Raw genomic sequence first — 72,089 nt, 5'->3', positions numbered from 1 at the left:
CGAGTTTTCGGAAGCAAGGTTCTGCGAAAGATTTATGGTCCTTTGCACGATGTATGAGATATACGGCGACATTGACATTTTTCAACGAATCAAAATACAGCAGCTACGCTGGCAAGGTCATGTCGTCCGCTTGGTTGAAAACACTCCAGCTCTAAAAATACCTTCACTTCATTGGAGAAACCAGACGGGGAAGGGCCTGGCTTCGCTTGGAATCTTCAATTGGTGCCACGTAGAGAAAAGAAGAAACGACTGGCGCGCTGTTTTTAACTCGGCTATAACCACGTAACTGTTTTCTACGCCAGTAAAGAAGAAGAATTGTAATATTCTTCTGGATGAGTCTCTAAACCAAACAGTCCATACTTTAAAAATTTTAATAGGTGCAGTATACCCTGACATCGAGAATTTGCACGAAAAGGAATTTCATTGGTTGTGATCTAGGGCAATGGATGGGGATAGGGATGAGTCAGATCTTCCCTTAAATTATTTTTTAGGAGCAGAGAAAATAAAACAAATAGTAAAGGCCTTTTTATAAAAATTAAAAAATAATACAAAAAAATATACTTTCTGGTTCGAATTTCCTTCATTTTACTCATTTTTAATGACCCCACATAAAAACGAGAAAATATGTGAGGGAGAGTGTGTAGACAATTATAACTTTTGAAATGATTGTTTAATATCCGTGAAGAATAACTAATTCTTCACATTTTATACTGCGAAAATACCTCAACTCTCACCGGGTACCGAAGGGTAAGAGATACCTATTTGCAGATCTGTCCGAAGGGGTTCACCAAAGGATGCATATTATCTCCACCTTACTGGAATCTTACAATGAACAAAAGGTTGGTTTATATGGAAAAGAGGGGGGTACATGTTGTGGCCTGCGCTGGCGATGTGGCAGATTACGCTCTTAGACGCATGAAAAACAATCAAAGAGCAGCCAGTATTTGCATCAGTGGAGCTCTCAGAACAACGCCAAGCCAGGCGCTAAACATAACTAAACTCACTGTCAACGGACTTATTTTATAAACAAATGGCAGCGAAGTTAGCTTTTAGACTAATTGAATCATTCCTATTAGTCGACAGTAACAAGAAGCATTCTATGACAATTAAAAAGTTTCCGTTTCTTATAAATACCAGGGGTTTACGAAATCCTATAGAGTTTAATCTAAATTCAGTCTAGAGAATAGTGCGAAAAACGACGAGGTGGAAAATGGCAATAATCTATACGGATAGCTCTAAGCTATTTCCCCTATCCGGCCATTGCAGCGTCTTTCAAGTGGAGATTACAGCAATCAAAGAAAGCCCTCTTGTTCTGACAAGAAGTGTGCTTACAACAAAGGAATATATTTACATACACAGACAGACATCTGGCAACTATTTGCGGTGTGTCTGGAGTTATATGCCTGACACCTGACGCGATGGATAAATTGTTTGCCATCGGAAGCAATACGTTTCACCTTTCTCTCATTGCTCCAAAGTACTCTTTTTTTAAACTTGATTTTAAATGTACTTTAGCAAAGTCTGTTGTTGTTTGTTGTTTTAACGGATATCAGTCCCCGTTAGGATGGTATCTCAGGAAAAGTGCTGTTTCGACGGGGTCGGACCAAAGTGAAAAGGGAGTTAGATGGGTGGGGTTGGTAGGACATGCAAAGAGGTGGTCAGTGTCATTTGGAGACTCGTTGCATTCAGGACATACATTGGGTATGTCAGGGTCTATTCTGGATAAGAAGGAGTTTAACCTGCTACAATATCCAGAACGAAGTTCCGCAAGGGTCACTCGCGTTTCTCGCGGGAACTCGAGCTTTTCGTCTGCGATAGGTAGTGCTTTGATTCCAAGAACGCCATTCACGGGAAGGGAGTCGGTTAAGATGTAAATGGCTCCGCTGTGAATGGCAGTCAGTACCTGTCGAAAGTCAGTTGCGTCCGAAGTCCGGTCGGCGTACTGTAGGACGTCGTCGACGTAGTCAAGAAAAGACCTTTTGATGCTCCTAGGAGGCGATTCCGCTCAAAGCAAATGGCTCCAAGGGTGGTTTCTACGAAAACATCCCAGCAGGAGTTCATTATGCTCCTTAACTGGGAGCATAAGCGTCTCACTGTGAAAGTGTTCGATAGGAGGCATCCGGAGTGCAGTGAGGAAACGAGAAAGGTCGGTGAGGTAGTTGTTTACCTTCGAACACATGCCATCGATTCCATTTCTCTGGTTCATTCATTTTCTGGTATCTGGTTGAGGCCACGAACTATCTGAGCGTTTATGACGCTAAGTGCTGTGGTGGTGCTGTGCACTTTTCGGAATCCATGCTGGTGAGTGAAAATGGGGAGTAGCATAGCCTCAAGTGTCTTCACTACTGGGGAGAGGAGAGTTATCGAACGATAAGATTCCCCTTTGTTGGCGGGTTTCCCAGGTTTCAGTAGTGGGACCACTCTTCTGCCTTTCCACACATCGGGTATTTGAAGAGTGGTCAGCGACAGGTTGAGGACCTTGGTGAGATAACTTACTCCCGTCGATCCTAGATGCTTTAGCATTAGCATGTTAATTCCATCAATGCCAATGGATTTAGATAATTTTGCTTTGTTGATGACATTCTGAAGCTCCTCATGGGTGAAAGTAAGTGGCGCGCAGTCGTTTGGCATTTTGCGCAATCGTCGGTTAACACATCTCTTGGCTTTGTCTACCGAAGGGTGCTGTGTAAACTGCCGGCTAAAATAAACCGCCGGCTAAAACAGCTGCTTCGGCTGGGAAATTGGGGCGGATTTCCGCTATTCTTCCAGCCGGGATGAAGCTGCGAGCTCCTTGCGAAATCGACGTTCACCAACGCATATGTCCGTAGGAACGGGTAAAGCGTTGAAGGTGCTCTTCGTAAATTCTGTGAAGCCAACCCAGTTAGCTTTATTAAAGTTAATGAAGGTACGGTTGTCCACAGAAACGAAACCGGGAGATTTCTCGATCGAGAAAATTGTGGGCAGTTGGCCTGATGCGATAGTTGGCATAGGTCGCCAGGTTATGCTATTTATCAGACCACCACTAGCAATGGTAATATCGGGCGAGCTATTACAGGTGCTCATAACTCTGGTGGGGGCTTCGTCATTCATTGTGCAGAATGTCGAATCGTCAATCTGTTCCGCCAGCTCCATCCCCCTACGTTCAGTTGACAGGCAGGAATGCCAAAGATCATGGTGCGCGTTGAAGTTGCCTAGTACCAAACGGTTTTCACCACGAAATAGCGCGTCTACATTCGGGTGATATCCTGTAGGGCAACATGTAACTGGGGGGATGTATATATTTAATATTTCGCCAGACCGGATAGCTATACCCTGACATTCTACGGTAGTATCCATGCGGTCGATGTCTTCACCGATTAGACGATACTGCACGGTATTGTGCAATATGTAGGCTAGGCCACCACCATTATCTCGTTCGCGATCTTTACGTATTACGTAGAAACCTGCACACTCTCTTTGAGCTCCTGGGGACGGTGGAGATTCTCTGTTTGCAGTAAATGTACAACGTCAGGAGAATGAGAACCCGATTCTCCAATCGATGACGATGAAGCAGACGTTCCATTACCCGACCATGAAGAAGTTCGAATAGCAATTACCCGCCTGAAGAACAACTGATAAGGAGCATGCATCAGCTTCTTTGTAAAATATGATCGAACGAAAGCATGCCCAAAGATTGGAATTTAAGTGTGCTCTGCCCAATCCACAAAAAGAAAGACCCCACAATCTGCGCCAACTACCCTGTGATAAGCCTACTCAACATCGCGTATAAGGTTTTATCGAGCGTATTGTGTGAAAGATTAAAGCCCACCGTCAACAAACTGGTGGCTTCTGTTGGCCACTCGGGGTGAGCGGCAGCGCAGAGCGCGAACTATGTGCAGATTGCTAGTGTCGCAGTATTACGTAAGCACATGAGGCCACGTAACTCGTGGTTTGGATGGAGCCTTTTTACGCAAACGTAGTAGAAAAATTCCTCTGGGCCCGGGTTGAACTCAATACCACCACGAGTCAGGAGGATACGGAGCAACCTTGCTACAAGGCATTGCTCCAATTTCGACAAACACAAAGTAACACTTACCGATTCAAACGGGGTTAGATCGCCAAAAAACAGCCCTTGGTCGGATGAAATCCGAGTCAATTCCGGTGCGTAGAACCGGCAGTCGTGGGAATGCTTGCTCATTTTGAATGGTTAGAAAGGCAACTTTCAACCGAGTGGAAAGTGTAAAACACGCATATTTCTAAATTCGCAAAACTGAGAAATTGCTAATTTTACTTTTTAGATAGTTTTTATATCAACTCTTAAAAAAAAGTACAACACCAAAGAACTTAAAAGCTAAACAGTATCCAGGCAGGATGGAGTCATGTGTAGAAGTTCACGCAAGTGAGGAAAGTTCTCTGTTCGCCATTCACTTGGGAGTGGCCAGAAAGTATTCTTTACATATGACTCAAGCAGCTCAAGACTTCCGGTCGTTGACCAAATATCCTCTGGGTAGCCTAAGAACATCCGTTTGAAGGCGAGCCAAAGTGGGAAGGCGAAACATCCCCTACATAAGGTTGTACGCTGGGTTTAGGATCCGCCACGTAAAAAAACACCGCCAATGGAAACTAGCAGCCAGCCTCGGATGAGAGATCCCTTTTGTTGACGACCATGGCAAACGAAATAAGGACTACCATTTAGGGGCATGCACCTGGAATGTCCGGTCCCTTAATTGGGAAGGTGCCGCTGCCCAGCTGGTTGATGTCCTCGTGAAAAAAAAGACTGATATCACCGCCGTCTAAGAAATGTGATGGACGGGGCAAGGACTGAGACGAGTAGGTCTTGTGGGATTTACAATAGTGGCCATATAAAGGACCGCAAGTTCGTCTAGCCACAATCCGCATCACAGCGAGGTTCTTCAACATATCGCTGATTTGCGCCCACGCCCCGACAGAAGAGAAGGACGATGTGATCAAAGATGCCTTCTATGAGCGCTTGGAGCGCACCCATGAGAGCTGCCCCGCCACGATGTCAAACTCGTGCTTGGCGACTTTAACTACAGGGTGGGCAAAGAGGGTATCCTTGGCAATACGGTCGGTAAATTCAGCCTCCACGACGAAACATTCCCAAATGGGTTGAGGCTGATCAACTTCGCCGAGGCCCGAAATATGGTTATCTGTATATCAAGCTACCTGGCTGTCTCCGGATCGAAAAGGCACCAACAAGATCCATCATGTTGTGATAGGCGGAAGACACGTCTGCAGTGTTATAGACGTGCGTACGCTCCGAGGTCCTAATATCGACTCGGACCACTATCTTGTTGCAGCCAAGATTCGCACCCGCCTCTGTGCAGCAAAAAACGCACGCCAACAAACACAAGGAAGGTTCGATGTCGAGAAGCTGCAATCACAACAGACAGCCGAACGATTTGCTACTCGACTTGCACTCCTGCTCTCTGAGAGCATTCGTCAAAAAATTGGTATAAGGAAACGTGAGTGGCAATCGAAACCATTGGTTTTCGGAAAATGCAAAAGAACAGCTGGTACGACGAGGAGTGCCGTGTCGCAGCGGAGAGAAAACAGACTGCCTACCTCGCAACGTTACGATCGACCACAAGACGTGCGGGATTGGATAGATACCGAGAGTTGAAGAAGGAAGCGAAACGCATTTGCAGAAAGAAAAAGAACGAGGCCAAAATGCGTGAGTATGAAGAGCTTGATAAGCTGGCCGACAAGGGTCATGCTCGAAAATTCTATGCAAAGATGCAGCGGCTAACAGAAGGTTTCAAGAGCGAAGCATACTCTTGTAGAACCCCCCAGAGGTGATCTAGCGACCGATGCCCAGAGCATATTAAAATTATGGAGGAAACACTTCTCCAGCCTGCTGAATGGCAGCCGCCTGGCTGGTGAAAGTACAACGCCAGGAGAAGCGGAACCCGATTCCCCAATCGATGACGATGGAGCAGACGTTCCATTGCCCGACCATGAGAAGTTCGAATAGCAATTTCCACCACCTCTTCGTCGATTGCAAACAGCATGAAAAGGAGCTGCCTTTATAACTCCGTGTCTGAATTTGATATCCCCACAAAACTAATACGGCTGTGTAAACTGACGTTGAGCAACACCAAAAGCTCCGTCAGTGTCGGGAAGGCCTCTCCGAGCCGTTCAATACCAATCGAGGTTCCAGATAAAGAGACTCTCACTCGTATGACTTCTTCAGCCTACTTCTGGAGAAAATAATTCGAGCTGCAGAACTAAACCGAGAAGCTACAATCTTTTATAAGAGTGTACAGCTGCTGGCGTATGCCGATATTAATATCATCGGCCCCAATACCCGCGCCGTTAGTTCTACTTTCTCTAGACTGGACAAGGAAGCAAAACAAATGGGTCTTGCAGTGAACGAGGGCAAGACGAAATATCTCATGTGATCAAACAAGCAGCCGTCGCACTCGCGACTTGGCTCTCACGTCACTGTTGACAACGTCCGGTGTGTTTAACGTGTTTACCTGCGGACGACAGACTTACTCCACGGCGCTCAAAAGCACAGCGGATCAAATTAATGCATTGATCAGCTCCCTGAGAGTGCTAAGCATTTTCAGTACCAATTGACAGTGTGGAATGGACACACTAACCACCTTGGTCGGATTCGAGGCCCATCTAAAACCTCTGCCATGCTTTGGGTCCGGCACCCGGTTGCAATGCAACTCCACATTCAACTCACAAAGTCAGTTCTTCCCGCATTTGGGTTTTAACCCCAACCACCACGATACTCCCCGAGGGGCAGTCCGTATGAGCAGGTTGGCGTTACTTCCAAGGGCTCCTGCTCCCCTTGGTATCAAGTCTCCTGTCAGACTTCGTAGCCGAAGCTACTACCAGTTGAGCAGACATACGGCTCTGGACTGGTGGCCAGGGGTTGGACCTCATACATATATCACATACAAACACCAATCGTACAAAAACTAACCCTAATTTCCAGCTAACCGCCTTCGCCGCTTAAATAATTCACGCGCTAACTGTTCGGTATTCCGACTAGTGGAGATCACACCACTAACATCTAATCGTCCATCAGTCCAGCCAATTCCTATAACACCCAGATCTATAATGTCCGAGCACATCGGGCACTCTGCAATTAAATGCGACCAATTTTCGAAACCCGCTCCACAAAATCACCCCGACGTATCCGATAGGTGTCTCTGATGCAAAAATGCATTCAAAGGCCCATGCCCCATAAGCAGAAAACAAAGACCCAGACAGAATCTGAAGTCTGGGTTATCCTCAACGAACCCAACGTCCCACATGTACTCGTACGCCACTCGGCCGTTAGGACTATTGTCCCAACGTTCTTGGCACCTACACCTAACCCTATCATCTAGAAGCCTCTTGCTTCCAAGATATCCCTCCCTCTCCACATCATCGTCGGAAATCCTGTCATTCCGCAGCATTGATAATCTCAAGCCCCTTCTTAACCTGAATGAAACAGCACGCTGTATGACAATCAGGTCAAGAGGGGGCGCACCCAACAAAACCTGCAACGCATCCGTTGAAACGGTGCGACATACAGGCAAACAAGTAAGCAACATACAACGCTGAATAGAGAGAAGTTTTTGAGACCCCTAGACAGCCGAGGCTGCCTCCCACCATACAGGGGCTCCATATGTGGCACAGGCCACAAACAAGCCACGATATATGGTGCGGACAGCACGACGTCCGAGACCCCAATCGCTCCTCAAAATGCGGCGTATTTTGACTTGCGTCACATATCTGATGCTGACCCCATTCACACGTACAATCGGTAGACGAACCGGTGACAATCTGCCCTTAAGGAACATTGTCACCGTTTTTCCCTCGATATGTCCACCCCCACACCTACTCCCCAAGTTTTCACGATCTCTAAGAGATCTCCTCCCGCTCACTCTAGTTCAGACCGCGAGCGACCTTCGACCATAAGATGACAGAGTAGCTCGAGCTGCCCAAGCAGAGTGTCCATCATACGGTTCCAAATATATGGACCACAGATGGAACCTTGCGTGCAAACACGAACCACTCCAATCTCCACACTCCCATTCATGTCGACAAGAAAGGCCTTTCTGTCCGAAAAGTAGCTCCGCCAAAGAGTAATTTGCGAACAGCCAAGCTCCTCCAGCCGTTGTACCACTCCCAGCTTAGGAAGTCAAATGCCAAGGGCATACATGTTGACATTCTCCCTAACGACATTCTGAACATAAAACCACGCATCCTCTATGCTGCGTCCTTTCCTGAACCCAAACTGACGCACTTATTAAAAATGGCCTCCAGGTATTCCGGAATGAACTTCCATAAGCTTCTACACATCTCTCCGTTCAAACCATCAAAACCTGGGGACCGGTTAGACCTAACCAGGCCAACTCCCCATCATCTAATGGAGGGACAGGCACCTCTTGTGCTTAAGGGCACCTGAATGCAACAGCACGCTGGGACAGGCACCTCTTGTGCTTAAGGTACCTGCACCTCCGACCTAGGAAAGAACGCATCTAACAGAACCCCGCACACTCTCTCCACGACGATAACAGAGTGTCACCGACGCAAAGAGAGGTGTCATCCTCCCTCCTACAACCCCGGCAGATCCTATAGACCTGACCACAGGGATCGTTCCTATTTTCCCTAATAAAGCTCCTCCAATCTTCCTCTTTAATTTTAATTAACATTTCCTTATACCCCCAATACGTCACTGTTGATAGTCATAACTTTGAAGTTGTAGATAATTTCGTCTATTTAGGAACCAGTATTAACACCACCAACAATGTCAGCCTGGAAATCCAACGCACTACTTCGGACTGAGTGGGCAATTGAGAGGTAAAGTCCTCTCTCGACGAACAAAAACCAAACTCTATAAGTCACTCATTCTTCCCGTCCTGCTATATGATGCAAAGGCATGGACGATGACAACAACTGATGAGTCGACGTTGCGAGTTTTCGAGAAAAAGGTTCTGCGAAAGATTTATGGTCCTTTGCGAATTGGCCATGGCGAATATCGCATTCGATGGAACGATGAGTTGTACGAGATATTCAGCACCACTGACATGGTTCAACGAATCTAAAGACTGCAGCTACGCTGGCTAGGTCATGTCGTCCGATTGGTTGAAACACTCCAGCTCTGAAAGTATTGGAGGAAGACCTCCACTCCATTGGAGAAACCAGATGGAGAAGGATCTGGCTTTGCTTGTAATCTTCAATTGGTGCCGCGCAGAGAAAAGAAGAAACGACTGGCGCGCTGTTTTTAACTCGGCTATAACCACGTAACTGTTTTCTACGCCAGTAAAGAAGAAGGATTGTAATATTCTTCTTGATGAGTCTCTAGGCCAAATAGTCCATAGTTTAAAAATTTTAATAGGTGCAGTATACCCTGACATCGAGAATTTGCACGAAAAGGAATTTCATTGGTTGTGTTCTAGGGCAATGGTGTCACCCAGGACTGATAGTGTCAACGATCGAATTATTCAAAAAAGTTCCCGGAGAGATAAAAAAATTACAAATCGAAAGACACCGTGACTAATATCGAAGACGCAGTCCATTATGATCTTTCGCTCTAACTACAAACAAGTCATAAGGCCAAACTTACGAATTTGTAGAGATTGACCTACGAAAAGAATGTTTAACTCATTGCCAACGGTATTTTGGTCTATCGTGGATTAGAGATCCTAAAAATCAATTCATGTGGCTACCACAAAATAAATTAACATCAAATATCGTTTACAGGGATGTGTCAGATCTTCCCTTAAATTATTTTTCAGGAACAGAGATAGTAAAATATATAGTAAGGGCCTTTTTACAAAAATTAAAATATAATATAAAAAACTATACTTTCATGTTCGAATTTCCTTCATTTAACTAATTCTTAATGACCCCACGTAAAAACGAGAAAGTATGTGTGGGAGAGTGTACAAAAATTTTAACTTTTGAAATGATGGTTTAATACCCATGTGAAGCCGAAACTGGCACAATTCCGATTTCTTTGGCGCCGCGATCTGAAGCTACCGTTGCAAAGAGGAAGTTCTCCTGATTAAAAAATACCGCAAACGCTTAGTTTACGAGATATTCAACCTTAAAGTTCAAAAATTACCGAAATTCGAACATTTCCAGAAGCTATTTCACCACATTAAACACACTTTACTCACATTTTTCAATTCAAATTAATTAAATTAAACTATAAACTTTTAAATAAATCCACATTTTACACTTTCAGCAGGTTTTTTACCTAAGAAATCTTTATTTTAAAAATTACATTTTACACTAGTAGTGAACATCATTTGCGCTGCCATGTGATGATAAGACAATTCGCTGAAATTCCTCTTTTTCGCAAAAAATCCTCTATCCATGCATATAGATATTTTCTTTTTTAAATTTATTAAACAAACATGTATTAGTAATATTATATAATAATATTATATTTATTGTCACCTAAAACACAAAACCACGTATTATCAAAAATAAATGGAAATCGCTGACAGATATAATAACCAAAATTTAACCATTTTAAAAAGAAACCTCAAATTTTGTTTCAACATGAGTGCATGATAACCAAAAAATACAACCACTTTATAACGAAAACTCAATTTTTTTTTAACGCAGGAGTACTATGCGAAAGTACTTCAGTCCCCCCGGGAAATCGCTCGACTAGGGTTATTGTTTTAGAGCGCGGCTGAATCACGCGAAAACAAACAAAAAAAAACGTTAAAAATCCTACATATTTGCTGTTTAAGATGTGGCAACACTCGCTTTCCTCATAATTGTAAACAATCTAACCTGTGCTAAGTGATTTCTAAATTAATAAATTTAGGTAAAATATAACAAAATAAAAGTAAAATGTGAACTTATTTCAATGTTTAGAGTATAGGGGTATTCTCTTGCTCTTGCAAAACCCGGTGCACGGTGCAAGAATTGCAGATTTACAACGGCACAACAACAAACACACGCAGAAAAATATTTGCAAGGGCTGTAAAATATGTCAGACCAAAACCTATGTATATTTGCGTGCACTGTCACGCAAAAATATAATTGCAACCCTGTTGTAGTTGCCATTTTACATAAAGACATATTACGTCGTTTAATTGTTGAGGAAAAAAAGTTTTAAATGGATTTTATTATTTCTATTTAAATTTTAAAGATTTGTTACAGTTTTTTTTCTTAAAAATGTATGCAAAAGGTGCGCCAATTCACAATAGCCATGCTTAATAGTCATTAACAACAAATTGACCGAATTAGCCATTCATACATATATCACTAGATTCTGCAATGGGTGCTCTCGTGCTCTTGTATATTTCGGTATAGTATTTTTGCAATCTGCAATCTTGCAAGAGCAAGAGAATACCCTTTATATATTTAAATATACAGAGTGAAAAACGTGAAAACATTTAGTGAAACATAGAGAAATACTATGTGTTATTAGTGAAAATTTTTGAACTTTTAATCGTGAATATTTTAAAAAAATATAAGTTATTTTTATATAATTTTTTGATATTCCTTCTCTGGAGAAGTTCCCATATCCGCACGTACCCCACTTATACGGAAAATCGGATTTTTTACCCCTCCGCCAAAGTAATCGGAATCGTGCCGTTGATTTAGCTTAGATATGTACAAATTGTGTGAATAATACTTCTTCTTCTTAATTGGCATATACACCGTTTACGCGATTATAGCCAAGTTAACAACAGCGCGCTAGTCGTTTCTTCTTTTCGCTACGTGGCGCCAATTGGATATTCCAAGCGAAATCAGGTCCTTCTCAGGTCCATATAGCAGGACGGGAATTATGAGTGACTTACAGAGTTTGGCTTTTGTTCGTCGAGAGAGGTCTTTACTTCTCAATTGCCTACTCAGTCCGAAGTAGAATCTGTTGGCAAGAGTAATCCTGCGTTCGATTTCCACGCTGAAGAAGTCGCACGATAGAGAGTCGCCTTGTCTGAAACCTTGTTTGGTATCGAACGGCTCGGAGAGGTCATTCCCGATACTGACGGAGCTTATGGTGTTGCTCAACGTCAGTTTACACAGCCGTATTAGTTTTGCGGGGATATCAAATTCAGACATCGAGGTATAAAGGCAGCTCTTTTCATGCTGTTTACAATCGACAAAGAGGTGGTGTGAGTCGATTCTCCTTTAACGGGTCTTCTCCAAGATTTGGCGCATGGTGAATATCTGGTCGGTTGTTGATTTGCCAGGTCTAAAGCCACGCTGATAAGGTCCAATCAGTTTGTTGACGGTGGCCTTTAATCGTTCACACAATACGCTCGATAGAACCTTATACGCGATGTTGAGGAGGCTTATCCCACGGTATTTGGCGCAGATTGTGGGGTCTCTTTTTTTATGGATTGGGCATAGCACACTTAAATTCCAATCGTTGGGCATGCTTTCGTTCGACAGTTTGAATAGCTCGTCGGCAATCATTTGGCCCTCGCTGCTTTGTTTTCCTTTGACAAGTAATTGATATTCGAACTTGTTCATGGTCGAGCAATGGAACGTCTGCTCCATCGTCATCGATTGGGGAATCGGGTTCCGCTTCTCCTGGCGTTGTACTTTCACCAGCGAGGCGGCTGCCATTCATTAGGCTGGAGAAGTGTTCCCTCCATAATTCTAGTATGCTCTGGGCATCGGTCACTAGATCACCTTTTGGGGTTCTACAAGAATATGCTCCGGTCTTGAAACCTTCTGTTAGCTGCCGAATTTTTTGTGGAATTTTCGAGCATTACCCCTGTCGACCGGCTTGTCAAGCTGTGTGAATATTAAGATTTAGTAAATTAATGTATTTAGTATTGTAAATTATACGAAGTATAACAATATAAACCATATATAAGCCTTTCACCAAAAAAATAATGTTAATAAAGTAAATACCATATACATATAACTGTTACCAAAAATTGGTTGTGAAAGAAACTTTAGTTTGTATTTATACACTCGTGACGACACAAACCTTACCAATATACTTTATTAAATTTTTTTCGGACTTTTCGTTCGTTCGGGATTTTTTTCAATTTTTTTTTTTATGTTTTTAGTAAGCATAAGTAATCTCAATTATATTGTCTAAATATAATTTTAGTTTTTAATTTTTTACGTTTAATGAGTAAAACATAAATTAGCTTTTCTGTGCTTATACAAAAGCGGCTGATTTTATTGTTTTTGATGTGATACACCTATTAAACTTCGTGTTTCAATAAAAAAATAAAATAAAATTTCAATTTCAAAAATAGAGTAAATGAAATTAAATTAAAAAATATATTTTTTTCATCGCATGTCAGTCTCTCACATATCAAGTTCATTTTGTAAAGTTCACTATCTTTCAATTGATTTATCTGTAGCTAAATGTGTTTTGTTTTTAATTTATAATATTTTTAATTAATAACATATCATTCATTTATTTCTAAATAAAAAATTTATATATCGCAAAAAGTACCGCTACAAAATTTTGTCAAATATGCAGAATACTTGAAAATTGACTGGTAAGGTTTGCGTGGCCACGAGTGTTAATACCATGTGAAGAAAGTATCGGGAATTTATAAATGAAACGAAAATTGTTCAATCATCATCCAAATTTTTTTATCGTCTTCAAAGTAACATCCATTTGAAGCGATGAACAAGTGCCAACGCTTCTTCCAATCCATTTTTGATAGGCACTTTCCGGGAAGGCCTTCAGCTCTCGCGTCGAATTTGTGTTGATGTCTTCAATTGAGTCGAAGCGTGAAGCGAATAAGAAAAAGTCAAAGGGGGAATTACAGTGCTTGCTCAATGATATTTGTTGAGTGTTTTAACACAAATACGTAAAAATTGCTTGTAAAATTCGACAAACACTACTGAGGTCGACTGACATAAGCAGCTGCTGTAAACACACTGGTTGACAGATCGCGCTACTTTTTGGCGTCATAATTAAGGATGGTTGTACCAACCTAGGAAAAAATTTACCTGTCTTCTTTGTAAGCGGGAGATGAGAAGGGAAAAATTGGAAATAAAGAATTCCCGATACTTTCTAGAAAGGAAAAGTATAACTGTTGTGTATGAACATGCAAACTTTAAAAATTTATTAAATAAAATGATATGAAATAAAAATTTCAATTGTTTTATTTATAAGGAAAAAGTTGACTGACGATGAGTGGTGGTCAATGAATAACCAAACAAACGACCCAAACAAACAAAGTGTCGCGATGACCGGTGCACCAGTTTTCTATGACCAATGAATAGCGAAACAAATGACCTATCGACCAGTTTTCTATAAAACATGGGTGACCATAACAATAACCAAACAAACAATTTATTTATAAAAAAAATATTCACACGCTAACTATACATATATAGTATTAGTAATTTTAACAATTAGTTAAGTAAATATTGCAAAATAATTAAAACAAAATGATATAAAAGATGCTGAATTTTATTTAAAAGAATTGAATTCGTTAGAAGTAACAAATGGGTAACAAATAGAATGGCATATCGAGGTAACAGATATGCTAGTTACTGCCAACACGTTTCTATATTAAAGGTAGCAAACTTCTTCTTAATTGGCGTAGGCACCCCTTACGCGATTATAGCTAGGTACGTAGCGCCAATTGGATATTCCAAGCGAAGCCAGGTCCTTCTCCACTTGGTCCTTCAAACGGAGTGGATGTCTTCCTCTTCCTCTGTTTCCCCCGGCGGGTACTGCGTCGAATACTTTCAGAGCTGGAGCGTTTTCATCCATCCGGACAACATGACCTAGCCAGCGTAGCCGCCGTCTTTTAATTCGCTGAACTATGTCAATGTCGTCGTATATCTCCTACAGCTCATCGTTCAATCGAATGTGGTATTCGAAATGGCCAACGCGCAAAGGACCATAAATCTTTCGCAGAACTTTTCTCTCGAAAACTCGCAACGTCGACTCATCAGTTGTTGTCATCGTCCAGGCCTCTGCACCATATAGCAGGACGGTCATTATGAGTGACTTATAGAGTTTGGTTTTCGTCAACATCTGATAGTATTTAGCCGCCTTTGATCGTTGCACGGATACCACAGTAGAAGCAGTAGTAAATCTTTTCGTGATAGCTTTCTGGTGAATGGCGATAATATTGGATTTTCAGTAGAGCAACGCCGTACTGTATATATTGAGGTAAACATTAAATATTGTTATGTAATATAAATCAAAAATTATTTATTCATGATATATATTTTATTAATGGATGATTTAAACGTTATAATGTGCCATATTTCGTCCTTGAAACATTAATTTACTGATATTGAGATATTTTGTTAGTGAGTGACTATGTATAAAATGTGTCCCTGGTGTTAGATTTCTCGGTGGGGACTTTTCTACGGCATACAAAACTAATACGAAAACTTAAAAGTTCTCATTTCCTAAGCCAATCTTGTTTTTTAACTTCAAATCCGCTTATTTTATTTAAATAAATTATTTGTAAAATTATATTCATATATCTAAATGCGAATTCCTCCCAATTTTCTGTTGTAATGGCTAACCAATTTGTATGTATATGTCAAACGAAAGCTTATCTCCTAGGACAGTCCTACAAAAGCATGCAAAAGTTAAGAAATTCTTGAAACGTGTTCAACACTTAAAAAAAAAACAACTTTTATAACCAGTAACGTCCCAGTAAAATTTAAGAAACATGCAAAGTAATTCAAAATAATCACTTTAATGATGTAAATATTTCGATTATGTAATATCTATTTAAGAGTTCTTCATTTAAGCTTAGTACGCAGCTCTCAAGAAACGTAAAAACTTCATATAAAAAAACGCTTAAGAAACGGTTAAGAAATTTTCCTGCGATAAATTTATTTCTGCTAGTACGCAGCTCTCAAGAAATCTAGTACTAATTTTTGATACTTTTTTTCAGTAAAATGTGAAAATGGCAAACCTGGTTTTGCGAAGAAACATCAAATCAACAATTGTTTCTTTAAGGAAATTCAAATTCATCCTAAATTAGTTGAAATCATTATTATGAAGTATATTCCATTTTGAAATGTTGTATAAAACCTACCAATCATCAACAACACTTCTTAAGTCTCAATGAAAATATTTATGTTACCATACACATACACACATACATATTACGCACAAAGTTTGTTTTCTTTGTTTATTCTTCTCTCTTCTAATGTAGATCATTCACAATGCGTAACCAGCTGTCAAAATTACTTAAGAAATAATGTATTTTTTTTCTTGAGCAATTACTTGAGAGCTGCGTACCAACCTTTAAACTTGAAAATTTTTAATGTTGCTTAAATACTAACACGACCCCATAATGACCATGAAAGTAAGGGAAAAAGTGTTACACAACATCCTACGGTTTTCTGGATTTGAGTATATAGTTGTAAACAAATCGAACTTTCCTAACTTGTTTCAAATTATATTTGAGAAAACCCCATCTTAGGCCAAGAAGACTTAAAATGTTGTATACAAATATCCACGATTTTTGAATCTATATATTCAGGGGGTGTTTTACTATTTTGCCAATACTGCATTGCTTTTCTCAAATTGCTAAGTTCGGAAACATTTAATAATATTGTTACAAAAGTAGTATTAAGTTTGGTACCACGTGTGTTTGTATTGCTAAATGCATTTCTTATTGTAAACATTGGGCGCCGCTGTTGTCTGTTTGTCTACATAAACAATAGCTGATGTATATGGAATGCATAGCATTACGTGTGTTTGTCTTGCCATATGCATTCCTCATTGTAGGCATTTGGCGCCACGATTGTCTCGTTGTCTACTACTAATTGCCAGATGCAATATTCGAAAAGGACACGTCGGCATCATCGAGGAGTACGTGGCTATATAAGCCATGGCAGCGCCAACGTAACGATCCAGTGCTAAAAGTAAACTGCTACTCGTATAGTGAATAAAGAGATATTGTTTGAATTAAACGGTTGTTTTAGTTTTATTTGTCAATCCTTGCTACGAACCTTAGAAAAGTAAATTCGTAACAATTGGTGTCAGAAGTGGGATTGTCAAATAATCCAAATTCAAAATGGTTAAATTCGGGGAATTGAGAATTCAGCAGTTTAAAAAGGAACTGGAGCAGCGTAATTTGCCGATAAGTGGACAAAAGGCGGATCTGCAGGCACGATTACGTGAAGCAATGGAAGCGGATGGAATTAATGTGGACGAATTCGAATTTGATGGCCCAGGAACTTCTACAAAGTTAGAAGAAAAAGTAGAAGAAGAACGAACATCATCAAGTGTAGACATGAACATGCTGTTAGTGGCTATTAAGCAAATGGCAGAAAATGCAGTGCAAACAGAAAATCGTCTGACACAGCAAATGACACAAATAGCTGAAAATACATCGCAGTTAGAGTCTCGCCTTACACAACAAATGACTGAAAATAATACGCAGCTAGAAAATCGTTTGGTACAACAGATTGCAGAAAATACTACACAAGTACAAAAACAAGTGTAAGAGAAATTTTCAAAATTTGAAGACGAATTAAGCACGTTAAAAAATGACGAAGAAAATTTAAAATCAGAAGTTCTTCAATTGAGTAATCGTATGCGAGAACTGCAACTGCATGGCCCTGCACCATCAACAAATAATCCAAGATTGAAGGCACCCACATTCGATGGAAGTATTTCATTTCAAATTTTCAAACTTCAGTTTGAAAAGACAGCAATGGCCAATAACTGGAATGCAGCGGACAAAGTGGCGTCCTTGCTTGTATCATTAAAAGGACCTGCGGCAGAAATCCTTCAGACTATTCCAGATTGTGAACGGGACAACTATGAGGCATTGATGAGTGCGGTAGAAAGACGATATGGTAGTGAGCACCGGAAACAAATTTACCAGATCGAACTGCAAAATAGGGGTCAGAAGACGAACGAGTCATTACAAGAGTTCGCAACTGAAATAGAACGACTGGCTCATTTGGCAAATGCAGATGCACCTGTGGATTACATTGAGAGGGTGAAAATTCAAAGTTTCATAAATAGAATTCGTGATGTGGACACCAAACGCGCCACATATGCATTGCCAAAAAGAACGTTTGCTGAAACGGTTTCGCACGCCCTCACACAGGAAACAGCTTCTCTACTAAGTAAACCAGCACACAAAGTACAAAGAGTTGAAATGGAACAACCGGCGCTGATGGAAGAAATATTGAATACTCTGAAGACAATTGCTACACCGCGAGTAAATACAACAGGCAGATGTTTCAACTGTGGAAAAGCGGGTCACTTTGCTCGAAATTGCAATATAAAAGTAAACCCATCAAAACGGAAACAACCAACAGATAACGAGGAAAGAGTATCCACTTCTCACAAGTCGTTAAACTAAAACGGAACAGTTCAAAGGGGCGTGAACTGGTTCCCACAACTATTTGCCCCGCCATCTCGATATCACAAATAGGTCGCCATGTCAACAATCTTACTATCAACGGTATCGTACATGGACGACTGTCAACGCTTACTTTGGATACTGGTGCCACACATTCAATTATCCGACCGGATGTGATAAGAGGAACGGTTGAACCATTAGTCGGTTGCAGGCTTCGAACGGCCACCGGGGAGGAAGCAGCTGTTGCGGGAAAAGTGTTTTGCGAAGTGATGGTTGGTACCCTGGTAGTTAATCACACCTTCATCGTAGCAGAAATCACGGATGAAATTATAATGGGAGTAGATTTCATGATTGATCACGGGGTTACCTTGGATTTAAACAAGCAACTGCTGTTTTGTCAGAACATGGAGATGACTATAAACACCGGATATGTGACCAACGTTGAAAGTAAGAGGGTGATTGTTGATGATAATCAGAGTATTCCACCAAAATCTGAGGCGATTGTATGGGCTAAAGTGAATGGAGGAGGTGGGACTGAGGAATTATGGATTGTGGAACCAGCAAAAATAGATACACCCATATTGGTAGGAAGAACACTGGTGAAAACTAGAGAAGACGCTACCATTCCGGTCAGAGTAGTGAATGAATTCAACACGCCTATAAGTCTGAAGAAAGGAGCAGTAATTGGACAGTGCCAGAATATAAGTGCAATAGCACGATGCGAATCGTCACAACAGAAGCCTACTATTGAGCCACAGCAGATAAGTCCTACACTCCTAAACAATTTGCTGAACGAGGTGCATGGAAATGAAAAATTAAATGCAGAAAAACTATTAGAAAAATACGCATCCATATTTGCAAACGAAGGAAACAACAAAGGAAGAACCGGCATTGTCAAACATCACATAAATACCGGAGACGCTAAACCAATCCGACAAGCTCCGCGTAGGGTTCCACTAGCAAAACGTGAGGATGCCAACAAAATTATTGAAGACATGCACAAAAACGGTGTAATCGAACCTTCAATAAGTCCATGGAGCTCACCTATCGTCTTAGTTAAAAAGAAAGATGGTAGCACCCGTTTCTGCGTCGATTATAGGAAGTTGAATGATGTCACAAAGAAAGACAGTTATCCTCTACCGAGAATCGACGATACATTAGACACCTTGTCTGGAGCGAAATGGTTTTCTACATTAGATCTACAAAGTGAATATTGGCAAGTCGAGATTGATGAATGTGACCGTGAAAAGACCGCTTTCAGTATGGGCGACGGGTTATGGGAATTCTCTGTGATGCCATTTGGGTTATGTAATGCGCCTGCAACGTTCGAGCGACTGATGGAACATGTGTTAAAAGGACTCAACTGGAAGACATGTTCGGTGTATCTTGATGACATTATCATCATGGGAAAAAGTTTTGATGATCATCTGAAAAATCTAGAGGAAGTCTTTCAGCGAATAGCATCAGCCGGATTACGCTTGAATCCCAAAAAGTGTTCATTATTGAAGAAGCAGGTCTCATATCTCGGACATAAAGTGTCAACTGAGGGGATTCACACCGAGGAGGGAAAAATAAAAGCAGTTAAAGATTGGCCTCGACCCACCAACATACATGAACTCCGCAGCTTCCTCGGCTTATGCACGTATTACCGCCGTTTTGTACATGGATTTGCGAACGTGGCTAGAAGTTTACATGATTTAACAAAGAAGAATCGCCCGTTTGTACGGCAGTTGGAACAAGAAAAAGCGTTTGAGCAGCTTAAAGAACTACTTTGTACGGCGCCGATGTTAGCTTATCCAATACCTGGAAAGAAATTCATCCTGGATACAGATGCGAGCGCTTATGGCATTGGAGGTGTCCTGTCTCAGCTCATCGACGGGCAAGAAAGAGTAATTGGGTATTACAGCAGAGTGCTCGGGAAACCAGAGAAAAACTACTGTGTGACGCGAAAAGAACTACTAGCTGTGGTGGAATGTGTAAAACATTTCCACAAGTATTTGTATGGGCAACGATTCTTGCTAAGGACTGATCATGCAGCATTAAAATGGTTATTACAGTTTAAGAATTACAGAATTACGACTTCGAAACAGAACACCGAGAGGGGATTCACCACAAAAATGCGGATGCATTATCACGTCGCCCTTGTCCACTGGAATGCAAACTTTGCATCGGGACGATTAGGCTTAAGTGGAGGGCAGTGTTACAAAAGTAGTATTAAGTTTTGTACCACGTGTGTTTGTATTGCTAAATGCATTTCTTATTGTAAACATTGGGCGCCGCGGTTATCTGTTTGTCCACTCATAACATGAACAACAGCTGCATGTATATGGAATGCATAGCATCATTATATGTGTTTGTCTTGCTATATGCATTCCTCATTGTAGGCATTTGGCGCCACGATTGTCTCGTTGTCTACTACTAATTGCCAGATGCAATATTCGAAAAGGACACGTCGGCATCAGCGAGGAGTGCGTGGCTATATAAGCCGTAGCAGCGCCAACGTAACGATCCAGTGCTAAAAGTAAACTGCTACTAGTATAGTGAATGAAGAGATATTATTTGAATTAAACGGTTGTTTTAGTTTTATTTGTCAATCCTTGATACGAACCTTAGAAAAGTAAATTCGTAACAATATTTTGATACAATAAATAATATTTATGGCCAAAGAATATTCTTAATGTTATAAATTTTAGAACAATAAATTAATACTATGTTAGGACCCGACATCGAAAACATGTTTTGGTGGGAACAACTGGGGTCGAATCGTTACATCCGTATACGGATCGGCAAACATACGAAAGAAAATTACGTGACACGTCAATCGTATGCGGTGATTGGCATTATGGCATACGATAGCAAACGGATCGTAATGTATTTTCAATTTACAATAGTTTTTAAATTCCACATTGCTTTGGATCGTATTTTTAGGTCACAATAGATGTAGAACTGTCAAAACTGTTGGGAAATTTTCAATAAACTAACAAAAGCTAATTAAATATCAAAATTCATCCAACTTTGTTTCTTTATTTGAGTTCTAGTGAAAGTGATGAGCATAGCTAAGAGATCGTAGCAATAGCGTAGGTATAAAAAAAAATTCTGAATCCTTTTTAACAAAATTTTCTCTGTAAATGTATCGTTGAACAAAGCATTGGATTCTTAAAAAGACGGTGAAGAATTTTAGGATATGGCATGAGAGGAAGGTATCACCCCACGAAAGTGGAAGATTTGCTAACGTTTGTGAGGCATTACATAACATCTGCATAAAATTTACAATAAGTTACGACCCTCAAAATTGCGATTCTTATCACACACCAAGAATGATAGAATACAAGATTACGACAACCGCCATTATGAAACGTCATAGTTACGTGTTGAGAAGAAGAAGAGTGAAAAACTGTCAAATGGCTTGCAAATTGTAAACAGAAAAGTAAACACTTTTGTAAATTCGCAAAATATTATTAATTCTTTCGATTTTAATAAAAAGTTTTAGTGAAGCGATTGAATATTGTTGAGTGAAAAGATTTGAATCATTTCTAAAGAAATATATCGGCCTATTGATAATAAAATTGTCTATTAAGTTGTGATTCAAATGGAGAAGACGTTTCTTGTGTTGTATATAAATATATACATATATTATAAGTTCAGATGTATCAGATGTATGAAATTATGATAAAAGAATTGTGAAATTATTAATTTAGTATTAAATATATCATTTCTTTTGCAAAATAACACCAATTTTTTGGCAACTTTTAAATCGGCCGGAAAATTGAAAAAACTCGTTTTCGATCCTTTAATTGCATAATAATTATTACAACAAGCCACTGCACATTTCATTTTAAAAAATTAATATATTTATGCTTAGAAATTTAAATAAATACAACAGTACACTTACACTGGTTTTCTTCATTTGAACAATTTCCACACATGCTACTCTATTTATTGTGGATGTGCCTAAAACTAATTATATACATATTTTCTCGCAACAATATTCTAAACATTCCACTGAAATTTTTCCTGCAAATACGAATGAATTAATATTATTTTGGGAATTTCAAAAAGTGTTTACTTTTCTGTTTACAATTTGTATGCATTTCTATGCTTGTTCGTCTCACCGCGTAAGTGTGACGTCACGAAATTGTTGCACAATGTATTTGTTTTTGTAAGAATTGTCAAGAGCTAAACCGAAAAAACTAACTGTAAACTAGTGTCGTAATCTTGTATTCTATCATTCTTGATCACACACAAGAAATGGACACCGGGGTAGCCAACCGCTTCACCGCAATCGACCAAACGATAAGAGATCAAATAAAGTATTCTTTAATAAACTAAATTCAAAAATTTATATGCCCTTAACCTTGTAAATAATTTTATTTTTATTGTCAACTAAAATACAAAAATTTTGTTCATATAAATAACTTTTTTTTTTAAATTTTTATTAAGACATTCCATTCATTCGGTTTATTTAATAAGTACAGAGTTGATATATATTGAACTCGCGATCCCTCATGCAATAATACGGATCATGATCCAAATATCACAATAAACATTGAACGTGTGGCAGGCGGCCGTAAGAAAATTTAACAATTGGTGAAGTTCTACATATATGTATAGTGAAGAACTTTATCTTTAGAGTGGGGTTAGTTAAGAAAAAATTAGTCATTTTTATGCGGGTTTTTACATTGTATCGTTCTTTTGTAATATGCCTTAAGTGGGGCTGTGCATTTTGATGAGTAAATATGGGTCAAAAGGTTTCACGAACTGATTTTGAATGGGTTTACACAGAAGAACCCCACGCGTCTCGTCGCAAAATAATTTTGGAAAAGTATCCTCAAATAAAAAAACTATTTGGATATGATCCAAAATTCAAATGGGTTGCCAGTAGCATGGTAATGTTACAAATCTTGGCATTGTTTTTTGTAAAGGATTTTTCTTGGCTTTTATTATTAATAGCAGCTTATTGTTTCGGAGGTATATTAAACCATTCGCTTATGCTGGCGGTACATGAAATTTCACATAATTTGGCTTTTGGACACAGCCGTCCTATGCATAACCGCATTTTGGGCTTTATATGCAACCTTCCCATAGGATTACCCATGTCAATATCTTTTCGTAAATATCACCTGGAGCACCATAGGTGAGTTATAGCTTTAAAGATATAATTCAAATATGTCATTTAATAACATCAAACATAATTTTGAAAAATTTATTCATTTCAAAATGAAATAATATTCCGATTGGTTGATTTGCTTTCTGTAAAATACTTATTTCATACGAAGGCACGATTCCGATTACTTTGGCGGAGGGGTAAAAACCGAATTTCCGTATAAATAAAGTATGTGCGGATAGGGGAGCTTCTCCAGAGAAGAAATATCCAAAAATAATATAAAATAACTTTTATTTTTTAAAATATTCACGATTAAAAGTTCAAAAATTTGCACTAATAACACATGGTATTTCTCTATGTTTCACTAATTTTTTTCACGTTTTTCACTCTGTATATTTAAATATACACTCTAAGCATTGAAATAAGTTCACATTTCACTTTTATTTTGCTATATTTTACCTAAATTTATTAATTTAAAAATCACTTAGCACACTCATCGTTGAGAAGGTTAGATTGTTTACATTTATGAGGAAAACGAGCCTTGCCACATCTTAAACAGCAAATATGTAGGATTTAAAAAAATTTTTTTTTTGGTTTATCGCGTGATTCTTTTTTCTATATTAACTATAAAAAAAATACTTTCTACATATGTATATGTGAATTATGTGACTGAAGTACTTTCGCGAAGTACTCCTTTCTGCGTTGGCGGCCTTCGCCCGCGCTTTAAAGAAATAACCCTGGTCGAGCGAATACCCGGCGTTAAAATAAAAAATATATTGAGTTTCCTTAAAAAGTGGTTATATTTTTTGGTTATCTTGCACTGATTTTGAAACAAAATTTGAGTTTTCGTTATAAAATGGTTAAATTTTTGGTTATTATATCTGTCAGCGCTTTACATTTATTTTTAATAATACATTGTTTTGTATATTAGGTGACAATAATAATATTAATAATATTTTTATATAATATTACTTATTTTTTATTAAATTAAATAAAGAACATATCCACATGAATGGATAGAGGAATTTTTCGGAAAAATGGCATTTCAGCGAATTTCCTTATTATCACATGGCAGCGCTCCATTTCGTAGTAATTTTTAGCACACACATGGTGTTCACTACGAGTGTAAAATGTAATTTTTAAAATAAAGATTTCTTCGGTAAAAAAAACTGTTAAAAGTGTAAAATGTGGATTTATTTAAAAGTTTATAGTTTAAATTAATTATTTTGAAGTGAAAAATGTGAGTAAAATGTGTTTAATGTGGTAAAATAGCTTGTTGAAATGTTCGAATTTTGGAAATTTTTGAACTTTAAGGACGAATATCTCGTAAACTAAGCGTTTGCGGTATTTTTTAATCAGGAAGACTTCCTCTTTCCAACGATACCTTCAAATCGCGGCGCCAAAGAAATCGGAATTGTGCCTAAGGTATGGTTGTTCTTTACCGCGCTCTAAAACAATAACCCTAGTCGAGCGATTTCCCGGGGGGACTGAAGTACTTTCGCATAGTACTCCTGCGTTAAAAAAAATTGAGTTTTCGTTATAAAGTGGTTGTATTTTTTGGTTATCATGCACTCATGTTGAAACAAAATTTGAGGTTTCTTTTTAAAATGGTTAAATTTTGGTTATTATATCTGTCAGCGATTTCCATTTATTTTTGATAATACGTGGTTTTGTGTTTTAGGTGACAATAAATATAATATTATTATATAATATTACTAATACATGTTTGTTTAATAAATTTAAAAAAGAAAATATCTATATGCATGGATAGAGGATTTTTTGCGAAAAAGAGGAATTTCAGCGAATTGTCTTATCATCACATGGCAGCGCAAATGATGTTCACTACTAGTGTAAAATGTAATTTTTAAAATAAAGATTTCTTAGGTAAAAAACCTGCTGAAAGTGTAAAATGTGGATTTATTTAAAAGTTTATAGTTTAATTTAATTAATTTGAAGTGAAACATGTGAGTAAAGTGTGTTTAATGTGGTAAAATAGCTTGTTGAAATGTTCGAATTTTGAGAATTTTTGAACTTTAAGGTCGAATATCTCGTAAACTAAGCTTTTTCGATACCTATAACCATATATATTTTTATACTCTCGCAGCAAAGTTGGGTTGGCTTTAGTATACCATCTCAGGATTTCGGGAATAAAATGGGTATGGTCGGATAGAGGAGATTCTCCAGATCACGAATATATATGGTTATAAAGTGTCAACTAAGCCATAAATAAAGATATTAAAGTGAAATTTGGCACAAAGGATCGCACTAGGGAGGGGCATATTTGGACGTAATTTTTTAGGAAAACTAAGTTTTTCTACTGAGTTTTTTGTGCATATCTCGGAAACTACTATAGCTATGTCAACCAAACTCTATAAATCGTTTCCTGCAGGCATTTCCATATATAGTTCAAAAATGGAAGAAATCGGATAATAACCACGCCCACCTCCCATACAAATTGAAAATCACTAAAAGTCCGTTAACCGACTAACAAAAAACGACAGAAACACTAAATTTTCCGGAAGAAATGGCAGAAGGAAACTGCACCTAGCCTTTTTTCAAAAATTAAAAACGGGCGTGGCGTCGCCCACTTATGGACCAAAAACCATATCTCACAAACTACACCGATTTTAATGAAATTCGTAATATAATATTTTCTTAACACCCTGATGACATGTACGAAATATGGGTGAAATCGGTTCACAACCATGCCTTCTTCCAATATAACGCTATTTTGAATTCCATCTGATGCCTTCTCTGTATAATATATACATTAGGAATCAATGATGATAGCGGAGTAAAACTTTACCCAAATACGGTATTTGAAAAATATGTAAATGACTGATAATGAAATCTTGATTATCACTTTATCATGCGAGAGTAAAAAATGTTCGGTGACACCCGGACCCAGCCCTTCTTTACTTGTTTAATCATGAGGACTTCCTCTTTCCAACGATACTTTCAAATCGCGGCGCCAAAGAAATCGGAATTGTGCCCATACGAAATAAAGGGAAACTTTAGTATACCATCCCACGATTTCAGGGTTACAAGTGGGGTAAATGTTCAGGAGAGCGGCTTTTCCGAAAACGTGCACCAATTTTCACGGGAAATGTCTTAAAATTCGTGTTTTTGATTCCAATTTACGAATATATATGGCGCGTTGGCTATATAATGTATATATATTTTCGGGATCTGGAGAACGTCACCTTTCCAATGATACCCATTTTACCCCCGAAATCCGGGGATGCTATTCTAAATCGCAGCCAAGAATTCTATGCGGAAAACTAATGTGTTGTGGCGAATGAAACACCAGAATTATAAAAAAATTACAAATTATTTATTGAAGAACACTTGTATTCTTGTTGGCGTCTGTATAATGAGTGACGCTTCTTAAAACTAAAAACTAAGAATTAAGAATTCAGTTGAAACTGAAATTTCAAGAATGTACAGAGAATGAATAACTGACAAACAGTGTTGCCATATGTGAGTGCCCACAGTACTCCCCCCAAATAAAGACTTGCTGGACTTTGTTGAGTTTCAATATCAGATCCTAGCGCGGGTGCAAATGTTGCAGGTACTTCGGTGCATAGGTAGGCTGGTTGATGTACGTGGCGAATTCATTGGCTCGGTGAAAATACGACTATGTGGCGTGCTGTCGAATACTTCATCATTGGCCAAAAGAGCTGGTTTTAGGCGCTCGATGCTTACATTTATAACCTTGCGTTAACCTCGATGGCAAAAACACGTTCATCAAGTCTTTTGACGTTTAGTTGCGTCGATCCTCAGGAATACGTGTGTGCATATTGACAGTTCTTTGAAACAGAACGTTTTCTGACGGCAATGGTGGGTTGAAGGAACTGGTCTGATTTTCCTCATATATGAACGAAAATCTTCAAGGAAAAATTGGGAATCTCCCGGTGGGTCTCCATCTGAGAAAAATTCGCCAGGAACCCGGAGTGTTGTCCCATATAGATATTCTGCTGGTGATGCCTTTAAGACTACCTTGTAGCAAGTTCTCAATCCCAATAATACTGTTGGTAGAACCTGAGTCCACTGAGAGATTTGATGACATATGATGGCGGCTTTGAGCGTGCGGTGCCACCTTTCTACCAGACCGTTGGCTGCTGGGTAATATGCCGTGGTGCGAATACGTGTGCCGCCGAGTAACCGTGCTAGAGCTGCAAAAAGGGCACTTTCGAATTGGGTACCTTGATCGGTAGTGAGTAGCTTGGGGCATCCGTAGCGGGCGATCCAATGGGAGTAGAACGTGTTGGCAACCGTGCTTGCCGTTATGTCTTTAATGGGTACCGCTTCTGGCCATTTCGTAAATCGGTCGACCATAGTCATGCAGTACTTGAATCTGTGAGAGTCCGGTATAGGTCCGACTAGATCCAAATAGACATGATCGAATCTCTCGTCTGGAATAGGGAATGTGGCGGGTGCTGCGTGTACATGGCCACCTATTTTGGAACGTTGACATGGGACACATTCTCGAGCCCATTGCGTAACATCTTTGTTCATTGATGGCCACACGTATCTTTGAGTGATAAGTTTCACTCTCACTCTGCCGCTGGGATGTGCGAGGTTGTGTAAAGTATGGAAAATTTTCTTACGTAGCGGTGCTGGCACGAATGGTCTGATGTTATTTGTTGAAACGTCACAATAAATAGTCTGCCCGTTGGGATCAAAGGTAAGCGTTTGGAACCTTAATGATGTTTCGTTATTTGCAAGAAGTTGCTGCAGCTCTTCGTCCGAGGCTTGCGCTCGAGACAGCTCATTGTAGTCAATAACTGCTGGTAGATGCATCGTTTCAACGCGTGAAAAGGTATCAGCGACGTTGTTGTCTGAACCGGAGATGTATTCAATGTTAGTCGTGAATTGGCTGATGAATCCTAGCTGTCTGATCTGGCGAGGTGAGGATTTATCCGATTGTTGATGGAACGCAAAAGTCAATGGCTTATGATCTGTCATGACAACAAACTCACGACCTTCAACCCAGTGCATAAAGTACTTGATGGCTTCGTATACAGCTGTCAATTCTCTATCATATGTGCTGTAGTTAATCTGTGCGGGTGACAACTTTTCGAGAAAAATCCAATTGGCCTCCAAACGTTTTTATGTTTCCGCTCTAGCACCGCTCCCAGCGCAGTACAAGATGCGTCACACGTAATCCGAAGTTCGGCGGCTGGTGATGGATGAGCTATGATAGTTGCGGCTGCTAGTTCCTTGATGTAGGTGAAAGCTTGTTCTGATTCTGCTGTCCAAGGTGCTGGTTTGCTATCGTTTTTCTTCTTCGAGCCTTTTAAGAACTCGTTGAGAGGTGCCTGGGCAGCGGCAGCGTTTCTGATGTGTCGTCGGTAGAAGTTTATTGCGCCGAGGAATCTTCTTAGCTCTAAAATTGTTTTAGGTTTTGGGAAATTCCGTAGCGCCTGGACTCGGCTTGGAAGTGGTGCGGAACCGAGTTTCGAAATTCTATATCCCAAGAAATCGACTTCAGAAGCACCCAAAACACATTTTTCCGCATTAATGCACAGGCCGTATTGGCTAAGCCGCTGGAATACTAACCGGAGGTGTTGTATGTGTTGTTGTTCGCTGGATGATGCTATCAGCAGGTCGTCGATGTAAGAATAAAGGCAATCGAGGCCCGTGAGTGCTTCGTTGATAATGCGCTGAAAAGACTGTGCCGAATGGCATGCTGATGAACTCGAATAACCCGAACGGGGTTATTATGGCTGTTTTCGGTATGTCTTCCTCGGCCACCGGAATGTGATGAAACGCACGCCTGAGGTCGATTGTAGAAAATATGTTCTTTCCTGCTAATATTGTGGCATAATCATGAAGAAGCGAGATTGGGTACCGGTCAGGAATAGTTCTTTCGTTGAGTCTACGGTAGTCTCCGCATGGTCGCCAGTCTCCATTCTTCTTCTTGGCCATGTGTAAGGGACTAGCCCAGGGGCTATTTGACGGTCTGGCATGACCCAAATCGATTAGGAGCTCAAACTCCTTTTTGGCCACTTTGAGGCGTTCAGGACATAGCGGTCGATATGCGGTCGTATACGAATAGTCGGCGATGTGTTATGTTGCCACCAGCATACGCCGTGTCTACTGGGGGCCGTTTGTGTTTCCCTGAAACGTGCAGGGCCGTTTGCACTTTTTGGCACGTTGACCAAATTTTCGATGATAATAACATGGTGAGCTTGTAGCATTGTCCTGTGATGCACTTTGTGTATTTTTTTTGCGATTGTTTTCGTTGAATGATGCTTTGTCGAGCCTCTGAGCCAGCTTTTCGACTTGCCGTGCCAACTCGTTAAGTTGCTTTTTTATGTCACTACCAACAGCAAATTTGTGGGTCACAGCCATTATACCGGGATCTTCATGTCCTCGCTGAACTTCCATCTGGCGAACTGCTTTTCGCGCGAGAATAGTGTTGTTTTCTTCACCAGTGGCAGCAAGTGTTAGTTGTATTTGTAGAGGAAGACGGTCAAACCAAATGGTGCCCACAAATGCTGCATCTAAATCATTTCCTCCCAGGCGGTGGATTTCTGCCAGCAGTTCAGACGGCCGTTGATCACGTAGTTCGACGCCGGATAGCAACATTTTGAATCGGCGTTCCTGAGGAATGGCATATTGATTAAGCAGTGCTTCTTATCTGTTTCAGGCGGATTAGAAATAATGTTTTCAACCACGATGAGTGTTTCTTGATCCAGGCGAGCTATTACTGCATAATATTTCGTTGCGTCCATTGTTATTTTTCTGAGCTGGAACTGTGCTTCGACGGCAGCAAACCACAATTGAGCCTGCTGGTTCCAAAACGGCGGTAGTTCAATTCGTTCAAATCGGTCGATGTGCATAGCTTGTAGTGGTGGGAGCTGGGAAAGTGTGTTTGTTTAAAAAAATTCCTCGGTGGGGTTCTCGTCTTGCGAATCTGGGCACCCATCGCCCGATTTCGTTGCACAATTTTGTTGTTAGTCCATTTAACGTGTGCTGTTCAATTGTAGGGGTCACCAATTATGTGGCGAATGAAACACCACAATTATAAAAATATTACAAATTATTTATGGAAGAACACTTGTATTCTTGTTGGCGTCAGTATAATGAGTGACGCTTCTTAAAACTAAAAACTAAGAATTAGGAATTCAGTTGAAACTGAAATTCCAAGAATGTACAGAGAATGAATAACTGACAAACAGTGTCATTGGGGTATTATTTGTTTTCTTTTGGTTCTTCTGTAAAACTTGAACGTAAGGTAGCACTGATTATTAGTTAGAATGCAACCCTTTTGTTATTTTGTGAACCAAAATAATTGCACAAATGTTAAATGTTGAATAAATGTTATTTTGCACTATTTAATAAAAAATGAATGGTTAGAAACGAATTAGTGATGTGTTAGTGCATATAAAAGTTAAATATATAACTATAGAATTCATTATAAATGGGAGAAGTACGCATTTTATTTTTGAACTTTGATTGCGAATATCTCAAAAACCAAAAGTCAGCGGCAACTATATATAGATAGATAGATAGATAAATTAATGAGGATTGCACCGCGACCTAGGGTCTATTGTGCCCTCTCCTGACTCACAGAGTCTCAGCTAGCCCCAGCAAATTGATGAACTCCAATATACTGCTAGGTGCTATTGAGGCGATGTGATCCCTATTTAGAAACATGGATCCTAGGGCCTTGGTCCTGCGCCTACAGATTGCCGTGCAATCCATTAGCAGGTGTTCTGGAGTTTCGGGTTCCAAATCGCAGAACCGGCAATTTGCACAAGAAGCTAGGCCCATGTTGAATAAGTGCTTCTTCAGCTTGCAATGGCCGGTGTAGAAGGCGATCAGTAGCCTGATTTTATTTCTTGGGAGATTGATTATGCATTTAAACCTTTTGAGGTTATAACTCTTCATCAGCAACTTTGCGTGCCGCAAGCCTGAAAGGTGTTGCCAATGTATCTCCCTACCCACTGCTACATCATTGCGGACCTGCTCCTTTATGGTGTGGGGACCCACCGCTATGAAAGGTTCCGGTCCTACCATGCTGGTGGATGCTGCAGAGCGGGCCAGCTTATCGGCCAGTTCATTACCGGCGATGCCTCTGTGGCCTGGCACCCAAATAAGGTGCACCTGGTTGCATTCTGCAAGACTGTTGAGCCGGTCTATACACTCCTGCACCAATAGCGATTTTATCTCGTAAGACGAGATCGCCTTGAGTGCCGCTTGACTGTCGCTAAGTATAGCTATACGTTCGTTGCGATAGCCGCGTTGGAGGTTCAACTCTACGCACCGACTTATAGCAAATACCTCCGCTTGGAATATGCTCGGAAACTTACCCATAGGTATGGAGAGTTTTGTGCGTGGTCCTGCGACCCCTGCGCCAATTCCCTCCGACGTTTTCGAGCCGTCGGTGTACCACCTGATCGAGCTATCCCTGAGTAGCAGCTCGACTGCGGAGTCGCTCCATTCGGCCTTGCTGCCGAGGGTGATCTTAAACTTCTTAGTGAAGTTCAGCTTTTTGTTAATGCCGTCCCTTGGAAGAGGAGCCAGTGGTATAATGCCACTTAGCTCTTCCATGCGTTGGGACGAGATTATTTTACCTATGCCAGTCCCCTCTGCTGTCATTTGAAGCAGAGTGTACTTGGCGACTTGACCAATTAGTAGGTGTAGCGGGGTGAGCTCCAGCAGGGCCTCAAGTGCAGCTGTCGGGCAGGTGCGCATAGCTCCTGTCATACAGACGCACGCAAGCCTTTGCAGTTTCGATAGTTTAAGTGCTACCGTCGTCTGCTCTGCTTTCGGTGCCCACACCACCGCCCCGTAGGTGACAATTGGTCGCACTATCATGGTGTACAACCATCTGATGATCCTTGGTTTGCACCCCCAGGATCTACCAGCCAGCCGGTTGCACACCATCAATGCCTTAGTAGCTTTGACCATGGTCAGGTCAATGTGCTGCTTCCATCTTAACGTGGAATCCAGCGTGAGACCAAGATATTTGACCATGTTTGTCATCTCTATCTCCCTGCCTCCGAGTGTTAAGTTTCTCAGGCCAGGCAGAGACCTGCGCCTCGTAAATGGGACGATGGTCGTTTTCAGGGGGTTGATGTTTAGTCCAACACTGTTGCACCAACCCTTGGCTAGACCTAGTCCCCTTTGTACGATATCGCAGAGAGTACTCACAAATTTGCCTCTAGCTATGATAACAATGTCGTCCGCATATCCTTGACAGCGGATTCCATTGTTTGTTAGCAGCACCAGTAGTTCGTCCACGACTAGGCTCCACAACAGGGGGGATAGAACTCCTCCCTGTGGGCAGCCCTTAGTAGTACCGAGACGGATAGTGGTGCCTCCTGATGTGGTTTCAGCTATTCTGGTGCGCAGTACAGCTTCTATCCACCTGCGCACTGTAGGTGCCACATTCCTTTTCTCCAGTGCCCTTGCCACGCTCCCGTGGGACGCATTGTCAAAGGCACCTTCGATGTCTAGGAAGGCGCATAGCGTCACCTCCCCCGTATCCAGCGAGCTCTGTATCTCCGAGGTTAGCTGGTACAGGGCGGTGTTCGTCGACCTGCCCGCTCTGTACGCGTGCTGATTTGCATGCAGGGGTGCAGTTTCAAGTGCCTTCGATCTTATTTCCTGGTCTAGGATCTTTTCCATACTTTTCAGTAAGAAGGAGGTTAGACTAATCGGTCTAAAGGATTTAGCCAGCGAATAGTCTTTCCTTCCCACTTTCGGTATAAAGATCACTTTTGCTGTCCTCCAGGGTTCAGGGATATACGCCAGCGCCAGACTATCTCTCATCAGCTGTACAAGGTGTGGCAGTAGGATCTGCTCACCTTGTTGCAGAAGCGCCGGAAAGATGCCGTCCGCGCCCGGAGACTTGAATTTGGCGAACGAGGCCGTGGCCCACCTGACTGAGTCCGCAGTAAACAGATTTCTTGCGAGCACCCAGTCCAGGCGAGATGGCTTGTGCTCTGCGACAGGTAGGCACAGGTCCACCTCAACCGTCTCCGGAAAATGCGCACGTAGGAGTACCGTAGCCCTCTCCTCCGCATTTGTCGTATAAGTGCCATCATCGTCTTTTTGAATCGCTAATTCTGTGTTCGTCTTCCTCTTGGCCAGAGCTTTGTGCAGTCTAGCTGCTTCTGGTACTGAGGAGACGTTCTCACAGAAATTTCTGAAATTTACTTGTTTTGCAGACCTAATCTCTTTATTATAAGCAGTTAGGCTGCTTTTGTAATCCTCCCAGTTCCCAGTACGCTTGGCTTTATTGAAAAGCTTACGTACATTCGATCGGAGATCCGAGAGTTTACTAGACCACCAGGGGCATTTACGCCCCTTGGTGATCGTCTTTAGGGGGCAGCTGCAGTGATACGCGTTTGTAATGGCCTGGTTCAGCGCAGATATCCTGCTCTCCAAACCCAGGGCTGATGTACCTCTGACCGACTTCCCCTCTCCTGACAGATTCCGTTCTAACGCATCCCGATAAACAGTCCAATTGGTGTTCTTGGGAATGCGTTTAGGGGGAATTTTCATGACCTCCACCCCTAGCCCGAATCTCAAGATCCTGTGGTCTGACATTGAAGGTTCTGACGATACCCTCCACTGCGAGACCACCCCTGACATGAGCTCGTTGCTTAGGGTGATGTCCAGCACCTCCCTTCTATTGCTTGTGACAAATGTGGGTTCGCACCCAACATTTTCAATACTTAGATTATTGCTAATGATAAATTCTAGGAGAGACTCACCTCGTACATTGCAGTCCGTACTTCCCCATTCTGTGTGATGCGCATTCGCGTCACACCCCAGAACCAGGGGTAGCTTATACCTCCTGCAGTAGTCTACCAGGCCCTGCACCGCTTCCGGGGGCGCAGTAGGTGTGTCACCTGGTAGATAGGCCGTAGCCAAAACAAAGTCCGCTCCCTCCTCTTCTCTGACCTGCACCGCAACTAGGTCCTGTGTTAGGAATTCTGAAATACATAATACATCAATATTTCTCTTAGTTACTATGCAGGCTCGGGGTCTCTCACTAGAAAGATCCCAGATTACCTTATTGTTGTCCACATTGAGGCCTCTGACTTCGCCTCTGTGGACCCATGGCTCCTGTATTAACAGGATGCCCAGGTTATCCGCCGAGAACCTGCTCGCGATTACAGCGGATGCTGACGCCGCGTGATGCAGGTTCACCTGGGCTACTCTTATGCCTTCGACCACTATAGGATCGGTTCGATGAGGAACTGGTCCTCATCTGCCCCGTCCCCCGCAGTACCTATGTCTTCGAGTCCCTCCAAGAGCTCCTGCGTAGAGGGTAGCTCCCCCTCTTCCGTGGTCGGCTTCACTGCTGGGACTTCCGCTGTGGTTTTCGCAGTTGCAACCTGCTCGACTGTCATGGTGCAGGGACGAGTAGATTCCTCGTCCACCTGCATCTTCTCGACTTCCTCTTCTGTAGTCTTCGGTTTGTAGGGCCTTATGACTACCTCACTATACCGATAGCTCAGGCGGAAGCCCTCCTTTCGGATGACTTTGTAGGACTCGTCGTCCACGCACAGGTTTAACCTCCATCCGGCACCCTCCATTTTGCTGTCAACAACTCGCCAGGCCGAGGTATTGATCCCTCCGTTTTGATTCCTGAGGAGCCCCAGAGCAAATTCGAAGTGTTTCCCTTCGCATCTTGGGAGGAGTACCGTCATACTGTGCATGATCGGGATGTCCTCGCCCCTCCTGACGCAAAGACTGGGCCCTTTCCAGCCAGTCAGCTTGGGAGCGATCTCTCTTAGCCAGTTGACGCTGTCTTCATTCCTGCAGTCGATCTGCATAAATCCGCCCTTGAAGTGCACCCCAAGGAAGCGTACAGGGTTCTTGCAACCCCTGTACACCTCCTCCATGAGGAGATTTTGTAGAGCGGTAAGCTCCGCTGCTTCCAGAATCTCCGCGGGGTAGTTCAGGGGCAGCACAGCCATCCGTATGCCCTTTAAGGCATCCGCATATCTACGCTGTCCCTCAGCTGCCCGCGAAGGATTCGGTGCAGAGATCTGGCCTCCAGCTACCTGGGCGTAGCTGCCCCGTTGTCTCTTAGAGTTTGGTGGCTCCTGTGGCGTAATTTGGCTGCTCTTGCGTTTGGCTGCCGGGGTTGCTATCCTGACACTACCAGTCCTAGCGGTTGGATTTGCGTTGACACGACCGCTGCCCCGAATCCCGCTGCTCCCTTTACAGTTGGATGCGATGTTTGCGCCCTTACGCACCTTCGTGGTCGGGGAGGCACTGTTGCCCCTGACTCTGTTCTTTGCCAGTCTCTCGGCCTCCTCAGGAGTTCTTCCCTCCTGGAGGTGCCTAAGGTACCATTTTAGGCTGGCACCACTCATACCCCGCCTACGGGGGTCATCGTTCCCACCCGGACGACCTAATGGTGGTAGAGGGGGCAGTCTTCCCCTGCGCCTCCTTTTCCTTTTGCGCGTGCCTCCTGCTGCGCAAGATTGTTGCGATTCCTCTGGGCTGATCCCGGTTTGAGGAGTTGCGGAGTGGTCCGCTGCGTTGTTAGCGGGTGCAGTGGATGCCGCCTGTTGAGCACCGCTGCATGAGGGCATGTCATCATCATCGTCTCTCGCATGCTCCTCAAACAGCGCTCGCTCATCAGGCGATAGGGCGTCCAGGAAGCTGAACTTACGTTTAGCCCCTGAGCCTCCCTTGCCTGCAACAGTACCGCTGTTGTTGCCGTTGTCCATTGTCGTCTGCTTCGTTCGTTGCCGTGTCATGGTTGTCGTTGAGTTATTAGTGGTTGTTGTTGTTGTTTCGCTCATTCTTTTTCGTACGACCCTTGGCTCAACGAGGTGAGCTGTCGGGTCTCTGTGTTTTTAGGGGAACTAAAAGGTCCGCCGCGCCAGAGCCCCATGCCGCGGTAAGGCCACCGTTACTTCCCAATTCGGCCCGGTGTTGGGAAGGCTCCGTTAAAATACAGCCGAATTTTCCTCCTGGCTGCAAATCATCCAATGGGCACGGGAGTCGCTTAACACCCTGGATTAGGAGGTGGTAGCTCTTGGTTGCCGCACGCATGCGGCACCCGACAACTTGCATGGGCAGTGCCCAGCTGACACCACCCACACCGGTTGGGGGGTGCCGAGTATGCCTTGCGACTTAAGCCCCTGCACCACGACAAGGTGCCTACCATTCGCAGAGGCAACTATATATACAAGTCCATATGTATATTTTTTCGTGATCTAGACCACCTCCTCTATCCGTACAAACCCATTTTAACCCCGAAATCGGGGGATGCTATTCTAAAATTTACAACTTTTATCCCGTTAAATTAACTGTTTCCTGATTTGGGGTCGGCTTTAGAATACCGTCCCAGGAATTCGGGAATAAAATGGGTATGGTCGGAGAGAGGAGGCTCCTCAGATCAAGAATATGTAGCCTACGGAAACCAATAGTTTTCGAGATATCTGTCTTTAAAGTTGAAAAATACCATTATGTGAATTACGTATTTTTTGATTTAAAATGTAAAATACACTTATATGTATTTTACACTTTTATATCAACTAGCACCTCACAAATTTGTTTGCACACATTTTTTTTGCATTATGTAGTGCAAAAATAGTTTTAATTCAATATTTAACTTATTGTTCAAATCTATTTACATAACAATAACAAAAAAACTACAAATTGTCAAATAATCAGTGTTACCATTCTAATATATTTTAACAAACTAACAAAAATACAATAGAAATGAAGATTAAAAAAAAAAAATTTACGCGAAAAAAACTTGACAAACCCCGGTGTTGGACTGACCAGGCTTATTTTTTTGTGGGAAACTTTAGTATACCATCCCACGATTTCAGAGATATTTTAAAATTAAAAAAGTTAAACTGTACCAAATTATTTGCCTAAAATCTGCAAAAATGTAATTGAAAAATTATAAGAACTATTTAAGTCGCTAAGCTGTTTGGATAGTTAAAAGTTGCAATATATTATTTACTTAAAAAGTAAAAAAAAAGGACTTAGTCCTGAGAAGAACATTGTTTATTTTGAAAAAAAAATCTTATTTTGGGCTGAATTACCTGCTATACAAATTTAAAGAATATATATGTATAATATATATACATTCAGTGTAGACAATATATTCTAGCAAGATTTATTTAATCGTGTGCGGACTGCTGTGTGGTGGAACGACCGCGCGACTCAGCTTTTATAGCGGTGACAATTATACATATACAAAGGGTTTTTCCTGATAGCGATAGCTGTGTGATAGCTGTGTTGCAGATATAAATCATTTTTAAATTATCTTTTTTATTTCTAACAAAATTCTAAACTTAAAAATACACTAGGCATCAAATGAAAGTATAAATTTCACAGACGTTATTTCAATGCAGTTTTATTAAAATAAACAATTAATAATTCATACATTAATATTACATTTACGTAAGTATTTAAGTAACAAATTATAAATTAATCTATTTTTTCCCCGGAATAGAAAGAAAAAAATTTGTTCCACTTTAAAAAAACGACTCTTAAACAAAAGTGGTCAAATGAAAGTATAAAATTTGCAAAAAAATACAAAACGTTTGGTTTAAACCTAAATTTAGTGATTAATAGTGCCTTCTTTATTCTGAATTAATGCACGAAGACGTTTTGGCATGCTTCGAACCCAATTTTTTAATATTTTCATTGGAATAATGTCAAATTGACGCTTCGTCTCTAAGAAAAATTATTCCACGTTTGTACGGCTGCTTTTTGTTATTTTGGAATCAAAAATTAACCACAAACGCTAAATTGGATTTAAATCCGGTTACTGAGCTGGCCAGGTCAGTTTTTCTTCAAGCCTTCTTCAAAAAAGCGAGTAGTCAGGCGAGATGTGCGTTGGGGCTCGTTATCTTATTAAAAGAGAAACGACCCCGAGTTCACTTTTTCAAATTTTCGATAAGAATGTCAATATATAAAGCAACCGTCATTTGTCCATCGATTTTAAATACACTACCTACACCAAATTTTGAGAAGCAGACCCTAACCATGAGAGAACATCCTCCATGCTTCACTGATGATTGTATGCTAACCGAAGGTTTACAAGACTCTCTTACTTGTTTTTTTAACTTCTTAGCTCGAATTTGAATTCATCGGACCAAACTACTTTATCTCAAAATATGGTTGGCACATTTAGATATTGTTTTGCAAACTCTAGTCCTTTTTTTCCTACTCGAAATTTAAAACATAGGTCGTTTTTTTCGACATAGTTCTTAAAACCATATGTTCGAAGTTTCCTTTGCATTGTACTAATGGAAACATCCAAACCAAAACTTTTGATCAACTCCCGCGATAAAATTTCAAGGTTTTCAGGAGCTTTTTTCGTACAGTCTCTCAGCGTGTATAGAAATTTTGGACTTTGGACCTCCACCGTATTGAGTCTTGCATATCTTCCTTCTTCTGGAGTATTCAAAAATCTTTCTTGCCTCTCCGATCGAAATGGAATATTTTTCATATATTTTTTGATACGCTTCACCCCTCTTCCCATCTTCTACAATTAAGATCCGATTCTCTTAAATTTTTTAGTATTTTTTACTGAGAACAAAAAAAAAAAACTTTCACCATAACAGAAATTCCCTTAATAAATACAAACGTATTAAATCTGTAGTAAAATTCAGTTCTACCTTGAAAGAAATGAACCAAAACTGAAATCATACTTTCATTTGAAGCGCACTCATAGGCTCACCAGCGAAGACTAAGGCTGAACCCACACAGGGTTAGTCAAAACAGTTTTTCTTGTCTCATACGCAACTGCCTATAGCTTCATATGTGACAACCCACACCGAACAAGACGAAACAAAAACGCATGTTCGTGCTTTGACTTCAAACAAGTCAAGGGCTGTTGTCGAACTTCTTATTTATTTTCTATAGCCAACGCACACCAAATGCGACAAAACCGTCTTTGTTGTTGATCCATACATGCCCACACCGAATGGAACAGACAAGTCACGACAGAAAAACACGTTTCGATTCTTATAGCTGAACCGTTGGTTTTTAAAGTCAAAATTACGCATTTTCTTTGTGCTTTTATTCTGCATACAAGTTGTTCACACATTGCAATCGGGAAACGAGATTTCTCGTATTTAAATAAATTAGACATCGGGAAACGAAAAAATTTCATTTGTGTACTTTGCTGGTAATTTTTAAGCATTTATTTTAGTTCTATTTTTTACCATAATGGATATGGATGATATATTTGAAAGTGAAATGTATAATGATTTATCAGACATACCCAGTGATTGTGGAAGTACAGATAACGAATTTGAAGACGATCCAGATAGTGATATTGTCCCAATTAAAAAAAAGTTTAAACGTATTATTTTATCTGACAGTAGTTCTGAAACAGAAGAAGATGAAAGTATAGACAAATAATAGTATATACAAATAATAACCGGAGTTTTAATTCACACACCGAATTAGTTTGATTTCATTAAAAACACCCCGATTTATAGACAAGTTTGAGCAAAAATCGCCAGATGGCAATGTGTTAAAATGAACATTGACGTGGAGAAATTAGTGATTTTGATCGTGGCAAGGAGCCTAATATATAATTACAACATCTTTGCAAGAACTGATTCGCTTTCTTCTTTTTTTCGTTTTATTTCAATGCACATCTAGCGAGACAAAAAGACAAAATGTCGCATTGTGCTCCGCTTGGTGTGGGTTAGAGCACAAGATGTTTTTGTGTTTTATTAGTCAAAGACGTTTTTGACTAATCCGGTGTGGGCTCAGCCTAATCACTCTCGATGGAGTAAACATTTTTTGTATCTAAATAATAAGTACAAATATTACTCCAACTGTTTACTTACATAACGGTGCATATACATAAAATGTTTTATGACTTTATTCTTAAGCGAAAATGTAGGAAGTAAATGAATAATTCTGAGGTTTGCCAGTATATATTACATTTATACTTTCATTTGATGCCTAGTGTATATGTTGACTAATAGCCCTGACAGACGAGCAAAATTAATGCGCCTTAAGCAACGCTAATGGCCATCGCGCAAAGGACCATAAATCTTTCGCAGAACCTTTTCTCTCAAAAACTCGCAACGTCGACTCATCAGTTGTTGTCATCGTCCATGCCTTTGCACCATAAAGCAGGACTGGAATAAAAAGTGATTTATAGAGTTTGGCTTTTGTTCGTCGAGGGAGGACTTTACTTCTCAATTGCCTACTTAGTCCGAAGTAGCACCTGTTGGCAAGAGATATCCTGCGTTGCATTTCGAGTCTGACGTTGTTGTTTGTGTTGATGCTGGTTCCTAAATAGACGAAATTATCTACAACTTCGAAGTTATGACTGTCAACAGTGCATTGCAACCGGGTGCCGGACCCAAAGTACGGCAGAGGTTTTAGATGGGACTCTAACCCGTCCAAGGTGGTTAGTGTGTCCATTCCACACTGCCAATTGGTACTGAAAATGCTTAGCATTCTCAGGGCGCTGATCAACGCATTGATTTGATCCGCTGTGCTTTTGAGCGCCGTGGAGTAAGGCTGTCGTCAGCAGGTACCCACGTAAAACACACCGGACGTTGTCAACAGTGTGCAATGTGACGACTGTTTGTTCGTCTTGGCCTCGTTCACCACCAGACCCATTTGCTTCGCTGCCTTATCAATTCAGGAGAATGCTGAACTAACGGCGCGGTTGTTAAGGCCAATGATATCAATATCATCAGCATACGCCAGCAGCTGTAAACTCTTATAGAAGATTGTACCATTTCGGTTTAGTTCTGCAGTTTGAATTATTTTCTCCAGAAGAAGGTTGAAGAAGTCACACAAAAGAGAGTCGCCTTGTCTGAAACCTCGTTTGGTATCGAACGGCTCGAATAGGTCCTTCCCGATCCGGACGGAGCTTTTAGTGCTGCTCAACGTCAGTTTACACAGCCGTATTAATTTTGCGGGATATCAAATTCAGACATCGCGGCATAAAGGCAGCTCCTTTTCGTGCTTTCAAAGGCAGCTTTGAAATCGACGAAGAGGTGGTGTGAGTCGATTCTCTTTTCCCGGGTTTTTTTCCAAGATTTGGCGCATGGTGAATATCTGGTCAGTTGTTCGTCCAATCAGTTTGTTCCAATCGTTGGGCATGCTTTCATCAGACCATACTGGTGTCAAATGTCACGTCAATATAATCAATAGTGTTTACGCTTGCCTTTCTGAAGTACATAAAGTGCACTTTGGGATTTTTACGATGACTGAAATTATTCAACAAAGCAGTTCCATTAAATTTGTGTTGTTAAATTTCTGGTGCTGAAATATTCAGAATGTTTGAAATGGTCTTCGGTGGTAATTGCTTGTCGCGAGTAAGGGTTCTTGATTGTTGTAAATTGTTCAAAGAGGTTGAAAGCGCGTTGATCAGCACCTGGTGATCAACATGTCAATAAAATAAAGGAATTGGGGATTGAGAATTGACGATTAACAGTCAGAGATCTTACTGGCATAGTTGGAATATCGGAAGGATAAGTGAAAACCATTTAAACTTAAAAAAAGTGAAAATACCATTGGTTCTAAAATCACTGAATTGTTTTCAAAATACAGCGTCGCTTTTACGTCTGTGAAACAATGCTTTCCGACTACCAAGATGTGATGAAACTTATTATTACTGGCGATAAATTTTTTGCTCTACAAGGTGCGATCCAAAGTAAACAAGTACTGTTTAAATTTAGCGCCCCCTAGTGGCGCCATCTATATGTCGATTGGCGTTAAATTTTGTTTAAAAATTGGTAAAACTTTTACCGAAACGTTTCAATTGATGAAACAAGTTTATGGCGATGATTGCCTATACATAAATGACGATCAACATGTGTGCCATCGACTCTATGCGTGAATTCATCAAAAATCAGCCGAAATCATCATTAAAATTCATGGAAATGGAATTGAAATATTTACTTCACAATCATATTTTCTGTATATTTTCATCAGCAATCATATTTTCTGTAGGGCCATATTCAATAGGGTGGGTCGATTCCGGATTGTTTTCGATTCGAGATTTCTAATAGTGCGGAAAAGTTGCCTTAGTACTTCCTGATTCCAATGCAACTTTTTGTTTTGAGATCGGATTGCATCTTCAACCCCAACTCCGGCATTGAAATTTCGGAAATTCGCCTAAAATCGTGAAATTGTCTACCTAGCGCCTGAAATACGCATCTCATGGCAAAATGTATAAAACAAAAGTTATTTGTCACGTCATTTGCTACCGAAATGGTATATGTGATCATGGCCGTAGGACGAACCGTTCCCGAGATACGAGCGAAAATGCGGCGCGCCACAGCGCAAGGTGAAAATCGGCTTGCGGCCACACTTCTTGACGTTGATTTCGCCAAGTGGTATCACTCACATTCATTCACCTACGCTAAAGGACACGTTCGGATAGGTCTCCACACAAATATTTTTTCATCGAGTTAATTCATTCTTGTCGGTGATTTCGCCTTCCTGCGCCATACGACTGCGCCATACGACACGTTCGGACTGGTCTCCACATAAATATTTTTTCATCAAGTTCCTTCACTCTTGTCGTTGATTTCGCCGAGTATTATCACTTATATTCTCTCAAGAGAACACAGAACTCAAAATGTCTGTATCTAAATTTAAATTTAGACAAAAATGTCCTGTGTTTGGCATATACATATCCGTACAATCTCTCTGAGTCCCAGTTACCTACTTATCAGGATGTTCTTTTGTGTTATCAGTTTGAAAGATTTCGTATAGGGCGACTCCGAGGCGACAACTATGAACCTAGGGGTAAAGAGGTTACAGAAATAATTGCAAAAAAGGTTGAAAATACTTTCAAAAAGTCATTTATTCCGATAGTTTCGCACACCAGAGTTATACAAATGCTCACCATATACCATAAGAAATTTCTGACTCTTAAACAAATGTTTTTAAGGAACCCAATAGGTTTGAGCTCTAAAAGAGACGACTTTGTCTCTTCTGGCGGAAAATTATTTGACATCGCTGCTTGTAAATGAATTTATTTTTCTTCTTGCACTTGTCCAAAGGAAAGGAAAGTTCATATCAATGAACAACCATTTCTCTTGGACCAGAGAACCAGAAGAATTGGTCGCATTAGAAGTGTTGGATCTACCTGAATCTAAAAAGATTACAAAGAAAAATGAATGTAAAGAAAAGCTTTCAAAACGTCATTCAACATCAACACTTAACAAAAAGTAGAAGTAGAACACGTGACCATTCAGATCAGCCAGACTCTCACATGGATTCTTCCAAAAACGATGCTGATGATGAATTTTATCTTCCATCCTCTAAAACCAAACAAAACACACTAGTATTAGAACACACTGCTTTAGCTGCCCAAAGATTTGGAGTAAGTGATAGAGTAGCGGCCTTGATTGTTTCATCTGCTTTTCTGGATGCCAAAAAAGCAGGTTTGATAACAGAGGATCAGGCTAGCTTTGTCACTGACAAATGCAAGATTCTTCTTCTTCTTATTTGGCGTAGACACCGCTTACGCGATTATAGCCGAGTTAACAACAGCGCACAGAATTTTTCTCTCGAAAACTCGTAACGTAGACTCATCGGTTGTTGTCATCGTCCAGGCCTCTGCACCATACAGCAGGACGGGAATTATGAGCGACTTATAGAGTTTAGCTTTTGTTCGTCGAGAGGGGACTTTACTTTTCAATTGCCTACTCAGTCCGAAGTAGCACCTGTTGGCAAGAGCAATCCTGCGTTCGATTTCCAGGCTGACATTGTTGGTGGTGTTAATGCTGGTTCCTAAATAGACGAAATTAATTACAACTTCAAAGTTATGACTGTCAACAGTGACGTGAAAGCCAAGTCGCGAGTGCGACGACTGTTTGTTTGACGACAGGAGATATTTCGTTTTGCCCTCGTTCACTGCCAGACCCATTTTCTGTGCTTCCTTGTCCAGCCTGGAGAAAGCAGGACTAACGGCGCGGGTGTTGAGGCCGATGATATCAATATCATCGGCATACGCCAGCAGCTGTACACTCTTATAGAAGATGGTACCTTCTCTATTTAGTTCTGCAGCTCGAACTATTTTCCAGAAGCAGGTTGAAGAAGTCGCACGATAGGGAGTCGCCTTGTCTGAAACCTCGTTTGGTATCGAACGACTCGGAGAGGTCCTTCCCGATCCTGACGGAGCTTTTGGTGTTACTCAACGTCAGTTTACACAGCCGTTTTAGTTTTGCGGGGATACCAAATTCAGACATCGCGGCATAAGGGCAGCTCCTTTTCGTGCTGTCGAAAGCAGCTTTGAAATCGACGAAGAGGTGGTGTGTGTCGATTCTTCTTTCACGGGTCTTTTCCAAGATTTGGTGATACTCGGTACTCTGGTCGGTTGTTGATTTTCCAGGTCTGAAGCCACACTGATAAGGTCCAATCAGTTTGTTGACGGTGGGCTTTATCTTTCACACAATACGCTCGATAGAACCTTATATGCGATGTTGAGTAGGCTAATCCCACGGTAGTTTGCACAGATTGTGGGGTCTCCTTTTTTATGGATTGGGTATAGCACACTTAAATTCCAATCGTTGGGCATGCTTTCGTCCGACCATATTTTACAAAGAAGCTGATGCATGCTCCTTATCAGTTCTTCGCCGCCGTGTTTGAATAGCTCGGCCGGCAATCCGTCGGCCCCTGCCGCTTTGTTGTTCTTCAGGCGGGCAATTGCTATTCGAACTTCTTCATGGTCGGGCAATGGAACGTCTGCTCCATCGTCATCGATTGGGGAATCGGGTTCGCCTTCTCCTGGTGTTGTGCGTTCACTGCCTTTCAGCAGGCTGGAGAAGTGTTCCCTCCATAATTTAAGTATGCTCTGGGCATCGGTCACTAGATCACCTTTGGGGGTTCTACAAGAGTATGCTCCGGTCTTGAAACCTTCTGTAAGCCGCCGCATTTTTTCGTAGAATTTTCGAGCATTACCCCTGTCGGCCAGCTCATCAAGCTCTTCGAACTCACGCATTTCAGCCTCTTTCTTTTTCTGTCTACAAATGCGTCTCGCTTCCCTTTTAAACTCTCGGTATCTATCCCATCCCGCACGTCTTGTGGTCGATCGTAACGTTGCGAGGTAGGCAGCCTGTTTTCTCTCCGCTGCGACACGGCACTCCTCGTCGTACCAGCTGTTCTTTTGCACTTTCCGAAAACCAATGGCTTCGGTTGCAGCTGTTCGTAAGGAATTTGAAATGCCGTCCCACAGTTCCCTTATACCGAGTTGTTGACGAGTGCTCTCAGAGAGCAGTAGTGCAAGCCGAGTAGAAAATCGTTCGGCTGTCTGTTGTGATTGCAGCTTCTCGACGTCGAACCTTCCTTGTGTTTGTTGGCGTGCGTTTTTTGCTGCACAGAGGCGGGTGCGAATCTTGGCTGCAACAAGATAGTGGTCCGAGTCGATGTTAGGACCTCGGAGCGCACGCACATCTAAAACACTGGAGACGTGTCTTCCGTCTATCACAACATGATCGATCTGGTTGGTAGTTTTTCGATCCGGAGACAGCCAGGTAGCTTGATGAATCTTTTTATGTTGGAATCTAGTACTACAGATAACCATATTTCGGGCCCCGGCGAAGTCAATCAGCCTCAACCCAATTGGGGAAGTTTCGTCGTGGAGGCTGAATTTACCGACCGTAGTGCCAAAGATACCTTCTTTGCCCACCTTGGCGTTAAAGTCGCCAAGCACGATTTTGACATAGTGGCGGGGGCAGCTCTCATAAGGGCGTTCCAAGCGCTCATAGAAGGCATCTTTGGTCACCTCGTCCTTCTCTTTCGTCGGGGCGTGGGCGCAAATCAGTGATATGTTGAAGAACCTCGCTTTGATGCGGATTGTGGCTAGACGTTCATTCACCGGAGTGAATGATAGTACTCGGCGCCGGAGTCTCTCCCACCACGAATCCAACACCAAACTTGCGCTCCTTTATATGGCCACTGTAATAAATGTCACAAGGACCTATTCGTCTCTGTCCTTGTCCCGTCCATCGCATTTCTTGGACGGCGGTGATGTCAGCCTTTATTTTCACGAGGACATCAACCAGCAGGGCAGCGGCACCTTCCCAATTAAGGGTCCGGACATTCCAGGTGCATGCGCTCAAATCGTAGTCCTTATTTCGTTTGCCATGGTCGGCATCAAAAGGGGGGTCTCTCATCCGAGGCTTGTTGCTTCCTTTCATTGGGGGTGTTTTTTTACGTGGCGGGTCCCAAACCCAGCGCACAACCCTATGTAGGGGATGTTTCGCCTTCTCACATTAGCTCGCCTTTGAACGGATGTCCTTAGGCTACCCAGAGGATACTTGGTCAAAGACCGGAAGTAGTGAGCTGCTTGAGCCATGTGTAAAAGAATCGTTTCTGGCCACTCCCAAGTGAATGGCGATCAGAGAACTTTCCTCACTTGCGTGAACTTCTACACATGACTCCATCCTCCAAGATGCAAGATTAGTCGGGCAAAAAAAGTGTTGGAGTTAAGCTGGAAAACACCGAAAGTATTGACTCTGTATATGGGCTGTATTTTGACGGCCGCAAAGACAATACACTTACACAAGTCAGCGAAGGTGAAAAGTACTACCGCGACACTGTCAAAGAGGAACATATTTCTCTTATAGCGGAACCTGGTTTTCATTACTTTGGCCACGTCACCTCTCCTTCAGGGTCAGCTGAGGATGAGACGCAAGCTATGTGGCAACATTTACAAGACAATTCAGTTGATGTGGAACATCTAGAAGTTGTCGGTGCTGATGGCACCAACACGAACACAGGTTGGAAAGGTGGAATCGTTCGGAAACTAGAAGAAAGAATAGGTAGGCCATTACAGTGGCTTGTTTGTCTTTTACATTTCAACGAACTTCCATTTCGTGCTCTTTTCGAACACATAGATGGTGTCTCAAAGAGTCCAAATACATTCTCTGGCGACATTGGTATACTGCTCCCTGATTGTGAGAAGTTGCCTGTTGTCAAATTTGAAAGTTTTCCATCCTGCCAATTACCTTCTGAGGTTAAATAAAATATCAGAAGCTGTTATTGGGAGAAACCCGAAGAGCAGCCACCTCCACGCGGTGGGTTCTGGGTGACCAATACAGGTTAGCTAAGAGCTGCAACAATTTTCACCTTGCGGAACGGTTCGTCCTACGGCCATGATCACATATACCATTTCGGTAGCAAATGACGTGACAAATAACTTTTGTTTTATACATTTTGCCATGAGATGCGTATTTCAGGCGCTAGGTAGACAATTTCACGATTTTAGGCGAATTTCCGAAATTTCAAGGCCGGAGTTGGGGTTGAAGATGCAATCCGATCTCAAAACAAAAAGTTGCATTGGAATCAGGAAGTACTAAGGCAACTTTTCCGCACTATTAGAAATCCCGCATCGAAAAAAGTCCGGAATCGACCCACCATATTGAACATCTCCAAAAGATCGATTTATCACATTTTGACCGAACGTCCGACGTATTCGGCCCGAATAACGCGAAGATGAAAGTTGGCGTTTGTTGCACGATAATGCGCCGTCTCATCGATCGACGCTTGTGACCGATTATTTGACCAAAAATCACATTTTAACCATTAACCACTCCCCGAATTCACTTGATATGGCACCGTGCGACTTCTTCCTTTTCGGAAAATTAAATTTGCCCATGAAAGAAAAGTGTTATGCAGCCGTAGAGGCCATTCAAAAGGCGGCCATACCGGCCAACGAGCTAAAACACTCATTCGACATGCTTTTGGACCGTGCAAAAAGCTGTATTGAAGTAGAAGGAGACTGTTTTGAATAAAATTAATTGATTTTGCCGAAAACCCATTTGTTCTGTTTTTTTTTTTTTAAGTTTTGTTTACTTTGGAAAATACCTTGTATGCTTGCGACCCGAAAACAGTAGCCGAAGCCGAAAAAACCAAGTCAAAAATCAAGGTTATGTGGACAGTTTTCTTCGATTATCAAGGTGTGGTGCTCTCCGAATTCCTTCCTACCGGCCAGACTGCAAACCAAGAATACTATTTGAAAGTTATGTGTCGTTTGCGCGAAGCTATTCGCACAATTCTAGGTATTGGCAATCACAAACGCGTGTTTCGGGGAAAGTCAGTTGAAGCCATTAAACGTGAATCGTTACTCGCATTGATGGCTATTCCGGAACGTTGGCACATGTATTGGAGCCAAGGAGGATTACTTTGACAATTACAACATAGATTTTGAGGAATTAAGAATTTTAAAATTATCAACAAAGTCTTACTATTTTGGGCTCATGGTAGTACATAGTCTTACAGTAAAAATATTTTTCATGTTATACCGGAATATATGAATATAGGGATACTTGACTCTTGACACTGAAGAAGAACGAAGTATCTCATTTAAACACTTATTTATCTATCTAATTAATGAAAAAACTATTTTTTTTTGAGATCAGTTTATTTTCGTTATTAAGTTTTTGAACATGCAGTTTAAAATCCTTCTTCAATTATTCGGAACCTAGCTTTTTGAGCTTTGGCGGCTACGAAGACATCGATAATCGTCCAGAAATCCAACTTTTTTGCCGGATTCTGCCTCTAGGCAGAGGCAGCTAGACTTGAAATCCCGCCCTGTGTGACGAGCATGATTCATGAAAATCCTTTGCTAACGTTCTAAACGAACGTTCACTATTTGAATCTGAAAAATATTCTGAAAGTAATGCAAATGTTTGGGGAAAAGTCTGACTAATTTTCGAGCATTCATGGCATTCAATAAGTTTTATGGACTACGACGGATTTTGGCAGACCACCTTTTATTAGAAAGACAATGAAATGAATTGGGCTATTTTGTATTTCCGAATTTCCCAACGTTGTGTGCTGCTATAGAAAATATGGAAACATTTTTGAACGACACCAAAAAAAAAACGTCATTGCTCGAGACAGCTTTCAGCCGTGTCCACTCCTACCAAATTCAGGATGAAAGAATTGCATAATTATTTTTATGTTGGATGTGATTTTGCTCTCATTTATATTTACTGCTCATATCACTACCAATATCGTAATCCTGAACACATTTGCAGGGGCCGTCATTAAAACAGGGGTCTCTCATTAGGATCAAAAGCGTTATAATTTTTAACTATTCACTTAAACTTTTTTTTTGGAAATACGGGCTCCTTTCAGTACTCCGGGTTGTCAGGGTATATTCTGGATAAGTAGGAGTTTAACCTGCTACAATATACAGAACAAAGTTGCGCTAGAGTTACTCGCGTTTCTCGCGGCAGCTGGAGCTCTTCGTCTGCTATAGGTGGTGATTTGACTCCAAGAACGCCATTCACGGGAAGGGAGTCGGTGAAGGTGTTGATGGCTCCACTGTGAACGGCGGTCAGTACCTGTCCAAAGTCAGTTGCGTCCGAAGTCCGGTCGGCGTACTGTACGACGTCGTCGACGTAGTCAAGGAAAGACTTTTTGATGCTCCTAAGAGGCGGTTCCGCTCCAAGTAGATGGCTGCAGGGGTGATTTCTACAAAAACATCCCAGCAGGAACTGCTTGGAGAGGAGTTCATTATGCTCCTTGACTGGGAGCACAAGCGTCTCACTGTGGAGGTGTTCTATGGGAGACATCAAAAGGCATCCCGTCGTGGTCTGGAGGGCAGTGTTCTGACAGGTCTGAAGTTTCCTCATCTGCGTGTCACTGCATCCAGGCTTCCATATAGGTGTTGCGTAGTTAAGGACCGGCCGGCATATGGCCTTGTATGTTGCCAACAACGTTTCTTTGTCCTTTCCCCATGTGCTGCCGGCTAGCGACTTGAGGATTTTGTTGCGGCTCTGTACCTTGGCGATAATCGCGGTCGTATGGGGAGAGAAGGAGCATTGACTGTCGAAAGTTGCACCTAAAATCTTAGGGTTATTGACAGTCGGAATTTTGACGCCGTCGACTGCAATATTAAGCTAAAGTCTATACTCCTTCTCCAGTCTGTAAATATGGTCGCTGTGGATTTGGTGGGGGAAAGTGTGAGGTTACGTGCAGTGAGGAAACGAGAAAGGTCGGTGAGGTAGTTGTTTACCTTCGGACACATGCCGTCAATTCCATTGCCCGACGCCAATATCGTGCAGTCATCAGCGTACGACGTTATGGAAACCCCCTCTGGTGGTTGCGGGAGTTTCGAGATGTAGAAATTAAACAGTAGCGGGGAAAGGACACCACCCTGCGGAACCCCCTGTTTAATTCTTCTCAGTTTAGATGTTTCACCTCGAAATAGTACGGATGACTGACGACGTTCAGATAGTTCATGGTCCACCTCTTTAGCCCTGGAGGGAGCGTAGTTTTTTCAATGTCCTGCAGTAGCGTTGTGTGGTTGACCGTGCCAAAAGCTTTTGACAGGTCCAACGCTACGAGGATCGTTCTTTCGCAGGGTGGTTTCCGGTTGAGGCTACGAACTATCTGAGCGTTTATGACGCTAAGTGCTGTGGGGGTGCTGTGCACTTTTCGGAATCCATACTGGTGGCTGGCTAGGCTCAGGTGGTGAGTGAAGGTCGGGAGTAGCAAGGCCTCAAGTGTCTTCACTACTAGGAAGAGGAGAGTTATCGGTCGATAAGATTCCCCTTTGTTGGCGGGTTTCCCAGGTCTCAGTAGTGGGACCACTCTTGCGACTTTCCACACATTGGGTATTTGAAGGGTGTAGTGCGAACTGCCGGCTAAAATAGCTCGCGCACTTCTTCGGGTCCGAAGAGGCATGACCATTAAATTGAACTTCAACTCGGTCGTCATATCTCTTCGGGTTTGACAAAGCTTTGACAGTAGCCCAAAGCTTACTCACACCGGTGGAAAGGTTGCAGGACTTCAGGTGCTCTATCCATTTCGTCCGCTTATGATGGTTTACCATACGCCGAATTTCCAAATTGAGATCCCTTATTCGGGGATCCCCGGGATCGGCATGGCGTAAGGTGTCACGATCGTTAGCTAAAACGGCTGCTTCGGCTGGGAAATTGGGGCGGATTTCCGCTATTCTTCCAGCCGGGATGAAGCTGCGATCACCTTGCGGAATTGACGCTCGCAAACGCATACGTCCGTTGGAATAGGTAAAGCGTTGAAGAAGCTGTCAGTAAATTCTGGGAAGCCAACCCAATTAGCTTTGTTAAAGTTAATGAAGGTACGGTTGTCCACAGAAACAAAATTAGGAGGCTTCTCCATCGAGATAATTATGGGCAGATGGTCTGATGCGAGAGTTAGCATAGGTCGTCAGTTTATGCTGTTTATCAGACCACCGCAAGCAACGGTAATATGTATATGGGCGAGCTATTACAGGTGCCCATAACTCTGGTGGGGGCTTCGTCATTCATTGTCAGAATGTGGAATCGTCAATCTGTTCCGCCAGCTCCAACTCCCTACGGTCATTTGACAGGCAGGAATGCCAAAAATCGTGGTGCGCGTTAAAGTCGCCTAGTACCAAACGGTTTTCACCACGAAGTAGCGCACCTATATTCGGGTGATACATGTAACTGGGGGGATGTATATATTAAATATTTCGAGCTCGACATCGCCTGACCGGATAGCTATACCCTGACATTCTAGGGTAGTATCGCTGCGGTCGATGTCTTCATCGATTAGACGATACTGCACGGTGTTGTGCAATATGAAAGCTTAGCCAAACCGGCACAACTGCAGCATGGGGCAACGTGCGATTCACTCCACTCACGTGTGGTGCGCAGGCCGGAACACGCCGGGAAGTGACACCAGCCAGTATAGGAATTGCACTTGACTGATGTAACGTTCCGACGTATGACGGTCTGACACACGGAACAGACTGTGCGAGGGACCAAAAGCTGCTGGTTGGTTCTCGCACGAGGATTGGAGCGGGATGAAGGTTGGGGGGGGACAAGTTAGAGGGGGAGCTATGTTGCCTGATTAAGCTCCTGGGGATCGTGTAGGTCCTCTGTTGGCCACTCGGGTTAATGGCGGCGCGGCGCGCGAACTATGTGCAGATTGCACGGCCGTAGAGGCTTGTGTCGCAGTATTGCGCACGCAATATGGGGCCACGTAACGCCTGCTCCACTCCCTATGAGTCTTAAGGCCAGAGCAGGTCTTAAGATGGCTCTATCCAGTGCATGTATTGCACCTGACCGAGGTGGAGTTTGGATGGAGCCGTTTTGCGCATACGCAGCAGAAAAATTTCTCCGGGCCCGGGTTGGACTCGATGCCAGCACGAGTTAGGAGGATACGGAGAAACCCTGCTGCAAGGCATTGCTCCAATGACGACAATTTAATACTCACCGATCCAAACGGGATTAGATAGCCGAAAAACCAGCCCTTGGTCGGATAAAATCCGAGTCAATTCCGGTGCGTAGAACCGGCTGTCGTGAGAATTGCAGTACTGTCATTCCCCTCGGTGGATGAACGTCTAGCAACAATCCGCCTCAAAGCGAAGTTCCTCAACATACGACGGAAGAGAAGGACGATGTGACCAAAGATGCCTCTTGGAGCGTACCTATGAGAGCTGCCCGCACCACGATATCAAAATCGTACTTGGCGATTTTAACGCCAGGGTGGGCAAAGAAGGTATCTTTGGCACTACGGTCGGTACATTCAGCCTCCACGATGAAACATCCCCAAATGGTTTGAGGTTGATCGACTTCGCCGGGGCCCGAAATATGGTTATCTCTAGTACTACATTCCAGCATAACAAAATACACGAAGCTAGTCAGTATCAGTGTTTTAGATGTGCGTACGCTCCGAGGTCTTTACATTGAACACTATTTTGTTGCAGACAAGACTCGCACCCGCCTCTGTGCAGCAAAAAACGCACGTCAACACACACAAGGAAGGAAGAAGCTGCAATCACAACAGACAGCCGAACGATTTTCTATTAGACTTGCACTCCTGCTCTCTGAGAGTACTCGGCAACAACTCGGTATAAGCGAACAGCTGCATCTGAAACCTTTGGTTTTCGGAAAATGCGAAAGAACAGCTGGGACGACGAGGAGTGTCATAAAATTATGATCAAATTCATTATTATTTTTTGCGTGTCATAATCATTAATTCACAGAACTAATGAAACCTTTATAAAGTTTGATGAAAAATCCTTTTTTCGGTTAATGTTGTTGAGTATAATTACCAAATTGTACGATGTCTCCTGGATCGGTTTTATTTAAGCATGTCCCGGCGAGGCATTTAGCATTCCCAATTGTCGTCCTGGAGCAAACTCATAGAAGTGCGTGGGGAAATTCGGAAATATTGATTCCTTTAATATTGGAGGTATTTGAACAGAAAAATAATTTTTTTAGGCAATAATTTCGAATCAATTGAAATTTTCTACCGTACTTCTACGCAATCCAATTCTAAAAAGAATCACAAAAAATTGCCAAAGTTATTGCCTCGCCAATTGAAAAAAGTACTTTTGAGAAAACTCCATTTAAATTTTCATATAACTATAGCTGAGCCGGGGGTGGATTCATGAGATACGCTTAAAGTTGTTTGAAAAAATTTTCCTCGCGACAATACAACTTTAAACTTACAATTTTTAGCACCTTATGTAAATCATGGTTTAATAGAAAAAATAAATAAGTTTTTAAAAGACTTAAAGACTAGAAGTCTAAGTTCTAAACAGAATTTTCATGATGTTGTCCGTGCTAAGAATTAATAGACAAATTATATATAAAACGTTGACAAACTATTTTTTTTACTTTATTGTCTTATTTTTTAAAATTTAAATTCGATAAATACATTTTTGTTTTATTAATTAACCTTGTGCCATGTAATAAAATACATAATACGTATTCTGACCAACAATTTAAAGTGATTAGACTAATAATATAAATATTTTCTATTTCATGTAAATAATAGACGAATTAGATTGATTCGGCAAGTCGATTGCTAGGTGAATTCAGATGCATTGCTATGTTTGCATTATATATTTGTTAACATTTTTGTCTTATTGTCTAAATCAACTGTGATAATGTGCATAACTCCGTACTGACAAGCAGATGGCCTTAATCAGAGTCGCACAGGGAGTTTTCGAGTAGATTAGCATAAAAATATCTCGGTGACGACATTAGCAAGTGACATTTTTGTAAGCGAAATCTAGTAGATAAGTGATATAATATATCAAATGATAACATAAAATTTGTCATTCAATCAAATAAATGTTTCCGTTGAATTTAACGCTGTGAAAAATAATCTCTGACAAATTACATTAAAGTAGCCATTTTTACAGTAAAACAATGAACACGAGAATGACAGCATACGGTTGATACTATACAACAATAATATATCTTGCTTTTAAAATGAATGATATTTGGTCAAAAAACAAAATTTCTGAAACTTGTGTTAGGGCACTTTCATTTATTATAAATTAATTATCTTTATTATTTACAGATACCAAGGAGACGAGGGTATAGATACCGATATTCCTACTTTATTAGAGGCTAAGCTGTTTGATACAACTTTTGGAAAGTTTGTTTGGGTTTGTTTACAACCATTTTTCTACATATTTCGACCATTAGTCATAAATCCAAAACCACCCACCGGACTTGAAATTATCAACACTATTATTCAGCTTATTTTTAACACATTTGTCGTTTATTTCTTCGGATGGAAAGCACTAGCTTATTTAGTGATCGGTTCTATACTGGCAATGGGTTTACATCCTGTGGCCGGACATTTTATTTCGGAGCACTATATGTTCGCAAAAGGTTTCGAAACATACTCATATTATGGACCTCTGAATTGGATAACATTTAACGTGGGATATCATAACGAACATCACGATTTTCCTGCTGTTCCAGGCTCGAGGCTGCCTGATGTAAAACGCATCGCTCCCGAATTTTACGATACAATGCCCCAACATACGAGCTGGTCACGAGTACTTTATGATTTTGTTACCGATCCTGCTGTTGGTCCATACGCTCGTGTCAAACGTCATCAGCGAGGACTCAAAACATAAAACTTAATTTAATAAAAATTTAAAGAAAAATTTTGCATATATTCACAACATATTGAAAATAATCCTCTATATGAAATAATGAAAACAACGTCATTTATTTTATGTGCATTCGTTGGTATAATATTTGTGTTTTTAGAACAAGGCAAACTGAACTAGTTCGTAAAATGGTATTAGTCTTTGATGTATTATTTTCATTAAGTATTTTAAAATATTGCAATTTAGAACAAATATTGCTGTAAAAAAATTTTTGTTGCATCAAATAACTTGTCCTTTTTAAAATATAGGCTTATCTAAACTAAAACCAAATATTTGCATCCTGTTTAAACGTAGAATGACTCTACTTAAATGTAATAAGACACAAACTCTATTAATTCTATAAGCATAAACTAAGAGGCCATTTCTAAAAACCGTTTAAAAATAAAATTTTTATATCTACGCATGTATAAATTAATTATCTTTATTGAATATGAAGTATTATACATGTATATATGATGTATGATGTATATGTACATATTTGTATGCTATGAACCAAATAAATAAAGTTATGGATGTTTTTGGATGATGTAAGTTGCGTATAACTTTTTTTAAATTTATTTTGTTATGTATTTACCTTTTCTAAATAGGATTAGAATTTATTATTTAAGGCATCGTCTCAGTGTAACCCTCCAAAAATCACTGATTTTCGCGACTTTTTTTTTTGATGTTGAAATTAACTACTCGGTCGATTTTTTTTTTAATAAATATATTCATGAGGAATACAAAATGTTTTTTACGTTTATTTATTGGATGTAGAATAGTTAAATAAATTGTTGAAAATACACGTAAAAGAAAAAGGTCCTGTACGATGTCTTCAAATCTTCAAAACTTTTCTTTGAGAGTGGAAACCGTTTTGAAAAACACCATTCTGAGAAACACGTGTTTAAAGATTGGAGTTGTAGCGTTCCATACTCCGTTATTTTTCTTCACGAAACGCTGCAGTGATCAGAATAATTTGAATTTCGTGTTCAAAATTTGAGAGAATGTTTATGTGTATCGTAAAAATCGATTTTTGTTTTCGAAAATTTCACACTTAGACGGGCTCGTAATGTTTACAAAAACTTTTCTTCGCGTTGTTTGTACTTTACTTATAAGTATGTATAACTGCAGTCAGAAGGTTTCAACTCAACTATGGTTGAAGTTTTGTAATTCGGCATTAGAGATAAGTGTTGTCAAACTTCACAAGTTACCAAGCAGTTGTAGTTGAACATTACTGCGTTTACTTAGAAAAATATTAATAGAAAATGGAAGACGGGTAAATAAACTATTTTCTAAACAATTTTAAACTGTTTTCACCAGTTATTTTGTATAAATATGTAGAGAGGTGAAACATTTTTCAGCTCGGGAAGTAAAATCGCGAAACTGGATAAGGTTTTGCCCCTCTTCTTTTTTTTTTTTTATCCACTTTGCACAAATAAAGTTTTCATAATATTTAAGATATCCTTAATAACCATAAAAAGCGTGAGTTACTTCAGACCAAAATTACAATCATTTCAACTACTTTTTGATACTATCGTCAACAATAGAATAATTCCTTACTTAAACGAAAATGCAACAAACATTTGAAGTTAATTTAATTGTCAATAAAACTTTGGCTTACTTGGTGTTAGGTATTTCCAATGAATTGACTTTTTCGTAGGTGCAGTACATCAGGGGGCCTATTCTGTAACTCGATTCGAAAAAAAGTTTACTCGAATTCGGATTTTTTATATTCTGTAACTCGATTTTCGGATTTTCAAGCCGATTTGCCTATTTTCAAGCCAGTTTTCGAATAAAATATTCGTTTGCTTTTGAGTTGTAGAAAGCAAAAATGAGAATTGTACGTATTTATTCTGGCACAGGGTGGTCCTACTTTCGCATAATTATAAAGTAGATCCGAATTTCGAATAGAATACATTTACGAATCGAGATACAGAATAGAGCCCCAGATGTGGTCTCCAACTTTTTCATCGTCATAGCATAAATCAAAATTAATGACCATTTTAATAATTATTCACACTTTCGAGAGCAATAACTGTTTGTGCGACAACTGGTCTTGCGATATTTTGCTAAGTCGCACACATCCTCCTCGCAGCAGTCATCGCACAAAACCCACATACAACATACCAAAAGGTCACACAACCCAATACAACACAACATATCATCCACACAACCACAGCTACACATCATACTATCCACACTACACACCAACACTTCACCACCCACAACCGATACAAAAGGATTGGTCAGATCGGAATGGGCGCTTTTTTCGTTTTTCCCGTGACCTCGAAGGTTTCACCATCGGTACGTCCGTCGAAGCAACGCTGCATAATATTAGTGAAATAAATAACTTTGAGATTGTTTAAGTGAAAGCCAAAGTGGTATAATTTTTGTATTAAGAAAAATAAAAATAAAAGGCATTCGTTTGAAAAGGAAATATTCAAAAAATTTTCGAATTGTGATTTTAGTAAACATCCAAGGTGCAAGTTGAAGTGAGTATATCACCGACATCAGGGTGACCAAAACGAACACAACTAAACAAATAGTCCTTCGAGCTTCTTTGAAAGACACCTAGAAAAAAAATTAAATCAAAAAAAAGAAAAAATACAGAGTACAAGATACTCATATACATAGACATTAATGCAAATAAATTATAATAAACGGGGGCGAAACAAATTGAAACACAACTAACACAAAACTCACTAAAAGCGGGCGCGATTTAATGAAAAAAAAAATCAACTAAACATTAAGAACGGGGGAGAAATCCAGCAGGAAAGCAGAGAGGAGGAATGCTAGACATAGCAATAACGCCGGAAAAAGGAAAAAACTAAACTCAGAGAGCGAGAAGGAAGAGAAATATTCTCATAAAACATAAGTATCTCACCCTCTGAAAGATCCTTGGCGGAAATTAATGTGAGTCCAGTCCAATATATTTTTTAAAATTGAAGTTTTTATGCACACATGCACGTTCATATGTATGTATTTTTCTTTAAGTAGCAGTTAGTAATATTTCGGCATACAGTTACTTATAAAAAAACCTGTTCTTAACAATATATATATATATATATACATATATATATACAATATATACATATATACAGTAAGGCAGTTCGGTATATATGTATGTACATATGTACCGAAATAACTGAAATAAGGTTCGACCTGCCTATAAGCTTATTTTGTGTTTCCAAACACACCGCAATATTACTAAAAAAATAAAATGAAATTAAAATTTTACAAAGTCAGGTATACATACTTGCAACTATCCGGCGATACCCCTTGGGCTAATAAGCAACAAACAAGATCGTGTACAACCAACAAGCAAAGGCGAACAAAAAAAAAGAAAAATACATATGTATATACAGCTGCGAGCAGTGAAATAGTAGTGGGTGTTAGAGTTTTACACATCTGTGAGTTATGTAAAATACCAAACAATTTTAACATCAATTGAAATGCCAAAGTGGATCATATTTTCCAGGCTATGTTTATTAAAAAAAAAATACTGAAGGATTTTTGCAAGTTTTGTCTATACGAGTTCTTAGTACTTGGTAGGATGGCCATAATTTTTGATAACAGCAATACAACGCTTCTTCATAGCATCTACGAGACTCTGGCATCTTTTCAGTGGTATGCTCTGCCATGATTGCTGCACTACGGCCTACAACTCACACGGCTTTCTTGACGTCTGCCCAAAAGTTTTCAATAGGATTGAGGTCAGGGGATTGAGCTGGCTAATCCATAACCTCAATTCCATTGATCCGAAACCACTCTCTTGCCACCCTACTGGTGTGCTTCGGGTCATTATCCTGCTGAAATATCCATATCAGCGGCATGTCCTCTTCAGAAAATGGTATCGTAATATTCTGCAATATATCCACGTATGTGTATAGGTCAATTATGTCACTAATCTTGTGAATTTGGCCTACACCTCTGTAAAAAAAACAGCCCCAAACCATGATACTCGAACCGCCATGCTTCGTCATACTTTGTATTAGGGGAGCACCTTACATACTGGCGAATTTCAGAGAAAGTGCTTCATGACTTTTTATTAATAACGGTACTTTTCAAGGACTGCGGACATATAAATTATGTTCACGTAGAAGTCTTCTCACTGTATGAACACCTCAGGGCTGGTTCAGTTCGTTCCGAGTCTCCACAGCTGACATCCGAGGTCGAGACTGAGCACATCCTACAACTTTTCCTATAAGATTCTCTGAAAGAATCCGCCTTGCGCTCTTTTTTTCGCTTTTATATAAATAATTGCATTGCGAATTATTTAGGTTGAACACCCTACAAGTCTTTCCACTACCTTGTAGATTTTACCGTTGTTTATGACGGATTGAATCCATTCTCGTTTTTTTTTACTACAGTGCTTCCCGCGGCCCTCTAAAAGGTGCACAGTCATATATTTTTTACTTTTTACATTGAATAATGCATAAAAGAACAGAAAATTTAATTTTTGTTTGGTAAAATTAAATATTTTTTAGTAAAAATAATCTGTTTGCAACCAGCTCACTGTACTATTCTATTGCTCGCTCATAAAAACAGATAACCCAATATAATTAGTTCTAAAAAAGTAACGGTAAGTATTTCACACTTGTTGCTGTGTATAACAGGACCGTTACATTTCAGAGAATATAACTAGAATAATGATTGACGGCAATATCCTAAAAGAAACAAAATTCACTTTGCCAATAGGCACCACTATTTCAATGCTCGCAACTGAATATATATTATTAATATATGTATATATAATATATATAACAATAATTACAATACATATGTGCATATATTTCCGGGTCTTTTATTCCAATACACAAATATGTGTACATGCCTATATAATTAAACAATCAAATGGTACATATGTATATAAATTAAATAACGTCGAGGTTCAACGACCTGCCTTTTCGCTTAATTCGTGTATCCAAACACACCACAAAATAAAATACCAAAAAAAAAATATATATAAATCAAGTATTCCTACTTGCGAATCTCCAGCGATACCCCTTGGGCTAAACAAACAAAAAAAAAAAAAAACAGAAACAAGCAGGATCGCTTAAAACATAAGCAAAGGCAAAAGAGAGAACCACAAACGATAATAAGCGAAACTTATGTATGTACACATATTTTCTTTTACATTTGCATGTTTCCCCGCCGAAATTTATACCACACTCACCTTTCTGCTCTTTACATTTTCCGTACTCAATCAATAAAGAGATCCATATAAAACAATTAATACATATTTACCTGGGAACAAATACTCATATTCTATAAATATATAACATATTATATACATATATATATGTATGTAATTATTTTCCGCGCTCTCATCGAACGGTTACCGATACATAAATACATTTATGTGCATTTAGCAATTTTTGCTATACTGTACACACTTTTATAAACATATATACAAATATATATATATATACAACAATTGCACGAAATAAGTGATAGAAACGTATGCAAATAAATATACATACATTCTTGCTTATTACGGCTGTCTTTTCGCGTTCTTAAAAGATACAGATAGTATAATTTACAATTGTATTTCGAACGAAATATTTACAAACATTTTTCACATATTTTTTCATAACACCACTTTTGCAATTCTATTTCAAACGAAATATTTACAAAACACATTTTATATATGTTGGTATTATGACCAATTTTGCAATTGTATTTCAAACGAAACATTTTTAAGCTCAAAGCTTCCAATTTAATTTTATAAATGCAATCTGATAAATCAAAAAAGGTTAAACGAAGAACACCTCAATTATAGGAAATTCCAAAAATGGCTGAGAATGATAAATTACAAAGCACGTGTGCAGAAGCTACGCGCTCAAACTCCCTGCTTTCTTCTTCTTCTTCTTAATTGGCGTAGACACCGCTTACGCGATTATAGCCGAGTTCTGGGAAGTACTACTACAAACTACTGAATTTTCAGAAGAAGACCAGGCATGCGAAGCCTACTACAAGTCCACAACAACAAGAAACGAACATGGTCGGTATGTTGTGCGACTACCATTCAAACCAACTTTTCCTGAAACCATAGATCTAGGCCACTCTTGATTATCAGCAGTCCAGCAATTTCCAAGCCTAGAAAAAGAGCCTGATAAAGAAAAGTGAGCTTAAATCAGCATATGATAATGTGATGGGCGAATATCTAGACCTCAATCATATGGAAGAAGCTGTACCATATGAAAAAGTATCTAAAGGTAGATATTGGTCTTTTTACCTGCCACATCACGGGGTAATACGACCTGATAAAATCATATCAAAAGTACGAGTTTTTTCAATGCCTCAAAGTATACGAGCTCAGGCAAATCCAGTGTTTAAAAAACTGCAGTCGAATTAGCAGAAGTCGCAAAATAGAAGCTATTCGGTGCTTCGACTGTGTGCAGCATTCTAAAACAAGCAATTGCTTTTGCTTTTGTAAAAGTCAGAAGTCGCAGTCGAAGCATAGGCCAAAATCATGAAAGCAACGAAAAGCAAAAATCATCAGCAGACTCCGCTTCTCGTTTTCTTGCTTCTGATTTGCTGTTGCTTTCAATCGTAACCGAAAGTTGATGCTGTGGCAAGTGTCGGCTTTCGGAAGTCGTCAGCAGTCGAAGCCTCAAAAAACGAGGCATTCGACTTATTGTTGCTTTTGATTTTAACGCTGCTGCTTGAAGATGAAGATGAATAATTTAAAATTATAATGTTTTTTTTTAATATATGTACATACACGTTTAATCATTAAAGTTTTTATAAAAGCAGCGTCAAAATCAAAAATCAAAAGCAACAATAAGTCGAATGCCACGTTTTTTGAGGCTTCGACTGCTGACGACTTCCGAAAGCCGACACCTGCCACAGCATCGACTTTCGGCTACGATTGAAAGCAACAGCAAATCAGAAGCAAGAAAACGAGAAGCGGGGCCTCCTGATGATTTTTGCTTTTCGTTGCTTTCATGATTTTGGCCTATGCTTCGACTGCGACTTCTGATTTTTACAAAAACAGAAGCAGAAGCAAAATCATATAAAATGACACTTACGGCAGTTTTTCAAACGCTGGGCAAATCATTCAACGACGTACTATACACTGGTCCAACCTTATAACCAGATCTCATACTGCTAATACTAAATTGGCGCATGTTTAAATATGTTTTTAATGGGAATGTAGAGAAAATGTACAGACAAATTCTATTACACAAAGATGACCAAGATTTCCAGCATATAGTCTTCCGCAAATCAAGTAATAGTCCAATCAGCGACTACAAACTTAAAACCGTCACCTTTGGCATCAATTGCACACCCTATTTGTAGATCAGGACACTGCAAGAAGTGGCAAAAACGTGTGAAACAAATTTGCTCTTAGCAACTTCTGTGTTACAAACACAAACATACGTTGATGATATTCTATCAGGTAGCCACAGTCTGTCATTAGCGTGCGAATCACTATCTCAAGTGATCAAAGCACTGAATTCAGCGGGACTCCCCCTAAAGAAAATTACATCAAATCATCGCGAAATAATAAAAAACATAAAAAAGGAAGACTTATTAGATACAGATTTCCTTAAATTTTAAACGGCCAGTACAACAAAAACCCTATTCAATGGAATACGATAACAGATCAATTCTCATATACAATTGAGTCAATATCTGCAATGTCCGCTATAACCAAACGCCAAAAACTTTCCTCGGTGGCAAAACTTTTCGACCCCGCAAGATGGCTTTCGCCAATAATGATTCAAGCAAAAAATCCTCATTCAAGAATTGTGGCAAGATGGCACTGAATGAGATGAACGGGTAAAACCTGTACGTTTAACAAAATGGGTTCAATTTGCTAACAACTTGCATACTATATCAGATGTCATTTCGGATCCCTCGATGGGTAAATTTCACCCCTAACATTAACGCAGAATTACACGGTTTCTGTGATGCCTCGGAAAAGGCATATTGTGCAACAGTCTACATATGCACTCAGTATGATAATAAAATATCTGCACACTTCTTGGTAGCCAAAGTCAAAGTTGCACTTTTGAAGACACTCAGTCTGCCACGGCTTAAACTGAATGGTGTTCTTCTGTTAGCAAAATTAATTTCAATAGTTCAAACCCATCTCAAATTAACCGATCATAAAACGAATCTTTGGTCAGACACCGAAATAGTTTTAGCGTGAGAAAAACCACCCTATAGCTGGAAGACCTATGTATCTAACCGAATATTTGAAATTTTAGACTTAGTTGGCCCAGCAAAATGACAACATGCTGCAAGTGCAGATAACCCAGCGGATCTTGGGACAAGAGGTTGCAAGCCACAGCACCTCACCAGCACTACACTCTGATGGAATGGTCCAACATGGCTAACAGAATCACAAGAATTCTGGCCAAAGTCTCCCGCTCGGAATATAATACCGCCGGAAAATTGAAAATTTTCATATCACTCCAGAATAGGATGATATTTTCCACCGATTTTCTTCATTTTCTAGAGCACTAAGAGTAGTCGCTTACATGCTCAAATTCACCCAAAGACTTAAACAAAAAATTAAAGGGATACCAAATTATCCTTGCGTACTTGCCAAAGTTAGTCTCATCACATACACCCAAACTCGCTATTTCAGTCGAGAGAAAACAAAGCTGCTCGAAAGACGACCACTCGAAAAGGGAAGCTCTCTTCTCATCTTAAATCTATTCTTGGACATTAAGGGATTAATAAGGGCAAATGGAAGATTAGCAAATTCCAGCCTCAGTTACAACGAACGGCATCCCATTATTATACTTGAGAAATCCCGTTTTACTCATTTATTTTTAATATATCTTCACCAGCTTACATTACATGGTGAGCATCGCTTGATGCAGCAAATGGTCCGACAAGAATTTTATATACCGCGACTAAACCCACAACCACATCTGAGACATCAGGAGACTCACGCACTTTAATAAATCGATGGGAAAGAATCAAGATTCTCCATCACGAATTCAGCCACAGATGGAAGGAGGACTATCTTAAAGATCTCTATAAAGAGATATCCATGGAAAACGATCCAGAAGGAACCCAGTACAGGCGAATGCGTCATCATACAGGACGAATGCCTTCCCCAACCGAATGGCGAGTAGGCCGCATTGAAAAGGTACATCGGGGACGAGATGATCATATTAGAGTGGTAGATGTACGAACACAAACTGACATACTAACTCGACCGTTGGTAAAATTGTGTTTCTTTCCGACCACCGAATAACTGATTACCCAAACTTCGCGATATCAAACGCATAAAATAATATCAAAACCGTCAATTAATTCGTTTAATCCTAAGTACTACTGTTGTACAAACGATACATGCAAACCTAAAACCAATGAGCGATAACAATTGAACTGAACTGAATTAGTGATATACGTATCTATCTCTAAAAACAAATACCCAATTACATAATTCATCCATGAACCATACAATGTTTTAGTATAGTATATTTCTATTACAATAGAAATGGACATAGAAGACATCCAAATTACTCCCAAGACTGTGAAGTCCGCGATTGCTGCGCCTAGAGCATCAGCTCCACCCATCGCCGCACCAAGGACATTATTGAGTCCGCCAAGGCAATCATCTGCTGCAACACTTAGGGATACAAATGAAGATCCATTTGAAGAAAATTTGCTTCCACTATGCAGCTTATGCCATCGTCCTCATGTTCTTAAGAGGTGCACCATCTTCAAAAGCATGAAGCCAGCTCAACGCCAACAGATCGCCCGCGCACACGGCCATTGCATGAATTGCTTGGCAGACTCCCACACCACATTCGAATGCCCAACCGACAGGTCATGCCAATATTGTCAACGCCCTCATCATACCCTGTTTCATCGATTCCCTCGCCGAGTCAATCCGCTAGCAATCCACACAAATAACAGGCACAGACAACACGAGGATCCCGTCCAGCGTCGAAGAGTGCACCATTCCGGGCGCACCAGGGAAGCGCGCTCACGATCACCTCCGCCAAACTACGGTCATCGTAATCAACAGCGCAAACCAACTGGACTGAACGCCGTAGTGAGCACTAGGGTGGGTCGATTCCGGACTTTTTTCGATTCGGCATTTCTAATAGTGCGGAAAAGTTGCCTTAGTACTTCCTGATTCCAATGCAAGTTTTTGTTTTGAGATCGGATTGCATCTTCAACCCCAACTCCGGCCTTGAAATTTCGGAAATTCGCCTAAAATCGTGAAATTGTCTACCTAGCGCCGGAAATACGCATCTCATGGCAAAATGTATAAAACAAAAGTTATTTGTCACGTCATTTGCTACCGAAATGGTACAAGTGATCATGGCCGTAGGACGAACCGTTCCTGAGATACGAGCGAAAAGGCGGCGCGCCACAGCGCAAGGTGAAAATTGTTGCAGCTCTTAGCTAACCTGTATTGGTCACCCAGAACCCACCGCGTGGAGATGGCTGCTCTTCGGTTGCTCAGCAACCGCTTCAACATCATTAAAACCCGTTTCGAAAAGCAGCACAAGTCATCACTAATCAAGTCGAGAGAACCAGAGACGCCAACGTTCACACTAAGGCACAGAGAGTCAACCAAATAAATGATGGGATGCGAGATATCCAGTCATTATACAATGAGTCACCAAGCGAGTACACCGACCATAAGCATTTTTTATAAGGCGACATGGCCTACCAACCTTACAGCGCACATCACCAGATGGTATATACACGGAGTATAAACTTTTAGACTCAGGCGCAACTAGTAGTTATATAAAAAGAGATTATCCATACGCTAAGAGAATTGCATTAGATAAACATATAGAAACAAACACGTTACATGGTGGATCAATTATAACTCACAAAAGAGAAATAAATTTAGTTGGACATGATTTAATTTTTAAAGAAATTGATAAATGGCTGACATCATCGCCGTCCAAGAAATGCGATGGACGCGACAACAGCTGCGGCGAGTAGGTCCTTGTGGCATTTGATACAGTGGTCATATAAAGCAGCGCGAATTCGGTGTGGGATTCGCAATGGGAGAGAGACTCCATCACCGAGTAGTGTCATTCATCCCCGTGGATGAACGTCTAGCCACAATCCGCATCATAGCGAAGTTCTTCAATATATCGCTGATTTGCGCCCAAGTCCTGACGGAAAAGAAAGACGATGTGACCAAAGATGCCTTCTATGAGCGTTTGGAACGCACCTATGAAAGCTGCCCCCGCCACCAAGTGAAAATCATGCTTGGCGACTTAAACGGTAGGATGGGCAAATAAAGTATCTCTGGCGCAACAGTCAGCCTCCACGAGGAAACATCCCCAAATGGGTTGAGGCTGATCGACTTCGCTGGGGCCCGAAATATGGTTATCCAATATTCCAGCATAGAAAAATTCACCAAGCTACCTGGCTGTCTCCGGATCGAAAAACCACCAACAGGATCGATTAAGGTGTGATAGACGGAAGACACGTCTTCAGTGTTTTAAACGTGCCATCGCTCCAAGGTCCTAACATCGACGATGCAGGATGAGATAAATACCGAGTGTTGAAGAGGGAAGTGAGACGCATTTGCAGGCAGAACAAGAAAAAATGTTAACTTCGGCTGCACCGAAGCTAATATACCCTTCACAGGTGCATTTCTTTTAGTAACTATGTGCCCAGTTTGTATGGAAGCTATATGCAATAGTAATCCGACCTGAACAGTTTTTCGGAGATTATATTGATACCTTAAGCAGTAAACCATGTCAAATTTCGTGAAGATACCACGTCAAATGCGAAAGTTTTCCAAACAAGAACTTGATTCCGATCGTTCGGTTTGTATGGCAGCTTTATGCTGTAGGGAGCCGATCTGAATAATTTCTTCGGAGATTACATTGTTGCTTTAGAAAATAATCGATACCAAATTTGGTGAATATACATTGTCAAATGTGAACGTTTTCTATACAAGAACTTGATTCCGATCGTACAGTTTATATGGTAGCTATATGCTATAGTTAACCGATCTGACCAATTTCGACGGAGATTACATTGTTGCCCTAGAAAATAACCTTTATCAAATTTGGAGAAGATACATTGTCAAATGTGAAAGTTTTCTAGTTCAGTTTGTATGGCAGCTATATGTTATAGTGGTCCGATATCGGCAGTTCCGACAAATGACGTTTGCAAAATTTCAAAACGATGTTTTAAAAGCTGAGGGACTAGTTCGTATATATACAGACAGACGGAAATGGCTAAATCGACTCAGCTCAACATACTGATCATTTAAGTACATATATATTTTATAGGGTCTCCGAAACTTCCTTCTGGGTGTTACAAACTTCGTGACAATTTAATATATTAAAGTATTCTCAACCTTTTTTGCAACTATTTCTGTAACCTCTTTACTCCTAGGTTCATAGTTGTCGCCTCGGAGTCGCTCTATACGAAATCTTTCAAACTGATAACACAAAAGAACATCCTGGTCAGTAGGTAACTGGGACTCAGAGAGATTGTACGGATATATGCCAAACACAGGACATTTCTGTCTAAATTTAAATTTAGATACAGACATTTTGAGTTCTGTGTTCTGTTGAGAGAATATAAGTGATAGCACTAGGCGAAATCAACGACAAGAGTGAAGGAACTCGATGAAAAAATATTTATGTGGAGACCAGTCCGAACGTGTCGTATGGCGCAGGGAAATGAATGTAAGTGATAGAACTCGGCGAAATCACCGACAAGAGTGAAGGAACTCGATGAAAAAATATTTGTGTGGAGACCTATTCGAACGTGTCCTTTGGCATAGGTGAATGAATGTGAGTGATAGCACTTGGCGAAATCAACGTCAAGAAGTGTGGCCGCAAGCCGATTTTCAACTTGCGCTATGGCGCTCCGCATTTTCGCTCGTATCTCGGGAACAGTTCGTCCTATGGCCATGATCACTTATACCATTTCGGTAGCAAATGACGTGACAAATAACTTTTGTTTTATACATTTTGCCATGAGATGCGTATTTCAGGCGCTAGGTAGACAATTTCACGATTTTAGGCGAATTTCCGAAATTTCAAGGCCGGAGTTGGGGTTGAAGATGCAATCCGAACTCAAAACAAAAAGTTGCATTGGAATCAGGAAGTACTAAGGCAACTTTTCCACACTATTAGAAATCCCGAATCGAAAAAAGTCCGGAATCGACCCACCCTAGTGAGCACTCTGCAACGGTTGCAAAGACTTCTAGGCGATTGCGGTATTTTGCTAAGTCGCACACATCCTCCTCGCAGCACTCATCGACACAACATGTCATCCACACAACCACCGCTACACATCATACCAACCACACTACACACCAACACTTCGCTTTTTTCACCACCCACAACCGATACAAAAGGATTGGTCAGATCGGAATGGGCGCTTTTTCGTTTTTCCCGTGACCTCGAAGGTTCCGCCATCGGTACGTCCGTCGAAGCAACGCTGCGTAATATTAGTGAAATAAATAACTTTGAGATTGTTTAAGTGAAAACCAAAGTGGTATAATTTTTGTAAAGAAAAATAACATTTTGTAGAATCCAAATAAGCTTTGAAAAAAATAAAGAAATAAAAATAAAAGGCATTCGTTTGAAAGGGAAATATTCAAAAAATTTTCGAATTGTGATTTTAGTAGGCATCCAAGGTGCAAGTGCAAGTGAGTATATCACCGACATCAGAGTGACCAAAACGGACACAACTAATCAATAACAGAATTAAATTGTTTTGATGTTTCGTTTAAAAATTGCTTTAACTTCAATCGAGCTGACGAAATATGTTGCCACTTGAAAATAGGTCGTTACACTTTCTTTCTCATTGTGATAGATAACCTTTAAAACATGTATTTTTAATGAATTTATCTAATTCCATCAAAATTGGTACCATCCTTTATTATAACAGCATGTCCAGTCAGAAAAGATTATTTGTCTATACTTTTTTAAAATTACAATTTGAGGCTCGTTTTGTATCTTTAGTTAACAACCATCGCGACTTAGCATGTGAAATCATCACTTTATTTACACGACTTTTGAAAGCAGTTTATTATTCAGTGATATAGTTTTTTTTTTTAAGATTTCGAGTTCAAAGTCGTTATTATAGTACCTAATTGTATAAAATTACAGAATAAACAAAAACCATTTTGTTGTATCTGGTACATACTTTCAAATATTCATAAAACATTATTGACCTGTTTTAAAAAATAATATTTACCATTTTATTGGCAGCAAAAAGTTATGATGTTAACTGACTCGGAAAATGTTGATAGGTTTGTAGTTATACATGGTATACTATGTGTCGTTGAATCGGAATTACTTTAGTTACTATTCTATAGGCAGAAAAGTTTTCCCAAATAATTGCTGTTTTTAATAATCACTTTCTCGAAGCAAACATTGTGCTAGTGTTTGAAATATAGTAAACGAATTTATTATATCGACTACAATTAGAATTAACAAGAATGTTTTTTAAATGTATATTATAACAGGAAATGGGTCTCTTATCAACTAAAGCTAATTTAGCACATTGGAAAATAACACAAAATTTCAAAGTGATAACTTTCTAAAAGTTTCTAGTTAAAAAGTTGAGAACCTCGTATCGTTTCTCTGACAGGGCGTGTAAAATGCAGTGAATGGATATTGTGGGCATTTTAAAAATATTAAAGAAATGTTTTAATGAACAATTGGGTTCGCGAAAGATCTTTGTGTAAAATAAGTACCGCACTCCTCTGCGGATTTTCAATTGTAAAAATCTTTTTTGGCATAATTTTTTCATACTATCTCGGTGAATACCTTTACCGCACTACTCTATCCTACGGATCTAATCGTTGGCGAACGTCAATTTCGCAAAGTGATTTTTACTGCTACGGTTCGCATAAGAGATTTTAATTTAGAGATTCGACAACTGGTAGATCAGCTTAAGCGGACGAAATGGGTAGAGCCTGAACATGAAGTGCAGCCACCTCTTCGTCGGTGCAAGTAAGTTAAGTAAAGTAAAGAATTGTGTTTTTTTTTATTTTAAACTGCAAAGGTGGACGGCCACCTTATTTAGATTATAGTTGGTGGTATACTTGGGTTGGCTACTATAACGGAGTGAAACTGTACAGCGCGGAACTGTAATCCCAACTAAACCTACTGTCGATTACCGATATTTGGAGGATGGTTAAGCAACGCTTTTACGTAATAGTCCGAATACTTTCAGCACCGTGCTGACTGCTTGTCGCCAAATTCTTTTCGTATGCTCTAGTCGTTTAGTCGATACGCTGTTGCACCTATTTTGTGGGCCGGTTTCCACTTTTCTAGTCTAATAGGATTTCTGGAGATGTATCTGTACGAAACATATTTTTTTTTTAAATCGGCTTCATTGCATATATTTTGGATAGTGAACTAGTGAGAGCACTCCATTTACCAAGGTTGGGTTAGGTAAAAATCTACATGTTCTATTTAGTCATAGCTTAATGTTGAAAATTTTGGTGATTTTTACGGATATTTCCATTCAGGCTTCTTAACATCTTTCACGATTAATGGCTGTTTGCGTAGTTATACTAACTTTTTTGCTCTTGACAGTCATCATAAGTATAATCCGCTCAAGAATTTTACCAGTGGAGTTTAACATACAGAGTGGTCGGAAATTAAACCAATTTGTCATAATGTAGGGAAGTGAAAAATTTCCTTTGGAAAGGTTTAACCGCTGATATGCTTCTCGAACCTCGCTCGAAACATTCGTGGTGAAAATTGGGTTGGTTTCGGTAGAATACCGATACTATTCTTCCCTGAGTCTGATATTTGTCCTCCAAGATGAAGTTTTTTCATTACCGCTTTGTACGTGAGCCGCCAATAATTGTTTTCAATAAATGTAGGAATGTGTAAACGGACAATGAGACTTAAATAAAAATTAAAATAAACAGGGAACAGTAGGAACGAAGACGAATTAAGGACAGGCAGACAGACAGACCAACGGCAGAGATAAAGAGATGCCCAACTCATCTCTCATTGGAAGTGAGAGAGCAATTGCTAAACGTTAAAACCTCCTGAACTTTGACAGCTGATCGAGTTCAGGAGGTTTTGACGTTTAGCAATTGGAAACGAGCGATGGCCAGATTAAAATCTTATCAAAAAAATATGTAAACTGAGGGATTTGTTGCCGCTTATAAAAAATGTAAAACAATGAAAATTAAATAAATTTGTGAAATTTACATGTATTAGGTGCAACGTTTTGTAATGTCAAGCATCATAGTACTATTTTCAATGGAAAATTATTAAAAAACATTTATTGACTGAAAGCTAAAAAGCTTAAATCCTTTTATTGGGTATTGAATGGTCAAAAGTCAGTTGTTGTAACATACCATAAAAAGATTTAAATAGTTTTTATATATACTAAATAACGTCTATATAGTAATTTTTATTCGTACTAAATGTTGGGTGTTTTAATTTAAATACTCAAAACTTATTATTTTATCCAATCTAGCCATAATGGAAAATGTTATAAAAAATGCTAATTTTGAAGCGCTCTCATACTAGAATAAGTTGGACATCCCTTTATCCCTGCTACCGGCAACCACGGATCACAGTAGACCACCACAGTAGCAGTAGCAGCACCAACAGTAGCAGTAGCAGCGGTAGCATCAGCAGCAGCAGAGTAGCAGCAATAACGGAGGACATATACAGTATGTGCGATAAAATACAGTACAGCGTAAGAGGTGGCATTACATTTCATCAAAGAAACTGCTAAGTCTTTTCAAATGCAGTTGTATATTTCTTCATTAACATAAAATAAGTTGTATTGAAAATTTTTGTGAAAATGTATGGCAAAAATAATAAAATTCGTTTAACATAAAAGTTATTAAAACTTTTTACGAAAATATAAAGCATATATTGCGATCGAATTGATTAACATGAAAGTTATCAGAATTTTATGCAAAAAAGTGAAT

General features: G+C 40.3%; 2 protein-coding genes and 1 long non-coding RNA gene across 3 annotated transcripts; 2 read left to right on the top strand and 1 right to left on the bottom strand.

Moving 5' to 3' along the window:
* The first annotated feature begins 22,850 nt into the window (after positions 1-22,850).
* On the top strand, positions 22,851-55,759 carry LOC126764884 (sphingolipid delta(4)-desaturase DES1). The gene is made up of 2 exons (XM_050482532.1): positions 22,851-23,385; positions 54,625-55,759. The coding sequence occupies exons 1-2, from the start codon at positions 22,988-22,990 to the stop codon at positions 55,190-55,192; spliced, it is 966 nt and encodes a 321-aa protein (XP_050338489.1). The 5' UTR covers positions 22,851-22,987; the 3' UTR covers positions 55,193-55,759.
* Positions 34,535-36,508, bottom strand: LOC126764852 (uncharacterized). The gene has a single exon (XM_050482461.1). The coding sequence runs from the start codon at positions 36,135-36,137 to the stop codon at positions 34,554-34,556; it is 1,584 nt and encodes a 527-aa protein (XP_050338418.1). The 5' UTR covers positions 36,138-36,508; the 3' UTR covers positions 34,535-34,553.
* A 6,932-nt stretch (positions 55,760-62,691) lies between the features above and the next one.
* LOC126765011 (uncharacterized) lies at positions 62,692-68,749 on the top strand. Its single transcript, XR_007668228.1, has 2 exons — positions 62,692-64,319; positions 64,672-68,749. It is a non-coding gene; the product is annotated as an uncharacterized LOC126765011 (long non-coding RNA).
* Positions 68,750-72,089: the final 3,340 nt, after the last annotated feature.

The sequence above is a fragment of the Bactrocera neohumeralis genome, unplaced genomic scaffold (assembly GCF_024586455.1).
Source record: "Bactrocera neohumeralis isolate Rockhampton unplaced genomic scaffold, APGP_CSIRO_Bneo_wtdbg2-racon-allhic-juicebox.fasta_v2 cluster10, whole genome shotgun sequence".
NCBI classification, from domain to species: Eukaryota; Metazoa; Arthropoda; class Insecta; order Diptera; family Tephritidae; genus Bactrocera; species Bactrocera neohumeralis.
The sequence above is the reverse complement of the archived record's forward strand: the minus strand, read 5'-3'. Positions and strand labels throughout refer to the sequence as shown.

Coding starts and splice junctions, on each gene's coding strand:
- LOC126764852 (XM_050482461.1), bottom strand. CDS start 36,137: ATGAGCGAAACAACAACAACAACCACTAATAACTCAACGACAACCATG.
- LOC126764884 (XM_050482532.1), top strand. CDS start 22,988: ATGGGTCAAAAGGTTTCACGAACTGATTTTGAATGGGTTTACACAGAA. Junction 23,386..54,624: donor TATCACCTGGAGCACCATAG/GTGAGTTATAGC, acceptor TATTATTTACAG/ATACCAAGGAGACGAGGGTA.